Here is a 69820-nt window from a genome sequence, read left to right as displayed (position 1 = left end):
AAAAAGTAGTAACAGAGGACCGTGTTTGCGTAACTTTTTTTTTTAATTTCTACCGTGTAGCACTTGATTGTGCTTGTTTTCTAATGAATTTGAAAAAGTGCATTATTTTTACAGGATCAATAGTAGCTAAAATATAATGCTTTCACTTTTTGGCTAGTATTTTAGCTTCTATTGACCCTACAGAAATATTTTTTTATTTAATTTTTTAAAAATAAGCCTTAATGAATACCTTAAGTTACAAATGGAAAAAAATTGTTAACAAAAATAGGGCCCTCTGTTACAAGTTTTTATTAAATAAATTTATTGTTTGTTTATTTAAAAATTTAAATTTTTGAGATTCAAATTTTGAGAACATTTAAAGATATGATTAGTACCTAGCGATTTCAAAAAAGCAGATCTCGATTCATCACGGTTTGCCAATTGTACGAGAAATAGAAATTTCTAATCAACAATTTGGCAATATGTCGCCATTCTGGAATTTTATGAACGGACTTGGCTTTTAATGTTACCACACTTATGTTTGTTACATGTCCAATTTTCACCGAATTCTAACTTATTTAACATGTATTTTGACGCATTTTTTATTTCTCGGTTTTTTCTACTTTTTCACTTATTTCAACGATTAAAATTAATATTTGGATTTTTTTGTAACACTCGCTCTATGCAAAATTATCTTGCCAACAACTTTTGTACTAAACATTTTCTTCTATGATCGAAAGTTTATAAGATATTAAAAAAAAAAAAAAAAAAAAAAAAAATTAGTTACTATTGCATTAAAAGACCCATGACACGCATCGTTGCATATGTAGAGACTTTTTGGTACTTATTCTTTATATTTGTTTTTTAATTTTAAGCATGAATACGCTTTGTTGGCATAACTACTATGCCAACGAGCTCTGGCGTTAGTAGTTTTACTCATGTCAGTATATATCACCGCTTACTCTTCTTCACTTTCTTCATCACTGCTGTCGATATTGCTGGAACTGTTATTACTGCTCGAATATGATTCTGCACAAATGTCTTTATCTATTATTAATAATGTTTTGTTAATGTAATAATCATGTTTGATAAAAATAACATAATAATGATTGGCACGTTCTAAAATTACCGTTTATTATTTGGAGCGTTCGTTCCGAAATTACTAAAAAATATTTACTCATTATGGAGCGAGTACTCTATTATTTCATAACTTATAAAATTTTCTGTACATTTTTGCAACGAACAATCCAAGTAATAAACGGTAATTTTCGAACGTGCTCGATAGGATATTTTAATATTAGTTATTGTCTCATACCTCGCTTATTTATTCCCCTCTCTTGTTTGATAAGACCGTAGATGCATTCTCCCACTTCTAATCTCCAATTTTTTTTTTCAAACTTCTGTTCACTATCTTTTTTGATGTTGTCATCAAGAAATTTGTAGTAATACTCTGTAAGTAAAGTTTTATTTTATTTGTTTTTTCCTCATTGGGTATTTTTGTTTGTTGGAAAACAATTATTAATTAAAACAGTATTTGTCATATAAAGTAACTAAATCATGCTAAAAAATCTTTGTGTCCCAATTTTAATTACATTTACCAGTTATATTTACGTACGATTCAGGTAAAAAATTTTAATTTTAAATGAGATTTTTTTCGATTAATAGAGAGCATGCGCTAAATTTTTAACCGTAGATTTATGAAGTCTAATTTTATAATGAATTTTATTCTACGTGCACTGGCTACACTGTCAAAAAAGTAGTGGGTCTTTTTAAATTCAATTTCTCAAGTGTTTTCTATGCAGCAGATAATATACGAAAGTAAAAAGAACACGAAAACATTAAATATTTTTTGGTTAAATGTATGTAAAAATATACTTTGCATTACAAAAGGCAATAATGATTTATTTTTAAATCACACATATTACGTGCTTAAAATTTCGGGATAGGTGCGCAAAATGTAAAGTTGTTAACGTGGTTTTGTATTTTGCTTACTGCGAACTGCTGCTTTCTTGCGTGGTGTCAGTGGATATCGTGGAAGATTTACTTTTGCTTTGCTAACATCAACTGCTCTCTTTGCTAAATCTGGAGTACCCCAAACAGCTTTTACAAGTTTTTTAATAAAATGAGACGGTTAACTTTCATCTCGAATTTCATTATAGGCTGTCAACGGGATGGATACATCATAATACAGATGATATCATCTTTTCTGTAATTACAAATACCAAAAAAATTTTAATGTCTTATTTTACCTATGTTTAAAATTATCCAAGAAGAAATTATTTCATTTGATTCATTCGTTATAATTATTTTAAACAATAAGTTAAAAATGAAATATAAACATTTTATAACGTCTAAATTTGAGACAACCAATAAAAGTTATGTTTATAAGTATCTGATACAAGTTTTTTTTCTGTGTATCTGAAATGATATTTGTAACGGAAAAAAATAACTTATAATAAAAAATAATATGACTTATTCATTTTTATTACTTGTCTCAAATCTGAACTTTTATAATTCTTTTTGTTAGTTATTTTTAATTCGTTAAAATAATTTTTTCTTGGATACAAGATAGTAAAATTATTAACCTTCCCATCGATTTCGTCAGAGTACCAAGTAGATAAGGGTTTTTTAGCTTTAAAGTCGTTGTATCTGTCAGAGTCGTAGTCATCACTACCATTTTTATTTGCGTGAATCTTTGATTTTTTGGATTTTTTCTTGTTTTTTTTTTATGGCTATGGGTACGTTTTCTTTTTTTCTCCGGCTGCTTTTTAGATGTACCGTTGGTTTTGTTACACATTGCATTCTTTGCTATGCATTAAATGTTTTAGGTAGATTTTTTATGATTGATTTTATCTGAGCAATAGATAAAACGATTTTTATAAAACAGCGTAAAGTAATATTTCTAGATACACTCTTATTAATGCTTTCAAAATGAGTCTTAAATATCTACAATGTCTGTCTCATCGTTGCATTAAGAATCTCTGTCACTCCTTCCATACCGACTTATACTTTAATAGTGTTACAATTACACGTAAGTGTCTGAATGTATATACTTAAAGTAGGAGACTAAGCTATTTAGTGGAAATTTTCAGAAGTTATATAACAACCAATGATGTTGAAATTAGTTATGCCAAATATTTATTTGATACACATAAAAAAACCAAAGCAGATACTTTAGATGTTTTAAAACACTTTGAAAACATCAAAACTTTTAAAGAATTAATTTTTTATCCATAAAGAAACCTTTTTTTAAATATTTCTTAAACATTCAGTAGCGTTAGAACATGCACATACAATGAAGGATACTCTGGAGATAATCGAAGTTTTATACAATATCGATGAAGTTAATGCTATTGTATTGCTATATAACATTGCTTATTCAACAACTATTTATTTTATTGACAAAGGAAGAGTACACATTCTTGATATTTCAAGGAATAAATCAAGTACATAATTGGTGAGATTAGTAGAGAATACAAGTCGAAAAACCAGCTGTCAGACAAATAAAGTACGATCTGTTTATTCATTTTTATTTTGTAACTAACAATTAATCTCGTCGAAACCAAGTTAAAATCATTCTTTGTAGATTAAAAAATGTGCGATAACTCCTCTTTTTTCAAAGAGTTACGTGTATGAATAACATCATCAAACGAATCTATGGCATAAGTTTTTGGGATAGTAAAATTAGTTTACTACCTTACTTGACCAATATTTCTTTAACTTCATATACACAAGTGAATTGACTCAGAACACGCCGAATTTGGGTTTAAATTGTTATGAAAAAAAATATCAAGTATGAGCATTAATTTTCTTTTCTGGTAAAATACCTAGTTATTGATGAAGTAATGCTATGAAGCTATAAAATCAAATTGACTTTATCATTAATATAGGAAAATTTTAATGTCTCTGAACTGCCTACAGGTGTCACTAAACATAGAAATACATTTTGCAAAATTAACAAGCCAAATATAGTTACCCTAGTGCAAACGTGTTTCTTGCCAAACTGCGCCAAACTGTGCGAAACTGGGCCAATGTGCGATAAACTAATCTGAATAACAATCATTTCGAACATTCGGCACAGATTGGCTCAGTTCGGCACAGTTTGACCCAATCTGGAATAGATTGACACAGTTCGGCACAGTATAACACAGTCAGCTGTATACAATATTGAATAAAAAATGTTTCAAAAAATTTTTTTAATTTACTTTTTTCATGTATAATTAAAGCTCCAATTCTTATAGCCATGCATAGACGAATCTTGAAGTGTGCCGTACTATGCTACACTGTGCCAAATCTATGCCAAACTGTGCCAACTTATGCCAACCTCTGCCAAACTATGCCAAACTGTGTTAAACTGTGCTACGTTGTGCCAAGCTGTACCTAACTGATCCTAGTGCTACACAATTCATCTGTATAATTATGTTCGTAATGACCCTATTTAGACACAGTAAAAGTCATTCTGACACAGTTTATCACAGTTTGGCACAGTTTGATACAGTTTGGCCCAGCAAATTATTTGCACTGGGGTACAACCAAAATAAGGATGATTCGAAAATCAAAATAACTTTTTAAGACTACAGATCAAACATGTTAGACTGAGAGCACACCGCTAATTGCATCTAGCATAACCAACCTACATGATGATTTAGGCATCAACATGATTATTTAAAAAAATAATATTCACTAGCTTTATCCTACGGAACCCACTCTACTCAAAAAATAAGACGAAGGCAGGGATTGGAGGAAGGCATTGGAGTACAATTTATGTCAGTCGGGAATAGCAGGTTTATTTAAAATGTTAAATGTTATATTAGGTATAAATACTTTGCCACAAACTAGATACCGTATTGATAAAATATTCAATACGATTAGTAATATCGAGTATCATGCTATTTGCCCACTGTGCAAAGGTTTTGTGAAAAAGTTTAATCGTAGCGATAGAAGTGCTACTTGCTCATGTGGTAATGAAATATTGCTCAAAAGTCCTTTATATCATGATTTTTTCACTATTATAAACGTAGAAAAAGATATTGCAACTGCAATAGTTGATAATGAAGATTATTATAAATCTATTATTGATGAAAGACTTAGAAGTAAAGATTACTTTCAAGATTTTAGTGATGGATTTATGTATAGAAAACTTTTAAACTCTTTACCACAGTCTGAAAAAGAATCATGTATCACTATCATATTTAACACGGACGGCTCTCCACTATTTGAAAGTTCAAAATATACACTCAGAGAGCTATTCACAACGGAGACGAGTGATGCGCAGTACGCATACAGCAGAGTACTCGAAACCACGTAAGATGGCGTGACGCCAGCTTTTGTATCGTTGCTGCCCCTCTCGTGTGCTGTGATATAGTCTCCCAACGCATAGAGTAGCTGTCCTACCGTATAGCAGTGGAGGCATGTTTTTTCAACGGTTCTGTCACTGCTATACGCCGTGACAAGTTATAACTGTACAGCAAGGTGCTTTGTACTAAGTACACGAAGTATAATATTTTAACCATCTGCTCTCTCAACGTTGGCGATCCTCTAAAATAACGTGTTCTCAAAGAAAGAAAGCATTGTTATATTATAATTATACATAATAGTATACATTTAGTCATTATTAAGTAACTTTCGTCACTATTAAATCACTTTTATGGCCTACCAGACTATTTACATACATGAATATAGCAAATACAGTATTTACCTATGAGAAAATATGGCACAGTTTTTAGAAGTAAAGTAACGTAATGCTCAGTTATATAAAAGTATATTACAATGCAACGAATACAAAAGAAATACGTGCGACATACTTAGTACAAAGCACCTTGCTGCACAGTTATAACTTGTCACGGCGTATAGCAGTGACAGAACCGTTGAAAAAACATGCCTCCACTGCTATACGGTAGGACAGCTACTCTATGCGTTGGGAGACTATATCACAGCACACAAGAGGGGCAGCAACGATACAAAAGCTGGCGTCACGCCATCTTACGTGGTTTCGAGTACTCTGCTGTATGCGTACTGCGCATCACTCGTCTCCGTTGTGAATAGCTCTCTGAGTGTAGTATTTGGCCCATACAAATAGTCATCAATGAGTTACCCTTCGAAGTTCGAACTAGAAATCCCATTGTTGTTGGCTTATGGTTTGGAAAAACGAAACCTAATATGGAAATTTTTCTTAGCCAGTTCGTATATTTAATGAATAAGTTTTCAAATGATGGAATCAAATGTACATTTACTGATGCAGAAACTCGTATTAAGGTATATTCAGTTTGCGCTTATGTTGACTCAGTTGCTAGAGCACCAATGCAAGGAATTGTCTAATACAATGGCTATTTTGGATGTGGTTGGTGCAAACATCCAGGAGTTTATCTACCTGTTGGAAGAGGTTGTAACATTAAATACATTTTATTAGACTATATTCCAGAAAATAGAACTGAGCTAGAAACCCTGCAATGTATGAAGCAAAGTTTGACAACTAGTAGATCAGTTAATGGCATAAAAACTGCAACACCTCTCATTAGGCTGGAAGGATTCCATATTGTTTCAGATTTTGTACCCGATAGTATGCATAATGTTTGTTTGGGTGTAGTTGAACAGCTAATAAATTATTGGGTAGATAGTACTAATGAACTGTATTCTTTAACAAAAGATGACATTGTCGCAATAAACAATATGTTGATAAATATCAAAGTTCCAAATAAACTTTGTCGATTATCACGTTCACTTGATGATCGAAGCTGGTGGAAAGCAAAGGAGTTTGAAAACTGGTTATTGTATTATTGTATACCAATTTTGTCCAGTTTTCCACGTATGTCCTTGTTTGTAAATCATTTCTCTTTACTGGCACATGCTTACTATTTATTGAGTAAAGACAAAGTCAGTCATATTGAAGTTAGGGTAGCTCAGTCCAAATTATTAAAGTTTGTTGCTTTGACAAAAGCTATTTACGGTCAAGTTGCTATGACATACAATGTTCATCAATTAATGCATTTGGCACAGAGCGTAATTGATTGGGATCCATTGTGGAGTCACAGTGGCTACTATTTTGAAATTGGTAACGGAAAATTGACGCAGAAAGTTCAAGCAGCAAAAGGGGTCATTTATCAATTGTGTAGAGTTCTTAACATGAAACAAGCTGAGTATATAATAAAAGAACATGTTAAAACTAAGCCGTACTCTAGACTACAAGGCTTTATTTCATATTTGGACAAAAAAGAGGCAAAAGTTAGTTTTAAGATATCACATGCTAGGTACTTTGGCACATACCAAAAAACAGAAAGTGCATGGCTTAATAGGTTAGGACTATCGGATTGCAGCCGGACATATAAAAAAATTGTGAAAGACCAATGCATCTACACATCGTGGACCAAAAGAAACTTTCGTTCTAGTAATTCGTATGCAATAGCAAAAGATTGCAAGTATATTCACCTTGTAGATTTTATAATTGATGAAATGACCAAAAAGGAAATAACATTATGTAACATTATTAACATCGACAATTTTCTTGACTCACCGATCCATCTAAAACGAGTTAATAATATTTCAGATGAAATTACTGTTATTGAAACAGACGACATCGATCGTATATGTATTCTTATTAATGCAAATAACAATTATTTTATTAGCACTTATCCAAACCTACATTCTTATAAAAAAAATATCACAACCATTGCACAATATGTAAATATAAAAAAAATCAGCTAGCAAGAGAGATACACATGCAACTTAGCCATTTTTGTAAAAAAATTAATATTCTTATGTCCTATGTAATTATTTTATTCAATAATACCGTTTTTTAACTTGTTTATTTAAAAGTCTATAATAATCTGATTGAATTATTTTGAATCAGAAATTTGATTAAAAGGTGTAATCTAATTCTCCCATGCAAGTACATTTTTTGTATAAAGTCGAAATAATTTTTTTGATCGCAAAAATGTTTCTGTAAATAATTATATCATAACTTCTTTATGGTTCTGTAATTTTTTTCTGTACAGGATACGTCATACCCCCCGTCTACGACAATCAAGTGAGATCTCATATGAGATATCAGGTGACTATCTCATGCCAAAAAACTCACCTGAGATTAAAAAAAAATATCCTCACCCAAAAAAAATTCAAAATCAATTTTACGGTATTCAAAGCTGCCCCGTTTACGATACCATTTGGATGGTACATCGAAAAACACATGTTTCAAAGTTTTTCTGTCAATTTTTAAAAATCAAATTAATTTTTCATATTTTGTGGTGGGATCTCATCTGAGAAAGTACCTGAGACCAAACCTGAGGAATTCATTTTATTTTTAAAATCTGACATGAAACACTTTTAAAGAGGTGGTTTTCGATGTATCATACGAATGGTACCTCAACGAGGCAGCTTTGAATACTCTAAAATTAATTTTTCCTTTGTAAGGATACTTTTTATGAAATCTCAGGTGAGTTTTTGGCATGAGATAGTCACCTGACATCTCAGGTGAGATCTTACCTGATTGTCATAGACAGGGTATATAAAAAAAAACACTATCTTACGAAGTAATATATTCAACAAATGTTATGGTACGTGTCACTTATGTGCATTACTATCAAACGTATTTCAGTGTGTAATAATATAAATACGTAAAGAATTCTCCTATTTCTTTATTGAGAGGACAAACTCTACCAAAATAGTATTCTTCTTTTTCAATAATTGTAGTATAAGCGTCAAGTCGTATGCTAAACTTTTGCCCGTCAAAGAACCATAACCGTAAATTATAAAAACAACTTTTGTTGTCATTTTTTGTCATCTTTCGAGTAGCTTGTGCTTGAAATAAAAAATGCACATGCATCATTGATTCTTTGGGTTAAAATATTTATTTTGGTGTACCTGTAAAGGAATATATATTTTTCAGTTGTTGTTTTTCGTGAAAAACATATTACCTTCATTATTTTTATGAAATTATAAATAATATTGTAAACAACGATTTTGTGAATCATAAATCATGTTGCGTCAAGTAGGTAGAAAAGAACGATATAATTTCTTGTTATGCATCCTATTTACACGTAAAAGTATTATTCTATATGTACATTTACAAAGATATGATAATGTGTGTTACAACTATAACGTATACGGACTTAGATATAACATATTGTAATAACACTGTTGTACAAAATTCTTGCATTTTATAAGCATTGTACTTATTATGTTGCAACAAAATTAGATTAAATACAGTTATTTATTACGCAAGTATTATTTATTTTTCCTTTGTTACCTCTGACCACCAGTTATACACTGTATCACAATTGACTTAATAGTCAAATTCTAATTCTATCTGTATTCATTATTTTAATATACTTCAGTATCAAATATTTTGAAATTGTGTCTGATAACGTATGACTTTTTTTATATTATTGTGAATGATAAGCCTTGTGAAAAACCTTTAAGCCTATTACTTTTCAACACATCAAGTTTTTTTTTTAATGCTGAAATAGTAAATCATGTAGTCTGTTGAACTTACACGATAAAGAAATTAACACGTAAGGATTGCATGTTTCGTCTTAGATGCACCTTTCATTAAAATTTACTAAATAATAAAAATCTAGATTCAGTCATACTTTTTACAAATTCGACAGCGTATATTGAATTTTTTTCAGTGTCTTACACAATATAAAGAATTACAATTACGACGTTCCGTATATTTAAAGTTTTCTATTAGTATTATACCCGATCGGAAAAACTATTTTTTTGTTCCTTTGAAATTTTATAAATATAGAATGATGGTCTCAGTTCAAAAAGTAAACAAAAAGGCATTATGAAATTGCTCCAGTTATTCGGTGTATCCTAATTATTTTACCTAATATTCATTCACGTTATATCGACCGGAGAATATTTTTTTTCTGAGTGTATGATCTATTATACCGGAATATCACAACTCTTAAAATTTACTGACTTCCACGTGGCTTATCAACTTCCATATGGTCTCCTACTTCCATATGGTTAACCTACTTCCATATGGCTTATCCATATGGATATTTGAAACAAAATTCCATATGGATTTTCCATGTGGTTCTTCCATATGGAAAATGTATATGGTTTTTTTCAATAGAGTACGCCTCTCTTAGAAGACGTATCTATAAGGGTACGTGTCCCTTGGCTTATCTGTAGGCATACGTATATGCAAGGATACGTATCTACGAAAATACGCGTCCCTTAGCTTATCTGAAAGCATACATGGCCTTAAGGATACGTATGCATGAGTATACGAGTTCCTAGGCTTATCTGTAAGCATACATGGCTATAAGGATACGTTTCCATTAGCTCACGCATCCCTTGGCTTATCTAAATGCATACGTGTCTCTAAGGATACGTATTTATAAGTATACGTGTCCCGTGGCTTATCTTGAGGCATACGTGGCTATATGAATACGTTTTTATAAGCTAATTTATTCCTTGGCTCTTTAAGGCATACGTGGCTATAAGAATACGTTTTTATAAGCTAAAGCGTCATTTGGCTTACCTGAAGGCATAAGTATACTATCATAGCTTACCTAGATTATCTTCACGCTCACTCGACGAACTTCATTAAAGTTTAAACTCTCGCGATCTTTCCTTTAGATTCATTCAGTTTGTAAAGTCTGTGTTACTCTTGATTCATACTCTCATATATTCTCGTGTATTCTATGAGTCACACGAGACAACTCAACTCTGAGTTAGTTAAACTCTGCTGAGGTGAGAAGATTTCTTTTAGCTTGGCGACGAAATGATTTAGATCTAAGAAGTTTTCATAAATAATTCGATTGTGGACATCCCCAATAATCTTCACTTTAATAAGTTTGCATGAAGAGATACTTTTCCTCCGGCTTAACGTATTTTTTGAGAGCTAGATTTTTTTTTATTTTAAATAGAAATGGGTAAGTCTCATCAAATTCTGGGATTAGATTATTTAACTCACTAAGCTTGTTGTATTCTACATTTGAGTTTTTAGTTAATCTCTTTAAGGTATTTTGATCACTCTGAAGCCTGCCAGTTGTCAAAGAGGTGTTAATTAGATCGTTGACAGAATTTAAGGTTAAATTAACATGGTGCCTTGAAGAATTAAACGGTTGCTTGTCGTCGGGGTTGTTTTTTTATTTTCATTAGTATTATTATTATTGTTTTTAAGGAGGGAGGAGGGGAAAATCTCTATAAACACCCCGACTATTTCGGTGGTAGTGTTGGATTCACTCTGTGTGCCTACCGACTAAAAACTAATCTCTCCACATGGGACAGATCTGTAAGGACCACTCCCCTAGAAGACAAAAGGGGTATGAGAGAAGTAGGAATAATGAAAATAACGGAGAACTCTGGAGGTCAGCTAGCTCTCAAAGAGATGAAAGGAGGGGTGCTTACGCATCTGGGCGAAGCTTGAATAGTGATTTGCGCTGGAATGGAGTTGAAGGAGCTTAAATTTCGGTGTTATTGTGTGTATGTATGTGTGAGTGTGAATTATGTGTTTGGAGGCGTACTAGTGATTTGTGTAAGTGTTGTGTACAGGGTTGAGGCCGTAAAGAATATGGCGGGCATATGAGTACTCCTTAAGGGAGCATACAAATTGAAGTCGCGGTTATTCGTCGAGATTACCGAGATGCATTTGATGGAAGCATGAGAGATTGAAAATCTAGAGTATTTTGGGGGTCCTCAGGGTTCTGTACGAAGGTGCATGGATGTCTTATAAGGTCGAAGCGCCCGGGTTCGAGGTTCGCGAGTACGGCGATGGTGGGGTTTGGATGCTCCGTAATGAAGGCGCAGATTTTTGATGCAAGGGCAGGAGCTGCATGAATTGGAGGGACGATGTTGAACTCCTTGATAATCAGAATATTCTTAATGTTCCATGGAATACTCAGAACCGATTTCAGTATTTTTATAAAAGGGCCTTGGAGGCTCTTTAGTCATTTTTCCTTTGCAGCACCTCACGTTGGTATCGCGTAGGTACTGATGCTTTTGATGATGGCATCGAAGGTGCGCAGCTTGGTCTTCTGGAAGACGGCTTTGTAGTTAAAGAAGGGTTCAGTTCACGAAGGCTCTGTATGCCTTGCCGTGAGTGCAGTTTATGTGACGAATATAAGTTGACCGTGTAGCGTGACGTCGAGATACTTGGAGGAGTAGCTCCAGTCTATATCTATTTTGTTGATCTTTATCTTCTGGAGTTTTTTCCTTGAATTTTTACAGGAGATGAGCATGGCTACAGTCTTTGCCTCATTTACGACCAGTTTCTTAAGACTATACCAGTTATTAAGAGTGACGATATGCTTGTTTAGAAGGATGGTGAACCGAGAGTGTTATTTTATAGTACAGCTAACAGCATCGTCATCTGCATAGGCGTACGTGTTGATGTCTTCGCGCTGGGGTAGGTCATGGCAAAATATGTTGAAACGGGTGAGTGAGAGTTTGGAGCCTTGGGGGACTCTATGGGCGGGAGCTGGAGAGAGAGTCGCCTACTTTAACGCGGATAAATCTGTCCGAGAGGTAAGATTTGACAGTGCCGATGAAGTAGTGCAGAAAATCTAACTGAATAAGCTTGTACGGGAGGTCTTCGAGCCAAACTCTGTCGAAGGCCTGCTGTACATTTAGGACAGCTATTGCGGTGAAGTTTTTGTGGATGAAGCTATTGGAGAGGACTTCGGTGACTCTCAGAAGCTGGTGTGCAGCTAAATGTCTGGCTCTAAAACCGTACTGCGCGTTTGAAAATCGGGGTTGATTGATCAGAATTATATGGTGAGATGTCTCTTACCACGGGCTCACTACGAACGATTACAGTGTTATCTGCAGATAAGTAATCGCGTCCGGTGTTCGTAGTCGGTTCTTTCTAACTAGATGTACAATGAATACCCTTTTGTTGCAAAACTGCCGATTCCAAAGGTTCTGGAGGCGTAATTCAATGGGTTGGAAATGTCCTCTTCTAAGACGGGATGCCCAATTTGATTTCGGCCTCATCCAAAATATCTCTTTTAACTGAGAATACGTTAGTTACGCCAAAAACTCTTGTATTTCTTGCATGTAACTTCCAGGTACCAGACCATGACCTGGGAAAGTTCACGTGGCAAAGTACAATACTAATAACTTGATAATATTCACCGGGTAGCGCAATGTATTAGACACTTGAAAGACCCGAACTTCCTGAGAATGACCTCCAGGTATCTCTCACTCTCTGAAGTCCGAGATATTATTAGGAATTTTCACAAGCTAGTACGTTATGGGCGGTATAAGCCGTTTGAAAGACTCGAACTTCCTGAGGATGCCCTCTAGGTATCCTTTGATCTTTGGAGTTCAAGATATCACTGTGAATGCTCACTAGTTAGCACTTTGTATGAATCACTCTGAAATACCCAAATTTTCTGAGGATGACCTACAGATACTTATCCCACTGCTGTCACTAAAAATGTATTTCTGTTATGACGTGGATCACAGCCATAGGCTACTGAGATGTAGATAGCACTCCCCATCCTCTTTATAGTCCTGGATAGTGGGTCCGTCATCTGGTTAGGCCATAAAGTGCGTGGTCAATCGAATCCTGGAAAGTCGGTCCTTGGTGGTTCTAGTCTCCGATGCCAAAATATAGCGTCGCAATTAAGCTCCATCGAGAACCAGATTCAAATTCCAAATTTTCACTGCGGAAAGTTCAAATCTTTTTTCATAGCCTGCAAGTTGTATTAAAAGTATATATGACATTATACTAAAATTTTAGTTGTATTTCATCGAAGTCCTTTATTAGACATTGCTCAATCTTAGTTAAACTTTCTTTTTTTCTGAAATTGAAAGCCAGGTAACTTTTTAATCTATGGAAGTCTGTCTTTAATTTGTAGTAGATCTTGGTAACAAACCTCCTTGGGCGTAGATAAAAAAAAGCTATAAGGTAGTGAAATAACAGACAAACATAGTAGTTATAATTGCGAAAAATCACTCTTCGACAAAATCACGGAACACAGGAAAAATTTGTATTGATAATAAGCAAATAAGCAACAGTCTATATTTAAAGATAGTATTCTACTAACTGGTGACAGGCGTTGTATTGAAGCATACAACAAAGCTACCAGAGTTTAATATGTACAAAACACCCTCCTATACTATGTCTTCTAAATCTTGCGTTACGTCTGCAAGCACTCTCACCCCGAAGATTTGTCGAGTCGCGTCCATCTCTTATTTACGATTGAAGTCTGAGTATGTTAAAGATTTAATAGGAAAATTTTGGCTGTAAATTTAGCTTCTTATTAAATAAATTTTTCCCGGCAACAGTTATTATACTCCAACGCCATGATTATGATGGCTTACATGTTTGATGCATAGTACCCGTTCTTCGGAAGTCTCGTTCAATCGCAGAACGAATGAAAAAGTCTTCAGTCATGTGACAATCAGTATTTTAAAAGAGGATTATCATTATCATCATCATCATCAGGTATTTATTACAACGTAGACTTAATCCCATACAATAAATTAAGTTATTCCAAGTGTAATTAATCACATTATACTTGGAATAACTTAATTTATTGTATGGGAGTAGCATTCGATCATGAAATTATCTCTATGCTATACTTACGATCAAAACGAGTGACTCTTGCTTCTATCAATCAAAAATTGAAATGATGCGTGACATTTCTTGAACAATCGTATCAAAGTAAGAGCACTGTATAACTCAAGCCTTACAATGGTCGTATGTTCAACTGGCATCACACGGGACTTGAAACCTAATCAGAAAACTTAAGAGGGCCATCGTTGGAACCTATGAGGTTTACCCAACAACCTATTAGGGTCCTACCAAAAAAATGTGTGGAGATAGATGACAGAATGTAATTGAGGCTAAGTGTGATCCTACTTCGGCTACCTAGATAACTTAACCTTAAGGTAGTTTATATTATAAAAAAATGTATGCTAAAAAAGAAAAATATTGACGTATGCATGATAATCTATTGGTTTAATGATATTTTAATACACATGTATTTAACAATGCTAAACATCATTAAAATCTTGGGAAAAACAAAAAAGAAACCTAAAAAATCTACCTAAAGTATGAAGCACATCTTTTTATACCAACTGCTGATTTTTATGTAGATATAAATTGTAAATTTCTAGTGCAGAAGCTAAAAAAAATTTCATACTTAGCAAAATAAAAAATAAATGTGTTAAGTTTTTTGTTATTATATTGAAGAAAATCATAAAATGACGTCTCCTGAAAAATCTTTTTCACAGGCTTTTGTCGTTGTGGTTTGTATATTTTGATAAGATTCTTTGATAATAACTTTTTAGAACGAAGTTCTTCATGTCGCGTTACTCGGGGGGCTGGAATTTGAAAGCCAACAGATTTTTTTTTTTGAAACGAAAGTGGTTTCACCCAAAGTCTCTTCCTCTCAAGTCTCCCCCCTTTCCCCGTCCCCCTCACCTACTGTTCTCTAAACACTTCCCCTCTCCCCACAATACATATGTATATCCGCCAACCATGCCGTGTTACTCTTCTACACACCTTTGCCCATCATTCCCCCTCACACTCCTAATTAATTTTATTTTCTTACAATAATTTTTATTTCACTTTCATTTTTTTTTTTACAATTCCCCCCAAAAAAAAAAAAAAAATATTTTCCAATAAATAGATTTAAACCCTCGACCTCCTGCACATGAGTCCAGTACCTTACTTGCTCTGCTACGAGCGCTGCCGACTATGGAAATTCGGTTTCTTGTACTTATCGTGTGGTTCGTAACTATAACATTTCATTTTTAAAAGTATTCACTGATAATACATGCAATTATGTATTTGTTTTCTAGAAAATACATCTAAAAAAAAAAAAAAAAAAAAAAAAAAAAAAAAAAAAAAAAAAAAAAAAAAAAAAAAAAAATTAAAATAAACATGTAGAATAGAGTTGGAGAACGTATCAACTGAAGAACGTATTAATGGTTTTTAAAGGCGCTTATTTCGAATTTGACAAACAAATTATGTTACATTATCACATAATTATATAAATAAAGTAATTCATTAAATCAATTATAAATGAATTATGTAAGATCATTATATAAATGTATTTCGAGTTTCATATCATTTTAATAGTTTTTATGGGCACTTATTTTTAATTTAATAATTAACTAATGGCACAATGTCATTGAGTAATTATATGCAAATAAAACAAAAATTGTATTAATGGGCTATAAAATTGCAAACAAATAAGTGAAAAAAAAATTTTTTATTCAATTGATGAAATGAAATATAAATAAAACATAAAATAAAATTACAAAAAACATAAATAAATACAATGGAATGAAAAAAAAATGAAATAAAAAAGGGAATGAAAAAAAAAAAAAATTAAATATGAAAATAAAAAAAGAAATTAAATAAAGGAAATACAAAAAAATGAAAAAAATGTAGTAAAATGAAATATGAAAAAAAAAGAATACAACAAAAAATAAAGAAAAAAATAAAACAAGAAATTAAAAGATAAAAAAAACAAATGAAAAAATTATAAAGGAAATTAAAACAACAAACCAGGGGGTATTAATGGGTCATGGGACCCACGGTAAGAACGAAGTTCTTTAAACATGAGATGGGTATGGACACAATTTCTCAGGTAACAAAGGGGTCACCAGACCCACAAGAAGAACGAAGCTCTGTAAACGATAGTACTGCATTCATGTTGTTTACTAAAACAAAAACTTGAAAAACGAACAAAATAAAAAAAAAATAGTTTACTACTCACGATGGTTGAACTTCGTGAGAACGTCGTGCATAAATACAGTACTTACGAAGTTCAACCATCGTGAGTAGTAAACTATTTTTTTTTTATTTTGTTCGTTTTTCAAGTTTTTGTTTTAGTAAACAACATGAATGCAGTACTATCGTTTACAGAGCTTCGTTCTTCTTGTGGGTCTGGTGACCCCTTTGTTACCTGAGAAATTGTGTCCATACCCATCTCATGTTTAAAGAACTTCGTTCTTACCGTGGGTCCCATGACCCATTAATACCCCCTGGTTTGTTGTTTTAATTTCCTTTATAATTTTTTCATTTGTTTTTTTTATCTTTTAATTTCTTGTTTTATTTTTTTCTTTATTTTTTTAAATTAACGTAAGATCATCTAGTAGCTAAGTATTAAAATTTATGGTAGTATACCAGTATTGTTTCTGAAAGTACAGTAAGTTTCATAAATTATTACTTGTACATAACAGCATACAGTTACAAGGAAAAATTTAATGTTATTAATTACACTTACTACATCTCTTTAAGTAACACAAGCACCATTTTTGAACTCGTTAACTCGTTTTTTATTTAGTAATAACAAACTCTCTCTTTAATCACGTTTCAGAAAAGTACCATTTTTTAAATGTTCATTCCAAAAAACTTAACTACATTAGATATCGCTCATACAAGAAAGTGCTAGATAGAACCAAAGTCTGTACAACATACTTACGGTGATCTACAATAATCCCACTAATTTTCTCCTTAAAGTTTTAAATATGAAGATGTTTTGAGTATACAAATGTGTGCAGAAGTTAATTTAAACAAAAAGTTCATGAATTCACCGAATTAAATGAATTTTCTTAAAGAATACAGTTTTAGCATTCTTATTTATCAATATTTTTCGTTTTTCTTTCTTTTATTAAACTATACATTTCCGTATATTTCTCAGCCATTTTTTCTTTCAGCTAACTGAGTAAATTAAATTACTTTTTCCGACAAAATTTTTAGATACAATACTTAGTAGTTATACTCATAAAAAGTTTCAAATGTGTCATTGATTCTATTAGCTTTCATTCTTAAGCCTTTTTTATGTACTGATGGAATCCAAACATTCCAAATGACAGTTATTCGAAAACTAAGTAATTATTACAATAAATAATTATGTATCATGAAAACACGTACAAAAACCGCAAAAGCGATGTACAAGTTACTTAAAAATTTGATTTTATTAAATAATTTCTCATTTTACTACTACTTCAGACATTGATTAGTAATGTATGATTATTAACTATCTTAATCGTTGAATTAAATAATGCTTAAGTTTACAACTTGTTATTCAGGATACTCGGGGAAATAATTTAAGTTCCCTATCTTATTGATCAGATTCTGTTGATACTATAACAGTTGTGTTATACGATTTATTATGTATAAGTATCTCTTTTATTGAACAATACGTAAATCGGTCAATTTTTTGATTAGTTTGACTCATGACACACGATTTAAAATAATGGAAAAAGGTTATGTTTTAGTCGTCTTTCATCTAATTTTTTTCCTTAAGCTCTACTATATGTTACTAAATGTGGACTTGATTAATTATGAGTAACAATAAAGTTAAGGAGATTTGGGAGTATCATTTAGAGACTAGAGAGGCGAGGAACGGGGAGTCCCCCCTGCCCTCGCAGCTGGGCCCCCTTTACCGCGCACCTCCTCTTACACTCTACAAACTTGAAACTGTACGAGTATAATTGATTATATTTTTGAAAAATGCCTGGCAAGTCTTGATTTTTTTGTCGAGCATCTACCTTTTGTACCAAGGTATCTATAAAAACGTTTTTTTTTATTCCAACACATTTAGAATGTACCTTAATTTCAATTAAAAAATTCAAACCTAACCCTGCTCTCTCATAAGAGACCGTGTTAAACTGTCAATGTTTCATAATTTTTTTTCTCGAAAATTCCCTCTGGCGAAAAATCTAAAAAAATTTATGTGCACTCCTAATATGCTCAAATATAACATACATTTTTTTGGCACATTTTGCCATTTTTAACTTTTTTCCCAAACCTCCTTAAGCGACAATACTTTTTTTCCAATGAAATATCACATGGTCATATTGACAGATTTTGATAACGTATAGTTTTAAATGTTTATTAATGTATGATTGTAGCAGCTCAGCAATAAAAATATAGTAGAGTGCACTATCAAGGATCTTTAAACGGGGCTTAAGTAGATGATTAAAAGTGGTTTCTTCTGTTTTTAGGTAAAACCTTAAAAGTTCAGTTTTAGCTTTATTTTGTATCCCTCATTATCACGATGGATATTTTTTTAAACCCATTTAATTTTTTTGTTTATTTGTTTTCTTATCGTGACAGTACATTATAAAAAATATGTTTAAAAAGCGTCTAAAAAACTATCATAGTAGCTCATAGAATAATATGAACTATTTGAAATTTTCCTTCTTAACTTCATAACTGCTTCAAGATAAAAATGTATTTTTTTACCTTGTTGAAGATTTTAATACAATTGTTCAATGTACACAAATTTTTTTTTTTTTTTTACTCATAAAAATGTCGCTTTACAATGTGCAATACAGAACTATTTAAGACTATGAAAGTGATGGAATTGTATCAAGCGTTCTTATCTCATCTTGCTCTTAAAGATACAGACACTGTTTCTTAAGTCAGAAAACAGTAAATTAGAGTTTTTCTAATACATTAACTTTAAAATCAAAGTACAACATTTATAACCGATGAACAAAATTATGATCGCTTGTTGAATGGTTATATTTCTTATTTACTATAAAAGAATTTATTAGTTTAAGTTAACACGGTCTAACAATGCAAACAAGAAATTAGTAGATTTACCATTTTTACGTCACATGTTTTACTTTTTTTTATAACTTGCCTCTTTTTTTTCTCTCCCCTTTTTTCCCCTATCGCACTTGTCAAAATACCGACAACAGCTCGTCTGCCTTATATGGGCAATCGGTCAGCGTGACGCGAAAGATGGAGCTCACTCGGTAAAAAGGCAACCCAACCGAGAAAGCCAGTCACGATTGGCCTGCCGTCACTATCGTCCACTTTTATCCCGTTCCTCTATTGCTTTCTCTTTTTCGTTAGTACTATTATAATTTTGTAGTGCATCACTTCTCGTACTAAAAGAACGGCCAAGTCTAGTAAAAATAGTCATGCCCGGTGCATCGAGGAAAATCAGTGAGAATATCGGTTATCCAGATCAAGAGTGCGATGTTGACCGAAGTGGCGTTAAAAAATCGGAGCAGTCAGTGAGCTCGACGCTTGGCTCTCTCTCGTCGTCACCTGCTCTCCTCCTTCTCCTTCCCCTGCTACGATAAGTATTACTGTTGCTGTTGCAACCCGTGGACGAGTCCTAGCTTTCGAATTTCACTTCTCGACGCAGTGCGCGAGAGAACGCTGAATTATTCTGATGTTGTGCCTACACTGTTCGGGATTCGTCAATTTGTGTGTTGTGAGCAGTGAAATAGTGCCGATTTATGCGGGCCGATTTCAGTGACCAATTCTATCCATTGCAAACAAAGTGCTGTTCTCGTTATTGTTGTGGTTGTTCGTTTGTAGCTGCTGTTATTGATGGTTATTTCAGCAGCAAAATTTGTAGTTAAGAAAAAGCTTTTGGGGCATCATATCACGATAGTAGAAGACAGATGCGAGGCTTGGCTATCGCCGTAGAATCGGCAAAGTGTGCCGAGTACTCGACCACCTCGGCTGTCGTCGAATTTGTTGCTGCTAAAGTTGAGTTGCTCGGCAATGCTTCTCCCAACGATCGTCGCTCTCACGGCAGCGACTTTCTTTCTAAGAGCCGCAGGTGAGTTTCTCCCTACTCTTCTGTCCGTGTTTCAATCTTTATCTCTTTCTTTCATAGGTACACACCTATAGTGCGGTGTATTCGAGCAGCTGTACTTAGTACAGCTTTTTGTGATTACACGCTCATAAACAGTTGCGGGACTCAACAACAAGTAACTAGGAAAGTTTCTTTGAATTTGTACGCTGCTTGGGAGTTACAGTCAAAAACAATTTACTAAAAGTCTTGGAGATCAGATTCTTGTTATGGGACGGTCAGTTCTGATTTGCAGATCGCTGATTTTATTAATCATTTACGGCTAAATTATATGGATGATGAAAACTAATTCTGAGAGGATCAATTGAGATTGACAAGTGCATTATGATTACATATTTTTTGTTATTAGTGCTTTACTTTCAAAGTTTAGGTGTGACTTTATATCTTTACTTATGGATTATGAGATCCTTGGCCACATATTTAAGATGTAAAGTAACAATCAAGCTAAGCTTTAAGTTACTAAACAGGATCATGTCTCTCGACAATGCATATCATACATTTTTTCAAGCACTACTATTTTTAAAATCAATACTACTATTTAAAAGTTTAGTACTATGTTTTAACCATTTTTGCATTATATCAAGTTTTATTAGGATACTCTTTTATACATGAATCATGTCAGGAGCTCTATTTTTGTGTGATAAAAATTGTGCAACCTATATAAATAAAGATGTAGCTATTACTACACGTGATTACGTATATTGTTAAAAAATATCAGTAATTGTGTGGAAAGTATCTTTTGACTAATATCGACTGAAAAAAGGGAATGCTTAATTTTTTTACAATCCTTATACGCATTTCATATTATTGGACTTATTTTTGTAAAAAGTTTTTTTTTCCTATTTTCTGAAAATTATTTATTTAGGATAACTTCATTAACCTCAGCTGAAATGTCTTGAAATTTTTGGTTACGTTATGTATTTCTTAGGTACAAGAATACTTATTTTCATTTTTATACATCCTAAGGAGAAAAAAAAATTTGTTTAAAAAATTTGCACCATTTGAAATACAACTCGATGTACAGTGTCTTCCCAAAAATAGTGAATAAAAGTTAGGAAAGATACAAAAATTACGAGCTTTAGGTGGCTTCTGTAGTTGCAAATTCTGGGATTAAAGTTAATAAAATATCGTATGATTGTTGACTTTTCATATCAATAACAGTATTGATAAGTAATCTTCACAAAACCGTGGAGTTAAGAAAAATCAAAGCTTTGAAAAATATTTTTGCCTGGCACATCGTCTGAAATCTTTAACTTATGTTCTACAAAATAATACGTCTTATCTTCATCTTGGTCTGGACGATCCTTTTCGGCTTGAGACACACCTTTTACTTTCACCATGTAATGGGATACGCCAATAAGATCGACTGCGATAAGTACCCAAAACTTGTATGTTAAAGTTGTATTAAAGTTTACCGTTTTAGGCAGGGCCAAGGTATAGGAGTAACTTGTTTGCGTATATATACAAGGTAGTAGACTATAGTAAAATAAAATTTTTTTGTGCGATGTATTTAACTCTAACATGAGTCATAGATGTTCTATAATTCAAAATAAATACGAAAACAGCGAAAAAATCGTTTTTTGACGACAAAGAAAAGAATTTTAGATTCTAAAACATAGTATTGAATACAAAATTTATAGAACTTTTAAAAATAAAACTTTTAATTAAATAAGGTTATCTCTACAGTGCCGTCTTAACACTACAAGCGGTAAAAATCGTTTTAAAATAAGCCAAAAAAATCGTTTAATAGCACCTACATTTTCTACATTACATTTTTTGACAAAATTTAGAGAGATCTTATATAAATTGACTTTTTTCTGTTCATCATACAGTCATCCTAACATAGGATATAATGAAAATCATTTCATTATTTCACACTTTCTAATAAAATATTAATATAAAACTTGTTTGCATACATTGGTAAACTATAAAAACAATCTCAAAACTAAACTCTATAATTAAAACTACACTTTTTGCTCTGCCAATCCTTGGATTGGTCGAGCCTCGTGTGCAAAGTGTACTATTGCATAAAATTATCCGCTTTTTAGAATAAACAATATTTTGCAAAAAATTATCCACTTTTCAGAACAAACAAACTTTTTTTGAATTTGAAATATGTTACATATGAAATTTTTTATGTCGTAGAAAATTTTTAAAGGTAATGTATCGGTACTAGTTTTTAAGATAGTCGAGTTTAAAATGTCATTTAACGTGATGTACAATAAGATACAAGCAATAACAGCTTTAAAAACTAAAATTCGTAACAAAGTAAACTCTTTTTACGAAAAATACTGTAGGAACCTTTGAATTTTGACTTTATTTTAGTCTTTTAAAATTATGGTGTGTCGACACGAAATAAAAATTAGTTTATGAATTAGTACTTTTTCTATTCCAAATCATACAACTACAACAAAAAATCGTTCTGCACAATAATTTAGTAAATCATTAAAAAAGTAACAAATCTGTTCCTAGCATTAAACTATTTCATTGCAAATAAGGCAAAGTAGTTTAAAAAATAACAGTATTTAACACTCCACATTCATATTAAACTACGGACACTCAAAATAATATTCGTTACAGTAGTACTTACGATTAAAAAAAAATCTTAGTAACTTATACATGATAGATTAGTATTATTGTTATTATTTTAAAGTTAACCTTCACACACATCATCAACACTTCTTTCCACGAAATGCTTGTATTTTACTTGACAAATATTTAAGAAATTTGCGATACTAAGAGCTGCATCGTCTGGACTAATAAAACACGGACAACCAAGTTACATGAAAATCAGGTTAGCAGACAGCACGCAAAAAAAGTCACGTCACAGCACTGCGTATGCTTACGTACAGTAATGTCATGAAGCATAACAGCATACAGCCAGAAGCGAAGGCGGATTCTGATGTCCGCAGCCTTCACTTCGCGTCTGAGTATAGCATTGTATTTGCTATAGAACCAATTATCGATAACATCGTAATACTTACAGATTTTTGTGCAATAATCCATTTTTTTTCTTTCTATTGCTTAATTTGAAACTAAATTTCTAACATTAAACTCCTGTCATAACAAGGGTGAAAATAATTTAAAAGATAATATTGGAGGTCCTCTCACTCTAAGAAAAAAACTTGAGTGCACAAAAGTTATGACTTTTTACTTCTTTTGTACAAATAACAGGGAAAATGGAGCCATTTACAATAAAAAACAATTGCCGATTCTTATGCACAGAGCTTCTTGAAACACGAAAAGTGCGATGACATGGCATCTTAAATTTGCCAGACTTGCTATTGGCCCATTTAAGAAAGAAAAAAAATTTTTATTCCCCCCCCCTCTCTCTCTCTCTCTCTCTCTCTCTGCGGAATGATATAGGCTAATGGCAAGTCTGAGAATATTAAGACTATTCAACCACATTTTTATCTCTTGCTTTTTGAAAGTTTTGTGTCCATTTTTTAATTCGTTAATTAATATTCACTTGTAGAGCAGTATAACCCTGTTATAAAGCCTGCAGCTATAATCGAGCTATTGAGCAGTCAGTACAGTGTTAATAATATTGCTAGACTACACAAAATTTTGAACGGTTTGAACTAACATTCGTGATACCTACTATGGTTAAAACTTAACAAAAAATTCATCGTAAGTTTCGTTCAGAGTTTCCGGCTCTTCACTCATTGTATTAGCAGTTATAACCCAATAGAATTTGTCGCCTATTAAAGTTTTTTTTTGGACTTCCTCTTGGCAATCGAATGAATGTATATTATTATTACAAAATGAATTTATTAAAAAAATGTAATTTTCATATCTTAACATACTAACAATATAGATATGTATATATGGAGCGCGCGGTGGCTCGGTCGGCTAGGTCGTGCAGGGTTGGCACGCGGGAGACTGTGGTTCAATTCCTGGCCAGTGCGACTTTCGGGCAAGTACCTCTGTGATTTTTCACATGTGCTTTTTCACCACGCAATACTCCTCGAGGAGGGTTTAGGCGACCTCCCCGCAGCATAATTGCCTAATTTCCTCCTACCCCCCTCCCAGTAATGGGAGGCCTCCCATCCCTCTTCCCTTCCTTCTCCAAAGTGCTAAGTGCCCATAGTAGTGCCCTTATTAAAGGAGCCGGACGTAGAGCACTATAATATAAAAAAAAAAAAAATATGTATATATGGTATCATGGACAGACTTTGATACTAGGGTGGCTTGCGCAACAGATTTGTGGGTTCAACAATACAAAACTTTATACAAAACTCTTGCTCAATAATTTACACAAGATGATTATTTAAATAACGGTAAAACAATTAATAATTGACAATCGATTGTAGGGCCATTTACACCCTAGGTATCAATTTCTTACACGATTTCTTCAATGCCATTTTTTTATGTTCTTGTAACCTCGCAATTTATTCACATTGCATTTTTTTGGTGATTCATTTTAAATTGAGATTATTGAAACATGATTATTTTCTAACCTAGTGATCCATGTTACCAGGGCAAGCACCAAGCACTAGGAGAGACTCTTTGTAATTGCCCTGGTTAGATGCACAATAGGTGGGAAAATAATTTACGTGCTGAGGGCACAGTAAACGACTAAGGTTTAAAAAAATGCCTAAAGTAGAAAGTAGTCATTTTCACACCATAGCCTATGATTTGTTGGTGCAAAGTACAACTTCAACGATCGAAGAGGGCGTGGTTGCTGTATGTTTACCCTCGAATTTCGAAGGATATTTATTTTTGTCAAGGAAGCAACAAGCGTGCCGTATGTCACACATAATAATTTAAATACAATTAAATTCATAAGTAATATCAGATGGTATAGCTTACATGATATTTACTCAGTTAAGATGTCGTCTTCTATGTTTTTCAATATATTTTTGTACAATTACCAAGTTTTCACTTCTGTATCTTTGTTTTACTTACATGTTCCTTTACTTTTGTATCTGTCTCAACGAGAGTACTGTCTAACTGATGATAACATTCATAGTACATGATTATCTTATTTGACGAATTTCGTAGCAAATTCAGGAATCTTACCATTAAATTTATAAATACTGGAGCTTTAATAAATAACTAATTTGTAAGTATCAGTTTTTTATGATGGAATTTAAAAAAGCTTAATAAATGGTTTCGATAGCTCTTATGATGCTAATTAAATTTCAATACCACTTACTCGTATGCACGATCTCAGTATAGAGAAATATACTTCAAGTGTAAAAGCAGGTTTGGTACATTTGCGCAAAGTGATTTACCAGGGGCGAAGTGTGCCCACGGGCGTAAAGTTGCACTTTTCGCCATCGGTAATAAAAAACTGTTTAGATATTAGTGGAAAAAATGCGTTCAATCTCCATGAATATGGACCCAGCTCAAGAGCAGTTGAGTATTATGTAAAAAAAACGATAAATTTATGCCAGCCATGTATGATTGCGGAAGATTCGAAATGAAAAGGAACGTGCTTGTTTTATCGAGTCAGTCGCGTCACAACCTCCTGAAGTAGCTTAAAAAAAAAGGAATGGAATGTATAAGTAGGAGGGGCGGACATGCGAGTGTGTGCGTACGTAAGAGGGGAAAAGGACGTGGGTCCGGGTCCGGGATCAAGTGCCCGAGTGGTCGCTCTCTTATGATTGCGTGCCAGAGAGCTGCGTGAAAGTGAAGCCTCTTGACTTCTGAGAAAATTAATGAAATAGGCAAAGGAGCTGTAAGCATATTTTTTTGCTAGCTTCAAATATAATTACGATTTCTTATAATCTTATGTATAGATCAAAAATTTTTCTTTGATTTTAATACATAAATGAGTCATATTCAAATTTGACAACACTGACCACAGAAATATTCACAGTAATTTTAAAAATTTGTGTTAAAAGATAATCGTGTTTATTAGGTGTACGTGGTATCACAGCTTCGAAACCAAATCTTTCTGAAAGAAGTCCATGGAGATTTGTTTGTCTTCAGGCGTTTGAAATATACACACCCATACGTATAAGGTGCTGGCAAAGTGAAAGTTTTCTTCACGCATACGAGAGTCTGATTACTCTTCAGTCCTTGCTTATGTCCGTAAGAAAAGCATAGAGAAAAGATCACTATTATTCTCTTTACCCTTTTTTCATCTCCTTCGTGCATAAAAGTACCTGTATACGTATTCAATGAATGTACAAGTATACGTAAACACAAAGATGTTACTCTTTCATACTTCTTTTTCCAATCTACTTTTTCCTTTTTACTCTCTCTCCCTCTCTCTCGTTCGGCTCCACGCGAAATCAACCCTCCTCTTGAGCATTTTATTTGGTTTTTTTTGGCTCTCTCACTTTCTTGGTCCCAATACTCTCAAGCCTGAAGAGTTTCTCTCTCTAGTGGACGTTTCGTTGCTGACGTCATGGCTTCGAGCTCATATCCGACCGATAATAGTCGAAAATCAAATATTTTATTTTCGACCACCACACCGCTTTTTACGCCTTACGTAATACTGATTAACGAGACTCACAGTGTTCTTTGATTGTCTAGATATATTATTAACAAGTTGAAGGTAGTTTAAGAAGATATGCAAGATTTTTTTCATAATGACATTGGTCGGATTATCGCTTTAAAAACAACCAGCACATCTATAAAATTCAAGTATTCCATTAAGATATGAAACTTTGTAAAATTGAAAATTAAGGTTCTGATCTTTTGCCTTAGCTTTATATTCTACATTGATATTGCCATCACCAAGTACTAATTTTCGTGCCTGCGTGGCGAAAGCAAGTATTTTAGTTTCGTTGCGTAAACCGAAAATACTCCTTCAATTTGCAAATCGTATTTGCTCAGTGCAGTTGAAGCCACCAACTGTGTAATTTAATTTTTCAAAAACATAGTACTAGTCCCCCTAAAATTTAAATATGTCGTAAATAATACTAAAATTTGCACATTTTTTTCAAAAACTTTTTTATCATAACACAAAATTATAATTTTATTTCGCTGTTATCAAGATAAATGTGTTATTTAACACACAGTTGCAATTATTATTTTTTTTAACATAGCTACTCTTTGAGTGGAACTTCAAGCCATAAAAACGTGTAAAACAGTTTACGGTTTTATATTCGTAAACTGGATCGAAATAACCAAATTGGACTTGTAATGTTGACGGAAAAATTTGCATGCGTATAAAATATGCAAATAATATTTGTGCTAAGTTTTGAATAAATCAATCACATAAACGTGACCAGACGAACAACATATTAATCATTTTAATATGTATTATTATATGACAAATGCTTTACTTAATTTTCTCTCAGAAAAATACTTTTCTTACAAAATAGTATCAATTTCATAATTTACGTAGTATTTACTGTAAAATATTTTTATAAATACAATATTTTCATATTAACGAGGTATCGCACCAACTACGTTAGTCAAGGCGAGTATACGAGAGAGAGAGAGAGAGAGAGAGAGAGACAGATCCTACTTTTTGACGCTTTTAGATTAGAGGGGCGCTCATGTCCTATCTTTTAACATTGAAGTTATGTTGGCACTTAAAAATTTTCATTAATTTCTTATTAAAAAACTAAACAATCGATATTTTTGTTTAAAGACATCTCAAATTGGTTTTATGGCACTTATGATTGCAATTCCGTCAAAATTCTTCAGTTAAGATGGTTCTTTCATGGTATAATTATGAACAGAACAACATGAAACTTTAAGAAGTTATTTAGTAAGTTACAATACACTATCTGTCAAAATTTTAGAGTAGGCTGACGAATATAAACATTACAACATGTAATAATAGTGGATCAATTAAGAGTATAATAGAATACTACTCCACAAGGGATGAAAGTACGGCATTACTTCTTGGGCGAGTAATTCACCTTCGACTCGGGAGACAAAAGTACCAGAGAATCGATGCCATACTTTCTGGGCAAGCGAGACACCCCTAAAAAGTCGATTAGAAATTGGTGTATGTGACCATGCAATGCTAATGTCTAATTCCAGTTGTTTTGAAGTTGTAATTTTTATGTTTTTGAAGTCGCTAAAGACGAATCCACTGTTATTTTTTATAAAAAAAATGGAGCGTCCATATTTAAAATTGATTTTAAGTGAAAAATCGTTATAATGGATTTTCGTGCTTTTCACATTCAACTCACTGCTACTCCGGCAATTTTTAATATTTATTTTCCGACCTCGGGCGTTTTTGAGGATCAGGTGTGCTCTCAGTAGAAAAAATGGTATTCGCCACATAAGCTCCACCCCTCCGGGGCAACCTTACGGACCCTCGGGCCGCAAAATAACCACAGAGGCGATGGCGCTTATCCGACGAAAACTACCATTTCTGAAACTTTTATTACTTATTCCTGAGGGCATTAACTTAATAAAACATCATGTCAAGAGTAGTAGATAAACGGATAAAAATATTTTCATAAAACTTTTCTGTAGAGATTATAAATAGTGTTAGATTACAAGGTCAAAGCTTTGATAAAGTTTGTTTGTATTAAAAAAAATATTGGTCTCTCATATTCAGTTGTATGTAGCTTCATCTTGATGTAAAACTCAAAATAACATATCAATTTAGATGAAATCTAAAAATAAGAAATCAATTGAAAATATTGTGTGAGAACAATATGTTTTATCTTATCATGGGCTCTGCTGTCGATGTTCATTATCCATTCCAATGCCTTGCACCCAGTGAATACTATGATCAGTGTTGGATAGACACGATTTTATTGAGCCTATGAAATCAAAGTTTTTTTATACATCGCAAAAATTAAAAAATTGTATTTTCTTGAGAAAAATTTTTAGTTGACACTAAATGTGTAAGTCTTTAAATTTTCAAGATGTAGCTAAAAAACTTTTTACTTTCAGTCGTCTACATAATTCGTCATATAATATACATTGACTGTACACAATAAACCAAATAGTTTAAGTTGTGCTGTGTGTTCCAGTTGCGCTCTCCAACAACTTACCGACAACTTAAACATGACGCAAGATATCGTAAGACATAATTAAGTTGTCGGTAAGCTGTCGGAGAGCGTTACTGGAACACACCCATGGAGGTGAAAATTTTTTCTTACTAGAAGTATAAAATGTTTGATTTTCCCGTTTTTACATTTTTTAATGACAATCAATCATATGATTCGATTTTCTCTAACAACTTTTGCTATGATGCTTCCGAATACTTTAGCAAGCCAATTGAAAAATTTACATAGTACGCTTTGATGCACCTAGTGTCTCATAAACTTGTTATAAAGTCTGCAACATTCTTTGTTTACTAATAATAAAATTTTACAATAAATGAATTAAAAAAAATCTTTTAGTAAAAAAACTTCAAAGCACAAAACTCGAGAAAATGACGAAACAAAAAATTTTCTTATATGGAATTCTCTTTTTATGTATAAGGTATTTATCAACCAAGTTATATACCTCTCTCATGTTCATTCAACATTGCAAAAAATTTCATTTGATGTAAAAATATTAATAACCTTTTTATCTTAAATTATACATCAAAGATCAATGCAATTGAACTGCATTTAAAATTATTTTAAAATATTTTAGATTTAGGTGTGAACTAAGTTGAGCATCGTTGTATAAAAAGGCTGAAAGCTATTAAAGTACAAATGACACGTATATGTATACGTACATACACAAATTGCATCGTTTTTGCATAAATTTAGTTTACATTCTTAATATTGTCGTTTGGTATGATTGAATGATTCATACTAGCAAGAATCCAACAGCCAATAAAATAACTGTAAAATGCTGTTGTACGAACAATAGTGCATAACTGTAATCTCGCGCGTACCTCCTTATGAATTAAGTATTGCTCTCTTACTCGCTCAAGCAAAAATGTTTTAGGTACCTCTGTTTACATACGACTATAGATGCATATATCTTGGTAGATTTCTAAAATATGTATAAAGATAACATGAAAGCAGATAGGTAATTGATACATAAAGTAAAGAGACAAAGTTTGAAATTTGCAGACAGATACAGGGAGGAATTCTAAGAGCGAATATGTTTGAATACTTAAATATATGTTTCGTCGCACTTTCATTGCCCTGCTTTCTCCTATCCGATAATCATATGATGCCTTGTATCAATGCCACCATACCGTTACTCATCGTTAGTGCAGCAATTTTTTTGTATATTATATAGGTACAGATTTTCATAATCAATCTTAAACTTGTGTTCAACTTTGATAGTTTAACTGTACGAAGTGCACGTATAATCATATATAATACAAGTATTATTATTTTTTAATTTGAATCTTCCATTCTAATGCATAAGATTTAATTTTCATTAAAAAAAAGTTACACTATGGAATACTAACAAAAATAAATTTTATTGTTAACTCATAAGAATAACCTTTAAAAATTAAACATTTGGCTAGTGTAATGAGTTAAAATTAAATTTTTTTTACTTCTGTTTGAAATCTCGTAAAATCAGCAATATATAATGCTTGAAACAAAACTTTGGTCTCACGAAATAGAGCAATTAAAATAAATTCAAGCAAAGTTTTTTTCCATTTTCAGCCCAGCATAAGTACCATATTATACTAGCCTCGTAATATCATACCATAAATTAGTTGTATATAAAGAAATTAAGCTAGGTAAGGACTGAAACTACTTCGAAACGAAGCACTTAACACTCAATTACTATTTATTAATTTTATTATATAGTATAATATTGTATTCCACTCTAAAATATTTGATGCAATGATTACATGTAGTCTATGAGAGATCTGGTTTTCATAATAATTAAAAATTAAATAATGTCAAACCTTTTATTTTTGCTCAATCGTTAATGTCCGAAAGTTATAAAATCGTATATAAATTTTCTAGTTTGCTGACATAATTATGTCATAATCCAGGATGATTATTTTTACTATCTCTATTATTTTTTGCTTTCACAAAAAAAGAAATAGTAGTTTTTTCAATACCTACCTACTGACGCATGTCTCCAGCTCAAGCACCAAGCGCCACGAGGAATTCCTTGTGCTTGCCTTGGTTGGATGCGCACGAGGTACAAACTCTATTTTTCTACTGCTCAGTAAACGTTCAAATGTTAAAAAAAGTAGAAAAAAGTACTGTTTAGATATTTTTAATAACATCTTTGAACACAAAGAATGTTTTTCATGAAAAATCCGTGTCTTCACTTACAGTTATTTTTTGTTAACTATTTTACTTTAATACTAATTAAAACTTTTACCAATCATTAACTTAATGTAATTGTTAATTGCAGTAACTATTAGAAATTTTTTCCTAATTTTACGTGATAATTTTTTATTTTCTCTGAAATTGAAATATTAATTTAAAAAATATACTACATCCAAATACTCATGCTTATAAGAGACACTTCATGAAAAGTTATGGGGAATTCATATTTGCATTTGGTATAGTCCAGTTGGTATATGCTCTTGTAACAAAGTTTAAGTTAGCTGAATCCATTCGATAATCCAAATAGTCATCAATACATATTCAAATTGAAATTCTTAATGCAATTTTTTAAAACTAACAACTAATATATAATTACTTTTTTAGAAGTAATCAATTGAAAGCTATAGTTGAATGTTAGTTCATATACTTAAGTACACAAAGCAACTATTTTTCATTCTTACTTGAAGACTAATTATTACAGTTTTGCTCCTGTGTGTACCTGGGTGATTAACGTTATAGATACAACTTTTTTTATTAGATATGGTACGGCTATAGCTCAGAATCGCCTAAAGCTAGCATTAGCCAGCTAATGCTAGCATTAGCCAATAAACTTTGGCCAAAGCTGCATTATACAAGTTGATTCTTACTTGGATACGATTGCATGTCTATTAGATCCACTTGTCCTCGAAAATTCATTTTCAAAGAAATTATTGGCTTTACATCTGAACCTTTTTTGATAGTTTTTTTTCTTTTGACAAGAAATACACAAACTCAAAAATAGTAGTATTGCTTCTTGCGTTGCATTTTTATATTTTTTCCCCAATTCTCGCAACATTTGATTTTTTTCCTGCATGCCCAATAGATACGTGAACATAATACAAAATATCAAACATTTCATTGTTTTTGATATAAAATTTTACGCTAGTTTCACCAACAATAGTTGAATTTACTTTACTTCTACGTAAAAATATTTGTTTGGGAAATTTTATTGAAATTTTGGTAGTTTTCGTCGGGTGAGTACCATCGTCTCTAGAGCTATTTTGCGGCCTAAGGGACATAAGGTAGCTGCAGTGCGATGGCCCTTATGTGACAAATCCTATACTATTTCACCATACTGTGCCGAAAGTAGAAACTTTCGTTCTGCGAAGCGGGTTGAAAGTTCCTACTTTCGACACAGTACGGTGAAATAGTAGTTTTCGTCGGATAATCGCCATAGTCTCTGGGGCTATTTTGGGGCCCGAGGGACGTAAGGTAGCCGTAGAGCGATGGCGATTATGTGGCGAATCCTATTTTTCCTACCAAGGGCACACCTGACCCTCAAAAACGCCCGAGGTCGGAAAATAGTATATTACGCACCTAGAGAGCGAAAACCATGGGCATAAAGCGCAACTGCCGCTTTTCTCTCTTGGGTAACACTTTGCACTCTTGCAATTACTTTAGTCCCACGTGCCTTTGCGCCCTCGGTAAGAAAAGCAATATACGCAAGCAGGGCACAAACATATAACAACCACGACCTTCGGGCGCTCATGTCTGTACTTTAAGTCCTAGTGAGATGATGTACCATTTAGCCACGAATTTAATTTCTGAAAATCCATTATTTCATTTCAACTACACTTAAATTTCAAATGACAAGTTTTTTTTACTAACTTCTCAAAATTTTTTGCAAGAAAAAATTCATGGGCTCAGTTGATACTACATTTACAATTTTTCTCTTCGTCAGACTGCGAGTTCGATGTCAAGACGCCACCGGAGATCCACCTGACCCGAAGCTGGATCTTACACGAGGACGATCCAGTTGGCAAGCTAATCGAACATGTAACAGCCAAGAGTTATGACCTCAATCAACTTACCTATAGCCTCGAACCCAGCAACTTCAAAGGTCACGCACGATCTCGGCCACCACTGCCTTTTCTTATTGATAATACCACCGGAGACATATATCTTAACGAGTCACTCAAAGGAAGGGTAAGAAAATTTGTTTACAATCTTTTGGATTAATTTGAATTTTTAATGAGATTATCAATTTATTACATGAATTGTATATACGAAAATCAGTACAGATTTCGGTATTGCTTATAATATAACCGTAAAATATTTTGACTTGAAAGGAGCAAAATATATGTATGTGATTTCGCCGTAACTAACTCAAAATGACTTTAACAATGGCTTAAGAGAAAGTTCGTTAATTCGTAGGCTTAGGCTGATTTTAAGTGGGAGAATTCAAACGTTGGATTTTGAAGAAAAAAACATTGTACTTTGCATGTTGAATAAAAATTGAAATTATCTGTTTGTCAAATCAATAAACTGAAACTTAATAATTCTATTTGAATTAAATGATTGTTAGAATTATACATAACTAAAAGTTCGGGATTGATACGCAGAGCACACAAGGGGCGAAGCCCCCTAGTTTAATAAAAAAAGTAATTTTCTCAAATATGACTTTAACAAATTTTTTTTCATAAAACGTCTAGTTCTTATATTAGTAAGTGAGTTGATTGTGTACACGGAGTGTTCTTTTCTGGCCTAATATGAAAAATGGAATCAAGCTTTATAAATGGAAAAAAAATTTGTTCAGTCGAGTGATACCAATCTAAAGTTACAAGAGTTAGAATAAAAGCAATCAAAATCGCTAAAAATGAGATGTTGTGGATATTTGCCGAAAATTTGTTATTTCTCTTCAATCCACTATTAATTTAATTTGGCAGTACCAAATGATACAACACTTTTCTTTGATAGGGCCGGATCCTAGTTTCCATTGAAGGCAAGTTAGAAGCAACTAAAAGCTTACCACTCCGCTACTAACGTTAAAAATAGTACTTCCGTTAATTGATGTATTTCGAAAAAAAGACTTTTTGGTACAAATGCTGAAATATGTGTTGGAATTGTTGGTCCAATAGTAATGAAAGAAAAATTTGGTGGTACTTGGTCGCCCCAAAGTGTAAAAAAGATATATTTTTACTATTGAGGTGGATGCAAGGTACATGGACAAAAAAGACGATTCAAGCTTTACAGAGCTCTTACAGTTTGGAAGCACGATATTGATTTTTTTCTGCGCATAAGTATGCCGTAATAGAAAATTGCTACATAAACTGGCTAGAAACTCGTCAACGTACATGCGTCAATGGGCTTATAACATGTTGACGACTTTCTAGCCAGTTTATGTAGTAACGTTTCTGCCAGGGTGACTTTCTGTACCAATATATTAATTAAGACAATGCATATTGTGTACCTTCAAACGTTATACTTACACAATGCAAAATAGAGGTAGATGAAAAGTACAGAAACTTTTAGCCACTGCTTATTGTTTACTTATGTAGTATAGTTTAGAAACTCACCATTACGGTATTTTATAGAAACTCCAATCCTTAAGTTGTGAAGGTCTAATGGAGACAGTGGATGAAAAGGATATTTTGACCCCTTTTTTGTAAATTCGACCCCTAAAACGATTTTGAATGGTGTTTCGTATTATTGGAGCAGAAAGAGCAAAAATTTTTCACATAAAAAGTGACTTTGACATTTACACATTTTACTCCTGTACGAGAATACGAGTTGGGGACGTTTTATAAGTTTGTTGCGGCACAATCACTCATTTATTAAAAAAATTATGAGTTCTTTCAGTTAACAAATTCGTTAGCTTTACAATTTTCCACGACAAATAATAGTATCATTTGCATAATCTGCTTGATATTTAGTAACTGTTATAATAAGTAAAAAAAGATGAGTAGATGATTTAGTGGACCAATCACCGTCAAAATTAAAGGAGGACAATTTATGACACCAGATGTTTTCAGGGAGGACAATCCATGACATTATATGTCACAGTATCAGATGGTGGTGTCCCAGCTAAGGCAGAGGTCAATGTGAATATCCAAAGTTCAGCTGCATCAGAATCAGAAAAGTACAGGTAAGGACAAACACGTACACTAACCCCCCTGCGTGTGCCATGTAAAAGCAAAACCCTTGAAAACTGACTAATTTTTAATGTATATTCTCGTTAGAAAATTTATTATTTTCAATTATTTTTTTTTAGTATGCATGTATACTCACCTTGTTATTTCTATAAATACTTGAAATTGAAATTATAATTTATAATTTTGGTAAGTAATATTAAAACTCATGGATTTATTTAAGATTTAACTGTTAACATGCAATTAGGACTAAAACTAAAAAATTAAATTAAAATAAACGCTCTGTAACCACTAAAATAGCTTAAGAGTACGGGTAATTATTTCAGTTCTTTATTCTTTATTTCAAGTCTGTATATGTCTCTGTATGTGTTTAGGTAGTTGTTTATCTCTATCTTAGTATTAACCATTTTTACACTTTCTGTTTATCAATTTATATTCTATCTGCCTATCAAACTACATTTTTATCTTTACACTGTTTTATTTGTCTTCAGTCTCTATCTGTATTTTTTTATGTTTGTGATTATAATGTTGTGGATAGGTGTCGCTAATCATAATTACTAAAGGGTATGTTCTTATTTTTGTATGACTTTACGAATATATGTCTACTTTGCATGCATCCACATACAACAGATAAAAATAGACAAAAGTAGGGCCCTTGTGAATTCCATTAAAAACAAATTTATAAATTACAGGGTCACTCTAGCAGTCATGAAATACTAATTTGTAACTTTATCTTGAAACACATTTAAACAGCTGTCAAAAATATAGCCATAGAGTTAGTTAAAAATCAAACAATGATCATAAAAACAATTTTGAAGGTTTTTAAGTGTATTACAGGCAATAAAGGAAACTTGCGAACATAGAATATGCCATTCTCTGAACAAATATGTATTCGCTGGGTGCAGGCGGTTGGAGAGGATAGGCAAAACGATCTAAGCGCCCATGGTGAGCATAGTGCAACTTGGGTGCCGAAGCTTGCAGACAATTTCATCAAAGTTTGTATGTACATATACCTGTCAAGAAACCTCGAAACTATCCTAACCTGCAAGTTTTCCCTTTCAGCTGTCGTCTGCAAACTTTGGCACCCGAGTTTCACTTTTTCGATGCTGTAGCTGTACTGGAGGCGTTGCGTGCTATGCACCCAGAGAAAAAATAAAATTACACTGAATTTGGGGCACACTCGTATTATTCGTTCGGTTCATACGTTTCTTTTTTGTTCTATTCAATCCGAAAGGTCATTTGCCATCAGATAAACAACCTGATTTTAATGCATGATTAGTTCATAGAACTTTGTTTTGTTCAAAGATCAAAAATCAAATAAAAAATAGCTGTTTGGTAAGCACGTTTAATGCAAATTACATATTTATTCGTGAACGCATAGAAAAGATTTGGCGTAAAATATCACAAAAAAATTAGTAAATAAATACATCTAGATAACAAAAATGTTAGATGAGACAATTATACAATATATGAAGAGAATGGAAGAAACAGAACAAAAAAACAATTGGAACGAATACATCGAACGAACAGTATGGATAGTACGAACCCTAGGATAATAATCGAACATGCCCTTGGACTTGATTTACTCTTAATAGATGAAATAATGAGATTTACAGTCAAAATAAAAGTAACTTTCGGAAAAAAAAGACTCATTTTTTACTAGTCAGAAATAATAATTTAATCAATTATTATTAATAATTATATTGATGACAATCATGGTACTAATTATAATACTAATTATAATAACAACCAGTAGTATACTTCAATGCTTATAGATATATTTAAAAAAATAATTATAAGCTGTTTATTAAACAATTTATGTTTAAAAAGATGTATTTAAGGTAGTTCTTTCATGAAATAATTATGAACAGAATGGCATGAAATCTTGAGGAATAATTCATTGAGTAACAATACACTACCCCTCAAAATTTCATAGTAGGCTCACGAATACAAACGCAAAAAAATGGTATATGAATATTAAAATTTAAACATGTGCTCTTATGGTAACTGAGTTTTTTTTTTACTGAAAGTTGTAGCCTAGTTATTTATTTACTGAACGTAATTGAGTAAAAAACTGACACAATAAAGCTTATACAATTCCAAGCATACTACTATCTTAAAATATATGTGTTCATGGACTTAATCAAAGGATATTAAAAAAAACACAGGCATACATTTTGGCATTCTATGTTGAAAGCATAAGTACATTTTGAGGTTAAGCGCGAATTTTAGATAATCATTCCTACGAATTTTTATACCGGATATAATGATCTAAAATTTTGAATTAGTACTTAATATGCCTCAATAAAGAATATTAACAAACAATCGTTTTAAATTTAAGCAACATTAATAAATATCAACATGACAGTCGCACCTTCGACTCGGGAGTCATGAAAGAGCCACCTTAAAAAGACTGAAAGGTACCAACATCAGTAAAAAACGAATCAATGATCAAGGGCACGTACAAAAATTGAGACGTATACCATAATTAACTGACAGATAAAAACTAATAGAAGATGGCAGGGTAATACAAACATAGCACAAAAAATCAAAAATATGTAAGAACTACCGGCCCCTCCGTCTCGGCTTCGCCCAAGACTCACTACATGAAACACCATAGTGTCTTGACATGTAATGTGAAACGTTTTTAGTCAAAAATTTCTGACATTTTTTTCATTTAAAAATACATCTATTTCTGAGAATTCTCAGACCAAAAATCTTCTTATTAAAAACATGTTTGTTCGGAATCTATATAGTTTATTCGATCAAGTAAAAGGCTGTAAAAAGTGAAAAAATATAATTATGCTGAAAAGTACCGTGCATTCCTTATGCCATAAAATAATAGTTGTCTCAAAAAGGCCGTTGATTTGCAGTTTTTCCCGTATCGTCTATGAACAGGTCTATTTTTTAAAGCTATAAAGATTCAAAACTCAGAAAAAAAATAAAATTAGAAAAAAAATATTCTCTTACCTCACGTTCAACGTCATTTTCTTGACGCCAAAAATTGTTTTCATTAGATGCATTTGAAGCTTTCCTTCCAATTTGACTTCTTGCGACTTTTGGCATGGTTAAGACTCTTGTGAGCCCTAAAGGTTATTTTTTTCAACTTTATATTAGGTTGTAATGTATTTGTTGACAAGGTAGTTCGACGTCCAATGGCCCTAAAAAAGACCGGTGAGCTTCTTAAGTAAACTCTTTCTTGACTGAAGTTAACAGCAATTGTGACTGCCTCTATACCCCAGGGTGATCTTCTCTGGCCTGTTATTGCAGCACTACACTTATTGGGGGAAAACTACAACGTTTGAAGCTTTAGAGCTAAATGTAGAACTCCTTCCCAACGTCTCCTGGTATAACGCCGAAGACGTTGGTGTCTAAAGCACTGTCTTTTTTTACAGACTCAGTTGTTTTGGTGATCTAAGGTGGGGAGATGAGTTCGTAATGCTTGCCCGTTGGAGACTATCTCGTTCGCTCAAGTTTATTTTTTCTTAATAGCTGTTAGGTTCTCCCAGCGCAGATTTTAGAGAGGATCGATCATTCCTGGTTAATCGCTTAGGGTCGTCGGTCATCGAGGTTTCCAGCCTTGCGACGAACAACTTCGCTCGTGACGTCTGCCAGAGAATAACTGACTTGGTTCAATAGTGGCCAGATTTACATAGTCTTTTAGTCGGCGAATAACGTTTCTGGAAATGGTAGTAGAATGGATTTGTTGGCAAGGTAGTTTAAACTTAAGCGGCTCTTAAAAAAACCGATGAGATGGTTAGGTAGGAAACGTAGATACTTATGTTGGTCCTAATAAGGCCAGTGGTAAAATTTACAATTATTCCTTATTATTTTTTGTGATGTTAGAGAGCCAGCTGCGGGTAGCTTGACTCTTATCCTTGGAGTCTCTGTGTACGCAGACCGTACAAGAGGGAGGTACGTCGCTGACCAAGGAATATCTCGTCTTCAGGTCGTTTCCCGGATAACCAACCGCTCATTGTTAGTCAGAAAAGTAGCCTGGAAAATACCTTCCCTGTGGGTATACCGTTGGGATGACGACTGAGAAAGAAGCCGTTGTGGCTGGGGCCGTACCATGTAACAATTTTTCTGTACATCAGTCTATGTTATAACATACGCCCGCGAAGTGAAAAAAAGTTATATGGTACGGCTCCTGCCCATACTCTTCAGGACTATCTTCCCTGGCTTGCATTTGTAGTAAAAAATTCTCTGATGGCACCAGCGTGAATGGTTGAACGGCCACAAAACTCTAAGTCTTTAAGAAGGTTGTTCTCTGGCTGGACACGTCTCCTGTTATTTCACCGGAGAAGTTGACGTTCCGAACGCCTATTTTTTCGTAACACTAGCTTATCTTGGCGATCCGGGATGAAAACCGATTCATTCTTTTACCCACGAAAGAAGAGTATCATTGGTAGCCAGGATGCCCAGCTGCACTACTAAGAACTCTGTTCTTGGTGAACTATCGATGAACGACTACGATAATCGTCTTTTTTTTATGTGGTGTAGGAAACTTTCTATAGGCACCTTCCTGATAGAAAGATTGTGCCAGATTCTTACTGGCTAAAACCTACCACCACACGGAGGACCATCTGGGTTGACTATACACTCCTAAAGAGAGAAGGAAGTTAGAGAAGCGGAGAAAAAGATTAGAAGAATAAAATTGGACTGCAGAGAGTTGGGGCCGAAATGGAGTTCATAGAGTAGAACTGGTTTGGCGCTGACGCAAGATGGTGCGAGACTTAAGCAGGGTGTAATCCAAATGATGACAGTTGAATTTCCTTTCTAGCTAATGGCTCAGAGGGGTATGTTAGACAAGAACGATAAATTGTTCCAGTTCAAAAGATTTGTTGCGACTGCTTCATGGATTCCACGTTAGAGTATGGAGGTTCAAATTATTCATGAGATCTGAAGAATAGCTGCCGTGAGATGACGACGAATTGAGAAATAGCTGCCTTTGGTAGCTTGGGCGTAGCTCAATTCTTGTTTGCGCTGATTTAGAACGTCGCTGGCCTGGTCGGTTGCATTGGAGGATGGATGCTGCTTCGTAGTTTTGGTGGGTTTGATTGGTGTCTTAGGGCAACCTCGGTAGGATGACTAGTAATCTCCGGAGCAATTTGTACAGAATGGCTTGATGTCTTTGACAGTTCTGGTAGTGCAGGCAGGGGTGGCGTGATTGCCTAAGCAAAACGCGCAGACCCACTGTGCGTGGCAGTAGTTTGCGGTATGGTAATACTTCTGACAGCGCTTATACCGCGGGATAAAGGACGTCTTTTTCTTCGGTTCAACTTTTTTGCTCAGGCTGCCGATTAAGTGAATTTCGAAGATGGCTGCTTTGGTCTCAGGGGTGAAATCGAGATAAACTACGACTAGTGGCCAGACCTGGTTGCCTTTGCGCATACGGTGAACGCTTTTCACTGTCGAAACTTTGGATTGGAGTTTCTTGAGAACTTCGGTGTCTGTGAGGTGCTGTAAAACATCACGGATGACGACCTCGAGATCGCGATCTTGATTTAGTCGGTGGGTCGTGTACTTAATCTTGCTTTTCTCTAGTTCAGAGGTTATGTATCTGAAGTCGTCGACTGTCTTGGTGTAGATTTTAACACTGTCGTTAACGTTGACTGCCTTACGGAGTTCGATGTTCTCGGCTGTAAGTGCTGAGTGTATTTTCGGCCAGCGTTTGGACTCACGTATGACGATTGGTGGAGGAGTTGATTGATGCTGTGTGAAGCCAGTTGCCGGAGTTTCTTCTTCAGGGTCCGTGGTGGACTCTGACTTGGATGAAGAGTCATGAAAGAGGCTAGTTGCTTTAGGGCGTTTTGCTTCAGAAGTTGCCTTACGTTTCGCACTCCTGATCTTAGTACCGTGGGTTTGACTAGAGGGATTTGCGGTAGATGTGCCAGCGAGTTTTTGTAGGGTGGCGCTTTGAGCGGCGATGGTTGTTCGTAGTTCAGAGATGATGGCATTCGATTGCGTCTGTTGTTCTCGAAGGCTCGTAATTGCAGCCTGAAGTTTCGCTATTAATGTCTCGAGGTGCTCACGTTGAGAGTCGGATGCAGACGTTTCTATGGAGAAATGTAGAGAATTGCACTCGTCCGTGTAAGCATCAGGATCGTCAGTTATGGATTCCATGGTGCGGCTGTGATTTTGCTTATGTTTGAGCTTACTTGTAGGACTTGGATGATCTTTTATTTTCCTGGCCTTGGTACGATTAGAAGAGGGGGCCATCCAGGCAGACGTAGAGGTTGACGAGCCCGGGCGAGGCTCGGTGGCAGGAAGACGATTACGCAGCTTCGGCGTCTCTTTTGAGAGGTCCGAACCACGAGAGTGGAGATCCAAAGCCCTGATAAGGGCCGTTTAAGTGTTTTTCTCATGACAGAGTTATTACTGCAGCGAAGTGAACAGTTCGACTGGTGACAGAGGAATGACGATGTTATCGCAAAGCTAACACGTTATACTAAAGGTGACGATAATCGTTGACTCGATGGGGCATCTTATAACCACTCTCCACTATCTTTGATTGTGGGTGGCTTTAATTTCACCTCAACGCCACCTAGCGGATCCTACTTAACTAAAGCGCAAAGCTAGCTTATTTTAGAGAAATTTTGAGCTTATTTATCGCTATTGTTATCAACTTTTTCAAGAAAAAAACTATGTGAAAACCATTTCGGAATTTTGAAGAATCAGTATGCAAAATTTCAGCAAAATCGATTTAGTAGTTCTTGTGGTTAGCGATTACAATGGTGTCAGTGACTTTCCTTTATATATTAGTAAGATATGATTAACTGTAGATACGTCAAACTAAAATGTATGGTTATGGATTTAAAAAAAGATGATAAAAAACAAAATAAAATAAAAAAAAAACAACAAACCAGGGGGGACAAATGGGTCATGGGACCCACGGTAAGAACGAAGTTCTTTAAACATGAGATCAGTATAGACACAATTTCTCAGGTAACAAGGGGGTCGCCAGACCCACAGGAAGAACGAAGCTCTGTTAACGTTAGTACTGCATTCATGTTGTTTACTAAAACAAACACTGGAAAAACGAATAAAAAAACAAAAAAAAAAAAAATAGTTCACTACTCGCGATGGTTGAACTTCGTGAGAACGTCGTGCATAAATACAGTACTCACGAAGTTCAACCATCGCGAGTAGTGAACTATTTTTTTTTTTTTTTATTCGTTTTTCAAGTGTTTGTTTTAGTAAACAACATGAATGCAGTACTAACGTTAACAGAGCTTCGTTCTTCCTGTGGGTCTGGCGACCCCCTTGTTACCTGAGAAATTGTGTCTATACTGATCTCATGTTTAAAGAACTTCGTTTTTACCGTGGGTCCCATGACCCATTTATCCCCCCTGGTTTGTTGTTTTTTTTTTTGTTTTATTTTGTTTTTTTTTCTTTATTTCTTGTTTTATTTTTTTTTTTTCATTTCTTGTTTTTTTTTTTATATTTTATTTCATTACATTTTTTTTTCATTTTTTTCTTTATTTCTTGTTTTATTTTTTTTTTCCATTTCTTGTTTTATTTTTTTTCATATTTCATTTTATTACATTTTTTTTCATTTTTTTGTATTTCCTTCATTTAATTTCTTTCTTATTTTCATATTTAATCTTTTTTTTTTCATTCCCTTTTTTTTTTTTTTTTTTAATTTATATAATTATGTGACATTGTAACATAATTAGTTAGACGAATTCAAAATCTCAAAAACCATTGATACGTTGTGCAACTCTATCGTATATGTTTATTTTAATAATTTATTCATAAAATAATTTATTTATAACAGTAATTATTAGCATTACTGTAATGCCAAAAAAAACCTCAGGTTTAATAAAAATCGGTCGGTATTTTATGCATCAAATGCATAAAATACAAATATTTAATGCGTAATAACGCGTCTTATTATGTTTAATCTACATTACCATATTTATGCTAATTAAATTTTTTTTTTTTTTTTTTTTTTTTTTTTTTTTTTTTTTTTTTTTTTTTTTAAGAATTGTAAAAGAAAAAAATTCAAAGTCAAAGTAAAAATTACTGTGGGAAAATAAAATTAAATGCTTGGGAGTGTGAGGGGGAATGGTGGGTAAAGGTGTGGAGAAGAGTAACACGGCACGGTTGGCATACATACATATATAGTGGGGAGAGGGGAAGTGTGGAGAGAACAGTAGGTGAGGGGGACGGGGTAAGGGGGGGAAACTTGAAAGGCAGAGACTTTGGGTAAAACCACTTTCGTTTCCAAAAAAAAAAAAATCTGTTGGTTTTAAAATTCCAGCCCCCCGAGTAACGCGACATAAAGAACTTCGTTCTAAAAATTAAAAAAAATGATAATACAAGATGATAAAAGAATAAAAAAACACAAGAAACAAGCGGCTTTTATGCAAAAACTGCATTTTTTTATAACTGTTATTACCACACTCTGTAGAAAGTCGGTACTGTTGGGTTAAAGTGTGTGCACGGTTGGTAAAAATAATCGTATCATTTTTTGCGATTTATGGCGTTAATTTTTTCTTACAGACATAAATTTTAGGTACAAAAAAGTCATATTTTTTAAAGATCTATGAGTTTTACATTGACTTTGTAATTTGAAATGTAAATTAAAAAAAAGAGTTAGTTGGATAGAGAAAAATGATAATTTTGCAATTTTTCGGCATTTATTGTGATTAAGAGCGCAAATTTGAAATCATAACTGAATATGTTAATACAAAAAAGTTGTATTTTGACGAGATCTACAACCATCACGTTTAATTTATTATCTCAAATGCAAAACAAACAATTGGATTGGGGAAAACAGCTTTTTATTTATTTTACAAGCACTTTCCGGCTCATAGAACGTGTGAATTACATCCTAGGTGAAAATGTTTTGCACAAAAAAGTTGTATTTTAATGAGATCTACAATTTTTACATTCAATATTATAACAAAAAATACAACACAAGTAAGTTAGACAGAAAAAATCTACGTCTTGGCTCACAGAACGTTTGAATTACATCCTGGACAAAAATGTAATACGAAATAGTTGTATATTAGTTATATTTACAACTTTGTCTTTCATAGCAAACCTTTAAAACATCACTTCATAAAGTTATAGTCGAACAACTGGTTTTTTTCACCGCAAGTACAATCTTAAAATGACTGCCATTTTTTTCTAAAACAGGAAACCTCGCCGATTTCAAACCATCACGTTAGACATAAAAGACGAAGCTCTCTGTCAAATTTCAGCCCAATCCGACTAAAACTGCATGAGTTAGTCAAAAAACTTGATTACGCCCATACATACATACATACATACACTCCTGACGCTGAGGTCCGCGATCGCAATTTTTTTCTTACAAAAACTTTTTTTACACAAAAATAATAAGTTTTAAGGGTACTTACACCTTTTGCTTTGGCAAAAATATAAGATACTCTTGAGTAGCAGTCGTGCTTAAAAAAGACTGAAAGAATTGGTCACTACACTACAGGACTAGAGGTCTATATACTTTGTTAATCATATAGGCAAAGGCGCATACTTGAACCGGGATATATAAATAAAGAACGATACTGTACAAAAATATTGTAAGACACAGTGACATAACGTACTCCAAAATATGACAGCATACGAAGTAGACTTAAAAAATGAAAGTTATAGATACCAAAATAAAAATACGTAAGGAAGTAAAAGACATGAGGTTTTAGTTAGGGAGCTTTCTTTGTGCAATTAAAACAAGTAGACAAAAAAAAAAGGAGGGCTGGATAATAAAGTACACGTTTAGAAAAGTAGGGACAAAAATTTAGAAAAAAAGTGTTCTGATATCAAAATATGTACATTTATAATAAGTACAGAGGTAAGTGTAATGGATAAAAAGGAATAGTCTTATACATAAACGCAGATAGTCATCAGCTAAGTAATTCAACAGAAAGAAAGTGAATACAAAATCTTAGATGTAAAAATAAAAGAATGTAGAGATAACCACTTACATGATTAGAGATAAACAGAGATAAAAAGAAAGAGAGACGGATAAAAAATGAGAGTTGCAGAAACTTTATTTGTAACATCGTTCATATTACAAAAATAAAAATAACAAAATATATTTTTTTTTCAAAAAAGTAAAATAGTCCAATATTAATTGTTTCAGGTCTCAAATTTTAAAAAACAACCCATCTATTGTATTACGTGAGCCCTCTCTAGCCTTTCGAACTTCTGTACCACCATCACAATTTTTTCCACTGCTTTCAACACCACGAACGCCTCCACGAACTCGCTTAAAGCCGGAGACATCACCAAGTTCCAGTTTAACTACTAATAAGAGTTTCAATACCAATGGTTTCAATGACAGATATGCTGATACCATCCATGGAATAGAAAATAAAACTTTTCAGACCAATATTACGCTGATCGAGCCTTCAAGTACAGACCGAGATCTGACAATGATCTTAGTGCCTGTTGCTGCTGTTTGTGTGCTAGTCTTTTGTTTGAGCGTGGTGGCCTGGTCATCAAGAAAGCACATTTGTATGAGCAAAAAGTCCAAGGAACGGAGCGTAAGTTTGAATATTACTCTGGTTTTATACATATTTTATTTTCTAGTAAAACGCATCTCTATTGATACGAGACTATACGTATGATTCATTTCCCTTCGTACATGGTCAATCTACAAAAGCTGAAGCATATCATACCAGCAATCTTTTATCTCAATATTTAAATATTAACTAATTAAATTCAAAGTAATGACTACGCAGAGCTTATCGTACTTTGAGAAAACTTTTAAAAAAAATTAAATTTGTTATTTACAGAAGGAGCATGGATCGATAAGCATTTCTACTATATCAAATGATCCATTTTTCGATTTAAAGCGATGGCAAAAAGTTGAGTCTCATGGCGGTCGATACGAGGCATGGGAAGAAAAAACGAAACATGGCAATCGTTTCAAGCGGGATGACAAGTGGGAATTTCCAAGACACAGACTTAAGGTGTTTGCAATTTTATAGAGTATTTGTTAAGAAGCAGGTTAATCATATTTAGAATTAACAAAAGAATGTTATTGTCAAACTGCAATATTAAAAAACGTATTAAACGTATTAAAAAATGTATTAAAAACATTTCGGTGACAACAAAATTTAGAGCGGATACATAACTTATTGGGCCATGTGCAAGTAGTTAGAGAGGAGGAATAGTGTTAAGTGTTATGTTAAGGTTTTTCTGCGGGTATAAAGGATAAGGGCAGTTCCTTTATTGTAGCATAGGGAACTTTATTTGCTTCCAATTATTGAAAATAAAGTAGTCGACAAAAAAAGTTTTTACTTTTGCTCAAGTTTTCAGACTATAACTATTAAAAGTAATGATTACGTTAATAACCTGAAGCAATCTTCAGTTTATAATAATCTAAAGTAATGCATCCACTGTATGTTTGCTGATGAATTTTGTACTTGTATAACTTTAAATTATGAGTTATATGTATATATTGCTGGAAACTGTAATTAAAGTAAGCAATATTTATATTTGCATATCATATATTTGCATCCCAAATATAAAAAAATTTTAATTGGATCACTGAAATTTACTACGAGTGCCAGCTCTTACAAAAGTTTTAAATATGAAATAGCACGCGCACTGTGAACCTCGCTGAGGTCCACGTATTTACTCGCTGAGACAACCGTTTCACAATAAATTTTACTGTATTAATTGAAATATCTTAATATCTAGCGAGCAAAGTCCTACTAAATTCTGTAAAGAATTATTGTGTGGCATGTAGAACATCATATTAATTTTTTAAATCACCTTTTTACAATTCGAATTACTTTGAACCCAACGTTTTAAAGCTCTTTTTTTGGACCTTCCATAATAGGCTATGCATAAAAACATACATTGAAAATTTATTGCTTAACTCTGCGCGAATAGGTCAATCTGAAATTTGGTCAAATCATAGATAATTGCATCAAGATTATATATAAAAAAGTAGCATTGATTTTTCATTACTTTGCTATGACGACAAAATAACCTTAACAAGTGATTCCGTAGACAAGAGGCCACTATTTGCTGGTCACGGGGGACAACCTCAGACTGCATCTGGCTAGTAATTATAGATGTCATCAGTTCAAGAAAAATTTATCTTTTAACTTAAAGTTTGAAAAAAAACTTACATTTTTTTACTTTTACTTATTTAATTCTTGTAAAACTGACAGTTACACTATTATAAATTAATTTAAAATAATATTTTACGTACCAAAGGAAGAAAGTACGGCATTCCCTCCTAGGTGTGAGTTGCCAACCAAGCTGGAGGCAAGATGGTGCCATACTTTTTTTTCAAGGCTCGTTTACGATTTTTTATTTTCCTCCGCTGAAAATATGATGTTTTTTCGTGATTTCAGGAAGACAAATGCAACATAACCTCTTAGGTAAAAAAATCCCATTTACTGATATTGGGAAAAGTATTTTGGCGTCCTCTGCGAGGAAATTGGAATGCAGAGGATGCGTATCAAAAAACTTTTCTTACGATCAGTATATGCGATTTTTCACCTGGAAAGAATTTTTTACTTTGCTCCCTGAAAACAGGTATTAAACTCGTAGTTTCAGTGGGGGTATGAGTAAAAAAATTAATATTGAAAGATGGTTTGGAGTCCTAATGGCCTAATAATAAGCATGCCAGCCTCATAGCTTGATAAACTTAAGGGATAGTAGACACAGTTAGATTCTTATGCACGTTAGAATCCCGCATGTAACTAGATTCTGCACCAAAAATTCTATACATAACATTGTTCGTATGTTACCCAAACAGAAACGATTTTATTCGATGAGTTGGTGATAATTATTTCTAAAAATTAGAAGAAAATAAAAATAATAATAAGGATAAAAAAATAACCCTAACAGTTTTTAATGTCTAGATTTGAGACAAATAATAAGACTTATTGTTCATAAATGTCTATTACAAGTTAGAATTGAAATTTTTTAATCCTCATTATTTGTTTTTTTTGTTCGCGAGATCAAACGGTACAACTGTACCCATAAAGATCATTTTTTTTTATTAATTTTTATTGTTTTTCTATCAGATACGAAATATAAAACAATAAAAAAAATCTATTGTTAAAAATCATTAATGGTTTTTAGTTTTTGATAAATCTTTAAAAGTCAAGTAATAGATAGTGATAATTAACCGTAAAAGTTCTTTATAGTTCCTACTTTTTTCGATGTTTCTATAATGACAATTATGACGAAAATAATAATTATAAGAAATGATAAAAAGTAATAACTAATAATAACACTCATTAAACTTTACTAGACTACAGTCTCAAATCTGGTGTTTATTAAATATTATTATTAGTTATTATTTGTTTTCGTTACTTAATGGTTTTTATGCATCAAAAAATATGGGAACCATTTACGAACAATAACTTTTTCCTACTTAATTATGAGCAGTGTAATATTTATAAACAAACTTTAAGTTTTTTTTCAATAAGTTTAGTATTTGACGAACAATTTATTTACAAATAAGTTTTTATAAATATGAAACGGAAATTTTTTACAGTAAAAATATATTATTGTTTTAGTACGCAAAATTGAAAAATGTCTAAAAAACTTAAATTATAAAGAAAACAGGATGCTTTAAAGTTTCAAAATATTTAAAAAACGATAAAAATATTTACTGCTTTTTGAATAACTACTTTGCGATACCTTACAATTTTGTCATGATGTCAATAGTGAACGATTGTGGTATTACATTACTGGAACTACCATGCCCAAAGTGGGGAACTAAGATACTTTATGATAATTTTTCGATACAATAGTGCGTTGTTTTAATCATCTGGATGACAGTGAGACTACTGTAGAATAGTTTAGTCCTTAAGTTGGATGGTAACATTTACATAGTATCACTTACTTTGGCTACGCATTCTATGCAAGTTAGGCAAAAATATTTTAGAGAAATTTTTAGTCACAATAAGGAGTGGATATTTTAAACACTTTTGAAGTCACTGTTTTGAGTTTTATTATAACTAATTTCAAACGTTTTCAAAATACTTTTGTATTCATAATGTTTTTTAGACTTTGTGTGCTATTAGCATGATCACAAATAAAACATAATGTTAATTGGTGCAGTGTATCCATTTAAAAATGATTTTTCAATATTTTTCATCGATAACCATAGTACCTAATAATTCAAAGCACTTGCAAATAACGTCAATTTTGCACATTGATAGTGCCTCCTTTGAATCCTTATTTTCCAACTTAAAAGAAATATGTTTGATCGAAATGGATTTTACTAACTAGCATATTTTCCTAGTAATCTTGTGCTAAGTTAATGTTTTTTAAAAATTTACAAAAAGTACCTAAATGTTAGCTATCAACCCGCAAAAAACCATGACAATCATTTTGTGATCACAAAAAAATTTGAATACTGTACTGGATACGGGCGTTATTTATAGAGAATAAAATAAAAAAAAATTAAGAGAATGATTGATACGTAAAAATGGACAAAACTAATGCTTTTTATTATTTCCAATTCTCAACAGGTCTTCAACATATTGGGTGAGGGTTGTTTTGGCCAAGTGTGGAGATGCGAGGCCTTGGACATTGGAGCGGCATCGGGACCGACGATAGTAGCAGTAAAGACGCTGAAGGAGAATGCAAGTGAGCGTGAACGCTTAGATCTTGCCCAGGAACTTAAGGTAATGAAGTGCCTTGATCCACACCCAAACGTCGTGCGCCTGCTGGGCTGTTGTACTGAGCGTGAACCAATGTTTGTGATTTTGGAGTATGTAAGCGGTGGAAAGCTGCAGAGCTTTCTAAGGGCTTCACGCGAGGCTCGTAATCAAGGCCGTCCTGGACTAACGTCACGAGATCTCACTAGCTTTGTTTATCAGGTTTGTTTACGTTTTTTTTTCTTTTCTTTTTTTTCCTTGTTATAAATAAATTCACTAGACAGAGAATTCATTTGATAAAACAGTTTATTAATTCATAGATTTAAAGACTTATTTTTGTACAGAGTAAAGTAATCTTGTACTCAGAAAACAATACAGCAAATTTTATTTTCAATTGTTAATTTTTTATGTTAAGATTTTTTAAAAATTTTTAATAAGTAAAGTTATCCGTCACCAATACTGTGTACAGTTTTTATTAATCGTCTGTAATTTTTCATAAAAACATTCATAAAGAGAGTACTGCTAAAACGAGTACGCCTAACTCAATAAGTGGCTGAGAGACTGTGCTATTGTTTCTTTTCATTAAAAAGCAATCAAGGTAGTTGTGTAAACGATATCTTTAAATACATATATATATATATACTAGTGGGGCTAACGCCCCCCCTGCGGGCTCCGCGCGCCAACCCCCCACTAACAGATTGAGTAGACAAATTAACGACATTACTCGTGTATTTATCAATGCAGGCTGAAAATTAGTTCACAACAGCAGAATACGTGACTCACAAAGGAGTTGATAAAACATATGATTAATTTAACATAATTAAATTAACATAAATATTAATTTTCCAATGGTATTTTAAAATAATATTAGAGAGGGTCTTCCATTACACGAATTAAAATTAAAAATAAATGCTATAGTAGTGTTAATAAGAACTTTAAGTATATCAGACGGTCTCTGTAGAGGCACAAGATTAAAAATAACAAAATTATTTAAGTGTAATATAAAAGCAGAAATAATCATGGGAGAAAAAAAAGCAAAGTTTATATTCCTAGAATAATATTGAATACTGGTATCTTATTATCATTACCTTTTGTCTGCTATAGAAAACAGTTTCCTTTTGTATTAGCATGTTCTATATTTATTAAAAAATCAGAAAAACAGAGTTTTGATTCTTTAGGATTATATATTAAAAAACCTTTATTCTCTTACGGACAATTATACGTTGCTTTATTAAGATGTAAGAATCCAAAAAGAATTTTTATTCAAATTTCATCCGAGAATAAATCAGACATTAAAAATGTTGTTTAGCTAGAAATTTTTCAGTAATTCAAAAATATGTAACTTTGAAGATCGTCACATTAAAACAGACGTATGTTAATTCATAAAAACCATGAAAAACAAATATGTAAAAAATTTGGAAAGGGTTTTAAAAGAACAGATGGATTAAAATGACACATAAAATGTCACAACATTAAGCTAACAGAATGAATTATTGTTTTAAAAGCTTAATTGTGTTTGTCTATTTAATTATACCTCCTTCTGAATTCTGTCTTTTACTTAATAAAGTCCTCAAGTAATCAAGAATTTTATATTGAGGTAAAGTAGACATGGACCAGAAAGAGATTTGAAATGTAAAAGTTCAATCAAGTTAAACAAATAATGGTACTTCAGAGACACATAGTGAGTAAGGGGAAGCGAATAGACAGAGGGAGACCTATGATCAGTGACTTAAAAAAATCCTAAAAACGAGGTACGACTTAGGTACTAAATTGCGTATATTTTTTAACATTTATGATGGTAAAACATTAGATAAATAAGTATTTTATTGGGGGGGAGGTGGAGGGAGAGCTGAGGGGGAGCGGGGGAGAGCTCACTCAAATATAATTTGATTAAAAATGACGTTACAACAAGCAAATTACTACGTAAATCGAGGGGGAGCGGGGGCTGAGACTTTCGTCAATAAAACTATATAATATAGGGAGATATATATGTATATATATATATATATATATATATATATCATCACGGTACTAAAGCTCTTTTATTCGCTTAGTGATTAGATGAGGCAGACCCATGTAGTTGGTTGGTTGTTTCTCTCACACCACTTTTCACTGTATTTTTTTCGTCTTTCAATTAATTTGACATAAACATACATTTTTTTAAAGTAGACATCGAGACACACAAATTTTTCTTTTTTAATAATTCACGAGTCTCTTTTGTTGAACGCGTATAAAATATTTCTTTATTATCATCTTCATTGAAGTTGTGTACTTACCTGCTTGTTACATTAGGGGTATTCATTTTAGGCTTACACTCTTTATCTGCGTTAATGAATCCTAGCTAGATCGAGCTAACCTGGTGGCAAGAATTTACTAATCTAGTTTCAAGCACAATGTCACCGATCTTAATTGTGTATAAGCTAATAGTATTTAAGAAAAGTAATACATTTTACACTTGTGGGTCAAAGAAAAAGTAAAAACTACTCTCAGAAAAAATTTTAAAAAAAAATCGTCTAAAAGTAGCTGGCGTCAAATTTCGTAGTTAAAAACTGCAAAGAATAAAAACAAGTGTATGCATGTTAATTTAAAAGCTTTGAAAGCTGTTTTGAAATTCGTAGACTGAAAATTTAAGGGGATTCGAAAAATTAGGATCGTACCAACCTCCCCTTGAGTTCAGTTAGGATCTTCACTATATAGATATACTTTTTCCCGCAAAACATACATATAAATGGCAGAACCAGGTTCTGTTTGGTTCTGCCTTACATAGATATGGTGGAAAAAAGTATATCGATATAGTTCAGAACTGGGACTGAACCAAAAAAGGGTTTGAACAAACCTATTCGCTCAAGTATTACGTATTTTATTCTATTGGTTACCATGATAAACGATGCTGTTGGGCACGTTCGAGTTCTATATGCAGCTTAAGAGGGCTTGGGCGGTTGGTACGATACCTAGGGTAGGGTGCCATAAGGGCCCCTAAAAAATCAACGCTTTTTGATAGTAAATTTTTCAATAAATACAATTGTTTCGATAAAACCAAAGTACAAGATTAAGAAATTGCCAGAAAAGTACCGTGAAATTATAATTTTGAAAATTGGGAGATGTTGCGAGGTAAGCCACATTAATATTTCATACTCTTCTTCTGATTTTCTCTAAAGTTAAGTCGTTGACCCAATATTTTTAAGAACTTAATAAATTCTTTGTACAAAAATACACAAAAACTATTTTAAATTTTTGATCCACGTAATTACGTGGATATAAGTGCAAATAGATACTGCCTTCAAATTATGATGTATCAGTACGAAATAAAAATCAGTTTATTTATTCATATTTCTACATTACAAAAGCATACAGCCTAATACATAAGACTGTCATAATACAGTAAATGACGCACTTCACTATGTTGATTAACTTGATCCACGGGCTCTTTACTTTAAATCAATAAATTTCATTTACTTAATTACGGAATAGTATAAGTAACACAATCCAAATTTTAAAAATCCTGGAAAGGAATTTTAGTAGTCTGAACTGTAGCTTTTTATTAATGCTTCTCTATTTAAATATTAAATGTAAATGATCGATAGAAAATTTAGGTGTTTACATCTTCATTTGCATTGAGATTGGATTCAGTTGGTTTACACAAGCATCAGGCCATCATGAAACACACCAAAATGTTGCTTTGTTCCGTATTCGGTTTAATATGCATTGATTGTAAAAAAAATGATTCAAGCAACGAATGATAGAATCGAACGCGCTCGTTATCTACTTATACACACCAAGTTTGAGAGTAGGTTGCTGTTGAATGTTAAAAAAGAAATTTTTAAGGTTTTCATAATTACCATGGCTTTTTCTGAAGACTAACAGAAAACTAATCAACCATAGTTGAAAAAGTATTTTTTTTTAATGAAAAAAAAAAGTGTAGGTTGCTATGCATTATAAGATTTTTGGTACTAAATTTCAATATTGTCAGTTACTACAGCTGTACAAGTCTTTGAATACAAGTGCTAAATTAAAATTATTCAAAACACATACGCCTGAAATAGGTAGGTGAAAATATAAACTGATCAATATTTGATGACATTACTATAGAATCAAAGCCTTGCACTGTTCTAATATAGGTAAATTTTTTTTGGTCATAATTTTTGGTACTTACCGAGCCTCTTAAAGGTCTTAAGTATTTGTCCAAAGTTGAAAAATGCTTTTGTTTACTCAGAATATACTTTATCCCAGCAAATTGAAAAACATTAAGCTAAAGACAAGAAAAAGTATGTGAGAAAACTTTTCTTCTTATTCTTTTATTTTCATCAATTTACAAAAAAGGTATATAATATTTTCAATCCTATTATTGGTTTAAGAAAAATTAAAAAGCAGTTTCGTAAAAAGCTTTCTGCTGGGATAAAGCTTTTTTCCAGTTAAAAAGAATGATTTTTCAAAATTGATGATGTATTATTTTTATCGAATTAAAAAAATTATATTGTCATGTATTGTTTGTAAGAAACTTTTCTTTTTATTTTTTTTAATTTTACCGAACAATTCGTTGGATTCGAAGAGCAAATAAAAAATGATGCATTTAAAGCTACTTCAATTACTTGATTAGCACTTAAAAATGATGGATTAAAGGTATTTCTGGAAAGATATTTTTTTTAATATTTATAAAAAATGTATGCAAGAGTGTTGTAGTTATAAGTTTAGAATTCTTCAGAGTAAACAAAATAATTTTACTACACCGAACAAATTTCAGAACCATTTATCGCTTGAAAGTTTTAATTTATGTATAGAGAGGTACACACAAACTTGAAATTGTATTTTTAAATTTTTCCAAACAAATACTGAAAAATATGCTAAGAGCTCGTTACATATACTTTGAAAATTTTCGTTTTTACCTTTCATGTGCGTCTCAATGGAAGCAGTTGCATAATTTAAATATAAATACTTTTGGTGTTTATTTGCAGGTTGCAAAAGGAATGGAATACCTTGCTTCAAAGGGCATTATTCATCGAGATCTCGCTGCACGAAACGTATTAATAGAGGAGACTAGAGTCTGTAAAGTAGCGGATTTTGGTTTCGCTCGAGATGTCGCAGCTAACCAAATATATGAAAGAAAATCTGAAGGTCGGCTGCCAATTAGGTGGATGGCGCCTGAGAGCTTGTACGACAACATTTTTTCCGTTAAATCAGACATATGGAGTTTTGGTGTTCTAATCTGGGAAATTGTGACTCTTGGATCAACACCTTATCCAGGACTTGCAGCTGCAGAAGTGAGTTATAAGTATTGTTTTAAATAATTTGCCGTTTTTCGTCATTTCAGGACTACCTTACACAATAAAACTCAATATTTGGTTATCATTTTTCAATACAATATAAAATGTTTTTCTTATAACAGTACTACCTTTATATATCTTGATTTTTAAATAACAGTATTATAAAAATATGTTAAAAGAAATTGTTTGTTAGAGTGAGTTAAACTAGTAATTTCTAACACAACTTCATTATTTTGAACGTAGTCTTAGCAGCAAATTGGTATTCAGGACGTGTTATGTATGACAAAAGATTAACTGAGTCAACTAAAACAAAACTATTTTTTGGGGAGTAGCATAAATTTACTATTGAAGTCGTTTTTGATGGCAATTGTCTCATATCCACAGTAATTGATAAAAAAACGTGTCAGGAAATATTAATGGTACTAAATTCTTTAACATTAGAAAGTAATTTTTTTTTTCAAAACTACAGAATAAAACTTCAATATCTTGAACAGAAAAAATTTATGAAACTAGATATTTGAGGAAATCCACTAAAAATATCCCGTTTTTATCCCCCATTTTCATAAAAAAGTTTTTTTTGAGGCACACCTTCGAGATAGGGATCATTATACTCGTAATGTCATGTACTATGAGGAAAAAAATTTGAACACGAGGCTAAGTGAGGGTGACACTTTTTTTCCGCGATTTACATGCTATTATATATATATATGAGCGCGCGGTGGCTCGGTCGGCTGGGTCGTGGATTGGCACGCGGGAGACCGTGGTTCGATTCCCGGCCAGTGCGACTTTCGGGCAAGTACCTCTGTGATTTTCACATGTGCTTTTTCACCACGCAATGCTCCTCGAGGGGGGTTTAGGCGACCTTCTCGCAGCAAAATTGCCTAATTTCCCCCTACCCCCCTCCCAGTAATTGGGAGGCCTCCCATCCCTTTCCTTGTCCCTTTCCCAAGTGCTAAGTGCCCATAGTAGTGCCCTTATTAAAGGAGCCGGACGTAGAGCACTATAATGAAAAAAAAAATATATATATATATATATATTGTTTTAACGTGTAGATAGCGGAAAAAAGTGTAACCCTCACTAAGCCTCGTGTTCAAATTTTTTTCCTCATAGTACATCACACGACGAGTAAAATGAGCCCAGTTTCAAGGGTGTGCCTCAAAAAAAAATGTTTTTTTTTATTAAAAAGGGGTACAAAAACAGAATTTTTTTTTGGATTTCCCCATATACCTGAGGTAAAGGTGAGAAATAACAATTTTCATCCGACTTGAATAGCACAAAATTATTTAAATTCGTGTTAACAACTATCGATCATGCGTTGAAACTCTTTGAAAAAAGTCAAGCCAATGTATAAACGTTATAAAAAAATTAAGATGTCAATTGCTATGTCGAGATAATAAAACGTAACGATACCAAACATGTAAAAATAATGTTTCAAAACCATTTAAATGACACAATTAATAGTGATTATAACGGAAAAACTTTTGTTTCGGAGTTTTATCTAAGTGAAAACCGTCTACATTAGTAAATTGGAGAACAATTACAATCATTTACAAATTGTGACCATTTTTATTTTGCACACAGTAGCTGGAAATATATACATACAAATATGCTATTTATATGGTCAAAAGTACCAATATTTTTTTTTTTTTTTTTTTTTTTGAACTGACGTATATTTATATACTATTTCACATACTAAAATTAGGGCGCACTAAACTTCCGAATGTTAAAAAAACGTTCAAAGTAGGAAAATGAATTTTTCTTATCTTTCTATCTCTATTATTATTAAGAAAAAAAAGTAAAACGAAATTTTTTTTTATTTTGTAGGTCATGCGACGAATAAAGGACGGTTACAGATTAGACAGGCCAGAGCACTGTAAACGAGAACTGTACAACATAATGTATTATTGTTGGGACAAAGATCCTGCGTGTAGACCCTCCTTTACGGAGCTAGTTAGCCTAGCTGAAGGACTCCTTCTCGACGAAACGGATTACATTGAACTTGATCGATTTCCTGATCATTCCTACTACAATGTTCTCAATCTTAGTGGTGAAAAACTGTAAAAACGTGATTTTTGTTTATTTGTTTGATTTTTTGTTTTTAATAACTCTCAGAGGACGTGTGTATATAAGTTTAAAGTTTAAACGGTTGGATGTTTTATATTGTTTTATATGGTAACATTATTTGTTTTTACCTTCAAGTAGCAAGTGTTTTTGTTTTATGAAAAATAATTCGTAATAACATTATTAATTTTAGATAATCTGTAAAATCATGACAGATAGTGACATTTAGTATAGTACGAATTACAAGTTTTTTCAAACTTGGATACGTAGGAAAGGTCGGAAGTATCTTCATTAATAAATTAAGTAAACATTTTGTAAAGAATTATAGCAAAATAATTTAATACTTATGAGTATACCTTCGTGAAATACTTAAAATATAAATGTATTTCCTGTTTATTCTTAGGGTGATACACTTATTTTTTGCACTTTTAGAAAATGTATGATTTAACTTACCTACTTGAAATCATTTTGAATCATTCCAGTTGTAAATATGTATCATATATGAAAAATGATTTAATTATAACTTATTCATACCGAGCTACATTTCGTTCATAAAACTATTACACATTTTTTTTTGCGCATAAATAAAAAAAAGTTCTTACTGTCAATAAAATAAAGAATTTATTTTAATTTACATTTGTTTTTAAATTACATGGCATCACTTACCACAAAAAATCTATCCATTATTTCTGCTGTGTAACCTATGAAATAGAATTTGTTACTGTGGTACAGTGGAATAGCTCAAGTAATAATAATTAAATATTAGGCGTTATCAAGACTGAATGTAATATTGGATCCTACTACTTACACAATTACCGTGTTGTATTTGAGATTATTATTAAGAGGGGCTTATAAGTTGATGTACCATGAATGTCTGGGACTTAAGCCGGACGCCTGAAAGGATGTTATTTTTCTCGCAGCTGAGCGATTCTCCAGATTTGAGTACACCACCACCTGTGGCACAGAAGCTAAGTACTTATGTCAGATCCATCCACTGTGAATATTGTATTGTATGAGCCTTATTCTTTATTGAGGACTTTTGACTAAAGCCTAGTCTTCGTTAAAACAATAATATCCGGTCATGGGTATTAAAGAGAAATATTTAATCTTAATTTATCAAGCTTGTTGTTCAAACTTCTGACATTTCGATAATAAAACATTAAATCATTTTCAATACAAGAGATTTTCATATAACTATTTGGTTTTTTGAATTTGTCGAATTTTCCTTACTATTAACTAATTTTGGTATAGAATTTATATACATCATTTTCTTTGTCTCCACTGAATTTTCTACTTCAAACTTTAATCTAAGTTTAACACAAATTGATCCAGATTTATTAGGCTTATACTGACCTAATCTCTTTATACTCTCAATTTTTAACGAATCAAAGAGTTTAGATGATAAGGACTTGATAGTATTTTTATCAGCTTCAAAAATACTATTTCTATCGTTATTTTTACCGTGCAATAAATTTTCAGCTAAATTAAAAATCATTAAATGAGAAAACCTAAGATTTCTTTCATCAATTTTATCTGCTGAAAATTCTTAATTTTATCAGCTAGTAAGTTCTTTTGAATATAATTTTTATTCTATTACTGCTTCTCGTTAAAAAAAAAAAAAAAAAAAATGTTCTACTAGAATTGAACCTGCGACCTCCTGTATTTTATACGGTAACCTCTTAATTTTTGTTGTAGTGTGGTTCGTAACCTATAACGATTATCTATACTTTTCCATAGTGACTTACCGTTGGAGAGGAAATACCGTGATAATTCAGTCTCGTACGTCTCTACTCGATGATTCACGCTCTCGACTCTCCCTTCACTGGATCTATCTGAAAAGAGGATTCGCGTCTAGGTCAAATGAACAACATAAAGTGACTTTGACTTTACTTCACGTACTTATTGTAATAAATAACACATCTCTCTTTGGTCCCAATTACACTTACGTAATCCCTCGATCTTACGTTAACCACGACGCCAGTGGTGCGCTCAGAGAGATACGATGTCCGTTTACGCACACACACACACGCACTCTCTTTCTTTTCCGCGCGACTCTCCGTCGGGCCCAGGCCTCCTCAACGCAACTTACCGTCCGAGCACACGCACTCACACACGCTCGGTTCAACCTCTAGGACCACGACGTTGGATCGCTGTCACGGCCAGTAAAGGTTGCAAACACTTTTCCCAATACACGTCCCACGCCGACCCTCGATCTGTCCCACGCATGCACCAGTGCTATGTACCTCTCCACCTCACTTTTACAATTAAACACGCCCTCTCTTTCTCTCTCTCTTTCACTTGTTCCCGTCCCTCCCTCACACGTTTTCCTGACGAGCCAGTCCCCACGTCTCAGCGGAGGCCCGACCGGAGCGCACTCGAGCACTATTCTCTATCTCGACCTCTCAGCTCCCGCTCTCGTGCCGGTAGTTACAATCGATGATTTCCCCGCATCCCCTCTTAGCCTACGCACTTTACCTTGGCGTAGGCCGTGCTTTTCTCACTAGTAAGTAAGCCTACCGTGAACGTCAAGGATTGTAGTCCGTGAAGTCGACGCTTCATAGTCTCTTGACGGCTCTCGTGTGCTGCGCAATGCACCTTCCTTTTCGAGCTCAGCTAGGGTCGTCGAAGAGGACGTCTCGTCGACGGGGCAACTGACGCTCAGGGCCGGGTAGACTTGGATTAGTCTTATTTTTCTCGCACTTCCTACTCTCGCTTCCCCGCTCACTCTCTCGGCACCTGGGGTGCTGACGCAATCTCTCTCACACACTCCAGCCGCGTTCTTCGCTGTACGCCTTGGCCCCTTTTCCCGATCTCTGTGTGCACAAAAATAAGGAAAAGATATCCGTCTCGTGAATCAAACATGAAGAAGAAAGCAACCGAAGGAAAAATGGCGCGAATACTCTGGTTTTACTCCGCTCGGTGGTCTCACACCCACTGCACTCTCATCGTTCGCTTCGGTATTCTCACTCGTCGCTCGGTAGGTCAACTCACTCTCTTTTGATCCACTACTCCGTCCCTATCTTATCCACTGATCTCTCTCATTCGTGTCGCCACCGCAGCACTTACAAAACTTCCCATACACTCTTCAGACTACCTCGACCCATTGGCAATTCATACATCATCCTTTCTTCTTCTTGGGGAATGGTCACTACAACAGAGCACACAGAAAGTTACATATATACACAAGTATGATTATTTAGCTTTAAAGCAGGGGCGTCGACTGTGGCGTCGAAAACCTATTTTTCATTAAAATATTCATTCACTGTTTATTGATTAATTTGGCTTAATGATACATTATATTGATGAATAAGTTATTTATTTAATAAAACATTTTTTTTAACCTGAGAAACTTCTTTTTTAGTAGCATCTATTCTACGTATTACTAAATGTTTATTTAATTTTTATTTTCAATTTTTATTTTTGAATAAATAATTGATTGTTGAATTTGTTTAAAGATTTTTTAAAAGTTTTAATCTTTTTTATTACAAGATAAATACGATATCTTATGGATAAATTGTTACATTTTTATTGCGTCTTATTCTTACAAAATTTTTCAATTATAAGTAAGGTGATTTTTTAAGTAAAGCTACTTTTATTCGCATGTAATAATACTACCCCATCCAAGATAAAGCGATATTAAATGATGTTTTTAAAGTTATACTTCTGTAGGCACGTACTACGGTAGTTTTCGTCGGATAAGCGCCATTGCCTCTGGGGCTATTTTGTGGCCCAAGGGTCCTGCGAAGCAGACCTGAGGGTCCGTAAGGTTGCATCGGAGGGATGGAGCTTATGTGGCGAATACCATTTTTTTTACCGAGATCACACCAGCCTCTCAAAAACGCTCAAGGTAGGAAAGGAAATTTATTTTTAAACTTAAAAAAAAATATTTTTGAGCGGCAGCTTATCTGTACATCATTTATTTTTTTATTTATTAATTTTTTTATATTATAGTGCTTTACATCCGGTTCTCTTGTAAAGGCACTACTTAGGGCACTTAGCACTTGGGATTGAGAAGGAATTGGGATGGGATTGGAAGGGAGAGGTCCCTAACAAACTGCTCCACATTCGCCCACGACAATTTTTATGTGGACCAGAAAAACCCCGGGAAATCTCCCGTATCTCCCGTGGGAAAAACCTGATCCGGAACTGCCCGGTGTATCTGCCTCATTTCTGACATGGTGTTCAAGCTGCAGAATTAGACAACAAGGCAGAAATTTGGCACACCTTCAGCTCACGATGTCAAAGGGACACAGAAACAGTTAATCAATCCACGAAGCAAACAGCAGAGGCAAAACGGCAAGACTTGAACGGTGACCTATTCAAGTACTAACTACGTCAAATGCTGCTTAACCTTGATGATCGACAGGGCTGCAACTCTACCACTGAGCCATCGTGTCGGTATATTTATGCATTGATAAATATTTATTTAATTTCCGCTAATTAGTTAATCTTGAAAAGAATAAATAAATTATCGATTATACGAAATTTTTATTTTTTCAGAAATTTTTGAAGCAGTTTTACATTTTTTTCATTTTTTTTTTATAATTGGTTTATTTGTGCGAGGCTCTATGGAGAATGTATTGTACCAAATTTTCCAGCATGAAAGCATTCGATCTTATATATGAACGATTCTATTTTAATTAACTACAATTTTAGTTTCATGCGGCAGTTTATGAAACTAGTACTTATTACAAGATGTTGGAACAGTTTATCAAGAAAAAAAATATTCAAAAGATAAGAAATCAGCAGAAGAACAAGAAAAGAAGGTTCATGGGGCTCTTTAGGTAAACCGCATGTATCGATTATACTCATATATACATGACACCTCTGATGAGTTAACTAACCTTACCTGGCTAGTATGGAATTAATTTTGACCATGTAATGGAGGAAGTGTAGTAATTACTCCAAAATAATTTAAATTCGATAAAGTATACCATTTTCATGTAATAAGTACTAATTCCATCAATTACCACATGAAAATAAAATTGTAGTTAAGCAGTTTGACTACCTTTGGAGGGGGGGTGCGAGAGAGGTCAGACTTTGTGTCTTTTTAGGTTAGAAATGCGTGCGCACGTCCCGTAATTTAATATTGAGTTGTATTTACACCTCAGATCATTCATTAATAACTATTTTTAAAAGGACCTAATCGACGTGATTGTTTTACATAATAAAAAAAGCAGATGTTAATTTACTGTTGACTACAGTTTTGTCCAAATCTGACTGTTATTTGTATTACAATTGTTTATTATAAGAGTCGCTTTTGACTATCTCTCATAAGAACGCATGTAAAATTCACTGAATTTGTTTCATTAATTTCTCGTTTCATAAGCACCCAGAGTTTTTGAAACTTTGCATACATTTGTTTTAGACATTTTTTAAGCTCTGCACAAATTTTAGTTAAAAACTGATTGTCAATTGCTTAAGGTAGTTAATCTCCTTAACTAAAATAGAACCGTTCCCATAAGATCCAATGCTGTCATACTGAAAAATTTAGTACTGAACTCCAGCATTGGCACCACCAACTGAGATGTTTTCGTAGTTAAAATATCGATCCAAGAAAAATAATTTAACAGTGTGTACTAGGTAGTGCAGGAACTCAAGTTGGGTGAGTTTGTACAGGAGGCCTTTAGCAAATTTCAAGAGTTGAGTATCTGGATCAGAAGCCATGCTAAACATTGGAGATGTTATTTTCCTCGATGGGATTGTTTAGCAGGGGAAAAGAGTCACGCTTTCGACAGTTCTGCTTAAAGACCAGAGGAGACGAATGGGTCCATAGCTCAAGGGGCAGCTAAGGGATTTTTCCGTTTTGGGTAGCAGATGACGTTGCCTTCTGACAATACGTTAAAAGGAAACAGCGTAGATGCATGTTTGCAGTAGATATGTTTTAAATGATCACTATGCATTTCCGAGGGGGGATTTTAAGAATACTATTTTTGATTCCGTCTTTGCTTGGTACCTTGCAGTCATTAAGGAAATCTATAGTTTGGCTGATTTCCAACGGGGATATTGGTGTAAAAGCAGAATTTTCGAGGGGTTCCTGTTAGACTAATCAGTTAATGTGGGCATGTACGTCCCCTAAGTCTTCAGAACTTGAATTTGATGAGCATTGATGTTCATATTGCAGTTAACGAGGAGTTAGTTATGTATTTCAGAGTTTTTGATGGCCGTCAAGGCATTTTTTGGGTTCGACTGTGCTTTGGCAATAATTTGTTGAACTTTTATTTACGATGTTTAATAAACTGATCCTTCTTTTTTTTCTGGAGAGAGTTTAAGAGAGTTTTTAGTTAGAGGGCCCTGCCTGCGTATCGATCTCTTTTTTTAAATTGGATGCTGGAGATTGTGTGGAAGCTTATCTTATGTTTTAGAACTATTGTTGTAGTAGCATTGTGTATTCAGGTAACAATGTCTTTTGTTAGTTTGTCTATCTCTGTGTCTAAATCAGTTTTGGTTTCAAGTCAGCATTTGAAAAGGGAGGACTATACGTTATATTGTAGATGGGGCCAGCCAATACTTTGAGAAGGGATAGGAATGTACCAAAGGGGCCTTAGAAAGTCAAGGTAGACCAGATTGTGATGACAGGAAGATCTGCAGAGATTCAGGATTAATATAAAGTAGTGATTTTACTGGTTAGAAAGGTATCGAGGGTATTAGGATCTTGGTCTGGGCTGAATGATTAGTGTGATGATTCGGGAGTGGTTTTAACATTTATTTGGAGATTATGTAGAATTTTTTAGAAACTTATTTCCTCTGGTTTTTGTAACCCCATGAAGAGATTTTTGCGTTAAAGTCACCAGCCACTATGATAGAGATGCTGGAGTTTAATAATGGAACCAGATAACACATCTGTATCAATTTTGATGGCACGGTGGTGGATCTCGATGTATTTTTTGTCTAGAACTTGTATTAGTTCGACAATCTTATTCTGGATGCTATTAGTAACATGTCACAGTAACAGTTGTGCTGTGAATTAGGCCACAGCAGCCTGAATTTTGACCAAGCGAGATTGTACAAAAAACGCATTGTATAAATATAAATTGGAAAGGAAAAGGGTACTATGTTGCTGTTTGTGGATTAGCTTTTCTGGAAAGCAAGAGAAATCGCATAAGAAAGCTAGACTCTACTTTTTGGAAATTGTTTGGGGGTGATCTTGAAAAATTTGCAAGTTGAGTTTAGAAAAGGTGAGATTTTAGTGGTCTTGGTGTAGCCGCGATAAGTAGTTAGCATATTTTGGAGAGGCTTTCTGATCGTTTTTTTTGTAGGCACACCAGGGTAGCGTGCTCAAGATCATAGAGGAAGCAGTAGAAAGGATCACGGTAGTAATTTGTAGTGTGAAAAAATTTACGGCAACAAAGGCATTGTTGGATGTCCCTTAACTTTTACTCAACTTTGACGTTATAACTGTCAATCAAGCAGAGTTTAAAGATTTTTTGCATACTCTTCAGAAAAAGACAAGAGGCCAGATTTTCTCACTTTTGCGCATGTGGTGACCTGGAAGGATCCTTGCCAGGGCTTCGGCAAGTAATTCTTCTTTCGTGTAATTTTTGTGAACACCATGGGTGACCACCACCGATGAACAATTTTTTTTCAGCTGATGAGCGGTGTACTCGAGATTTCTCACATTTAGTTCTTTTGTAATGAGGCAAAATCTTCCCAAGGTTTCAAGATAGATTCTCATTCCATTGAAGGTTTGGATAGTACGGCGGAGTAAGATATTGTTACCAAAGAGGGGCTTACTGATTTTTTGTCAAGGAAGAGTTTGAAAAAGCATGGTGGGTGGAAGTTATTTATCTCTTGGCGTGGATTTCTTTTTAAGTTTCGACTCTGAGGGATCGTCAAAGATGTTGAAGAGGTCTCCATTAGATTGGGAGTTAAATTTTGTACTGAGAGCTGATAAAATTTTGCGTATTTGGGAGGTCACAATGCTTGAGTTTTTTCTGGTAGAAAATAGAGCTGTTGATTACAGCCATGTCCAAGATAAAAGATGTGGGAGAGGGGAATTTATATACATCATGTAATTGGGATAGTGAGCGGTTAAGTGTGGTGGCTTAAATCTTGATTTTGATATTGGCCTTGTCTGACACATCACTTGTACTAATTAACATACAAGTTAGGTTGGATGGACAAAGCTCAATATCTGTAAGTGACGATGATCACGGCAGATATGATGAGAATTCTCTTCCTTTGTGTCATGGTTGTATTCCATATCATCAGCGAAAGGAGGATTTCGAAGATTGATTTTGATGGTTATTTTGTTCACTATCATGCTGTCATGGGAGACAATGACACTGACACTTTCGCTATCATTATTTATTGTCCTTGAAGACTGGGTGTGGGAGAGAAAGGTAGCTAAGAGCTCTGATTATAAACAGATGATTAGAGGATTCCAGCGGTTAAGTTACCCCGAAGAGTGATGTGTAGGAAAGTGTGAGTGTATTAGACACGGTTGTAATGCTAGTGATGCTCTTACGGAGACGTCGTTCACAGTCACCCCCGAAGGTGGCATGTAAAAAAGGTTTAAGCTAAACATTTTTTCCACGCCAAATTGAACTAGGAGGCCCTATCGTAGAACTGAGTGTAGAATTGCAAAAAAAAGGTGGCTTTAATAATGATCTAACGGCAGACGGAAGCAAAAGTATATGCGTTTATTACGAGTACTTGAAAAAAAGTGTGTACTATAATGGCGTTAACTTCTCTAATAATTGGTCTTTTTATGCAGCTATCCACAATACATCTTAAACCTTACCCTTCTACTTTTTTAATTTCTCGAGAGTATACAATTAAACTGTTCTATAATGCTACTGTTATGATACCGACCTATATCAACATGTATGGTTACGTCAGTTTCTCAAAGAAAGCTTGAAAACTAGTGCTCTGGAATTATCTTACAGCTTTCTACGAATGTTGTAAGCTGGGTAGTTGCTGAAGCACGCAGTCTTTGGCCTGAAGGTAACTTATGCTAGGCTCGAGCTGAACCACCTCATTATATGAAGGTACTATGTGGCTTCAATTATTCATTAATTAAACGTCAAAGGCAGATAGAAAGATTCTTGTAACATGTAACATACCACTCATGTAATAACAAATAGCTATACACAGTGCTACCGCGAAAGACAATGAATTCATGACACACATTAACTACTACTCCAATTTGATCACTTTTTTGGTTACATTAAATTGAATTATCTTGGATCATTAAGATACTGAGTTACTTGTAATTCTATTTTTTATGATAACAAAGTTCGTTATGTCACGTGCTTGAGGGGCTGGAATTTTAAAAACGACAGATTTCCATGAAGCGGAAGTCGCTTACTGAAAGTCTGTTCCTCCAAAAAAAAAAAAAAGATAGACAGCGACCGGGATATGATAAGCAAATAATGGCAAAATGTCATTAAATAATTATTATATACATTATTTCTTTATGTATATATATACATGTAAAATTCTATGTAAAATGTATTTCAAATAGTTTTCGAATGCCCACTTCAAGTTTTTTTGGGCTCTCACATGGTGGCACTGGCTGTCATCAATTATGAACTACGGCCGCAACAGGCTTCTTAAGACATTCCTCCCCTGCCTGACAGTCATCTTTGTAAGGAGAAACGATTTTGAGTGCTACGTAGAAAGCACGTGTATTTCATTTTGAGGTTAATTTTCTTCGTGTTGCAACGTGTCAATGACTTGAGTGTAAATATTTTGTGATAGTGATTTTCTGTAGGTGCAAAGTGCATTTTAATGTTCAGTTTGCACGTGTAAGCAATAACTAAATCAATAGTTTGAGAGTCTATTTGTTCTTTAAATTCAGTTGAAATGGGTGTAAGTCCTTCAAAATCAAAATCGAAAAAGTCAAAGGAATTGACGAAAAAACGATTGACTTGATCTCCTCATAATGTAAAACAAAGATTTAATCCTCTTGAAGTACATAAGTATGCCACATCACAAACGAGTCCATATTTTACCACCCCAAACAAGAATCTTAGTGTTCCTCAAATTAATCCAAGCATAAGAGGAGACATGAGTCCATTCTTCGATTCCAAAACATTAATTCAAAACAAATCAAGTTCTGACTCTTCGTATAAATTTTTGAGGCTACATCAAAGACATACAGGAACATTTTAAGAAAACGAAAATCGGCAATAAAATCAACAGCAAACTTAGCAACAAGGTCAACAGCAAAATGAGCAACAAAGAGCAGTAATATGTTACAACAATATTTTACCATTATGTAATTGAACAGAAAGAGTAAGGGAATTTAGAGAACAACGTATGTTTCAAGTAAAATCACAGGAATCTTGTGATAATAAGGATAAAACAAGACGCAAATATTTCAGGAAAACAAAGTATATATCCTTCTTTAAATAAATTGGAGGAAACACATACAGACATACTGATATCACAATTACGTACGCCAATATTACAATTGTCAAATTTACGAAAACGATATTCTGATGAAAAATCTTACCAGTAAGTTTTAATTTTGTACGTAAACTTTTAAAATACTTTTTAACAATGTACTTTTTATTTTTTTAGTAAAATTACGAATGTTAAATATTGTCAAAGATATAGAAAAAAACTTAAACTACAAAAACCAATGTCTCAACTTGACGCTGCATTATTTTCACAGAATTATGATCTTCAAAGGTATTACACATCATTATACTTTTTACTTAAAGTTAACAACAAATAAATCTTTTATTTTTGTATTTGCTACAAATTCGAAATTAATTTTTTAACGTAATAAAATTTCAATTTGTATTAATTTTCATTTTTTAATTTACATTAAACTACTAGTTTTTAATTAACATTTTTTTTTCTTTTCATTTTTTTTTAGAGAAAAAAAACAAATAATCAGGAACCAAGACAAAACATATGCACAAATTTACACACGAATGCCTCGTTACATGATGATCCATGCTCGATACAGGACTCTGTCTGTATACCAATAGAATTTAATAATACGCTGTATAAGTATAGTGTTACATGTGCTCAACTAGATCTTATTTTAAATCATAGCAGAGATATTTTATCTGAGCCAGCTAGAAATTGTTTGTTCTATTGTTTTTTGAAACTTTTGAATCTTACAATTACACCTTTACAACTGAGACGGCTACTACAACAATCACCTTTTTTGTGTTTATGTTTCAATCTCAAAAGTGCAAATGGGATACTCTCTAGTTACCACGAGTGTGGAGACATGACTACATATATGTGTGCATATATATATATATATATATATATATATATATATATATATGCAGTCATGTATATATATATTTACAAGATTATATGATTCAAATATATGCATACATTATCACTTTATTATTGTAAATATTAATATGGAAAGACAAATCTTTGCTCATTTTAAAGTAAACGATACTCCAAATTTTATCCATTTGTATTTAACAAACTTGCATTTTACACCATTAATTCTAGTTTCAAACATTATTTTACAAAACAGAATTCATATTAAAAACATTCGTGAGCCTTCAGATAATATTTCAGAAACTGACGTTGACTCGGAAATAGATAATAATGAATTTGTGGCGAAATATACGAACTATGATCCACATGCACAAGCACATTTAAATTTCTTTTTCTAAACAGTTTTCTAAATAATTTTTTTGGTGATTCTTGCGCAGTTTGCAATAGGCTTTGGTGGAAAAAAGATTTGAAATCATCATCTGCAGCACACGAAAATATTTTAAAAACAATTTTACCGGTAAATAATCACTTTTTTAATTATTTTATACTCTTAAAAAATCAAATGAAAAAAATTTAAACAAAATGCAATGATAAACAATTAAAAATGAAAATATAAAAAAGTTATAAAATCAAAATAAAAAAATTAAATGAAATAAAAAAGAAATAAATAAATATGAAATAATAAGAAAAATGAAATGGAAAATAACAAAAAATAATTAAAAAATGAAATCAAAGAAGGAAATAAAATGAAAAAAAGACATTAAAAAATGAAATGAAAAAAAAAAAATGAAAAAGAAAATGAAATGGAAATAAGGGAAATAAAAATTTATAAAAATGAAAAAAACAAAATGAAATGAAAAAAAGGAAATGATTTAAAAAAAAAATTAAAGAAAAAAAAATAGTGAAAAGAAAAAACTAAAAATAAAATGAAATAAAAAATATATGAAAAAACACAATGGAATAAAAAAAAAATATAATAAAAAAAGAAATGAAAAAAAAAGAATGAATGAATGAATTAAAAAAAAAAAAAGAAATAAAGGAAGTTGAAAAAAATGAAAAAAATTGAAAGAAACAAACAAAAGGGTATGAATGGGTCATGGGACCCATGGTAAGAACGAAGTTCTTCAAACATGAGATAAGTGCCGAAAAATAATTAAACATGAGATG

At 33.1% G+C, this 69820-nt stretch overlaps 1 protein-coding gene across 1 annotated transcript; it reads left to right on the top strand.

The window, feature by feature from the left end:
• Positions 1-19954: 19954 nt before the first annotated feature.
• Cad96Ca (tyrosine kinase receptor Cad96Ca) lies at positions 19955-57733 on the top strand. Its single transcript, XM_014359256.2, has 8 exons — positions 19955-20480; positions 33342-33586; positions 35413-35525; positions 45638-46040; positions 46293-46469; positions 50004-50354; positions 55085-55390; positions 57218-57733. Exons 1-8 carry the CDS (start codon positions 20423-20425, stop codon positions 57452-57454), a joined length of 1890 nt encoding a protein of 629 aa, XP_014214742.2. The 5' UTR covers positions 19955-20422; the 3' UTR covers positions 57455-57733.
• Positions 57734-69820: the final 12087 nt, after the last annotated feature.

This window comes from Copidosoma floridanum, unplaced genomic scaffold, assembly GCF_036245765.1.
Source record: "Copidosoma floridanum isolate Cflo_tuat_1 unplaced genomic scaffold, Cflo_Japanese_pri ptg000013l, whole genome shotgun sequence".
In the NCBI taxonomy this organism is placed as follows: domain Eukaryota; kingdom Metazoa; phylum Arthropoda; class Insecta; order Hymenoptera; family Encyrtidae; genus Copidosoma; species Copidosoma floridanum.
This window is presented reverse-complemented; position numbering and strand designations above follow the sequence as displayed.

Excerpts from the sequence above, each read along its gene's own strand:
- Cad96Ca (XM_014359256.2), top strand. The coding sequence starts at position 20,423 with ATGCTTCTCCCAACGATCGTCGCTCTCACGGCAGCGACTTTCTTTCTA. Across the intron at positions 35,526-45,637 it reads TCAGAATCAGAAAAGTACAG|GTCTCAAATTTTAAAAAACA; the intron begins GTAAGGACAAAC and ends TAATTGTTTCAG. Across the intron at positions 46,041-46,292 it reads AAAAGTCCAAGGAACGGAGC|AAGGAGCATGGATCGATAAG; the intron begins GTAAGTTTGAAT and ends TGTTATTTACAG.